The 69,198-nt window shown below is 53.2% G+C and overlaps 3 protein-coding genes across 3 annotated transcripts; all 3 read right to left on the reverse strand.

The window, feature by feature from the left end:
* Window positions 1-7,137: 7,137 nt before the first annotated feature.
* EDEM1 (ER degradation enhancing alpha-mannosidase like protein 1) lies at window positions 7,138-20,077 on the reverse strand. The gene is made up of 12 exons (XM_038149403.1): window positions 19,645-20,077; window positions 18,700-18,772; window positions 17,136-17,239; window positions 16,187-16,358; window positions 14,952-15,135; window positions 14,284-14,458; window positions 13,589-13,709; window positions 13,042-13,212; window positions 12,383-12,456; window positions 11,570-11,666; window positions 10,674-10,856; window positions 7,138-9,787 (listed from the first exon to the last, which is right to left on the reverse strand). Exons 1-12 carry the CDS (start codon window positions 20,022-20,024, stop codon window positions 9,698-9,700), a joined length of 1,824 nt encoding a protein of 607 aa, XP_038005331.1. The 5' UTR covers window positions 20,025-20,077; the 3' UTR covers window positions 7,138-9,697.
* A 1,843-nt stretch (window positions 20,078-21,920) lies between these two features.
* ARL8B (ADP ribosylation factor like GTPase 8B) lies at window positions 21,921-40,111 on the reverse strand. The gene is made up of 7 exons (XM_038149254.1): window positions 39,765-40,111; window positions 30,616-30,696; window positions 29,909-29,982; window positions 29,403-29,496; window positions 28,732-28,799; window positions 28,431-28,501; window positions 21,921-26,881 (listed from the first exon to the last, which is right to left on the reverse strand). Exons 1-7 carry the CDS (start codon window positions 39,885-39,887, stop codon window positions 26,832-26,834), a joined length of 561 nt encoding a protein of 186 aa, XP_038005182.1. The 5' UTR covers window positions 39,888-40,111; the 3' UTR covers window positions 21,921-26,831.
* Window positions 40,112-59,518: 19,407 nt separating this feature from the next.
* On the reverse strand, window positions 59,519-63,192 carry BHLHE40 (basic helix-loop-helix family member e40). Its single transcript, XM_038149578.1, has 5 exons — window positions 62,883-63,192; window positions 62,727-62,796; window positions 62,428-62,535; window positions 61,819-61,942; window positions 59,519-60,768 (listed from the first exon to the last, which is right to left on the reverse strand). Exons 1-5 carry the CDS (start codon window positions 62,960-62,962, stop codon window positions 59,909-59,911), a joined length of 1,242 nt encoding a protein of 413 aa, XP_038005506.1. The 5' UTR covers window positions 62,963-63,192; the 3' UTR covers window positions 59,519-59,908.
* Window positions 63,193-69,198: the final 6,006 nt, after the last annotated feature.

Below are 69,198 nucleotides of genomic sequence, written 5' to 3' on the forward strand. Positions count from 1 at the left end.
AGGCAGCTGGAGTGCAGGAGCAGCAGACCTGGAGGTGAGGCCAAAGGAGCATGAACAGCAGGTGAACTGAAGGGTTTGTGGGAGGCTAATCAGGGAAAAAGCACTTGGATCATTCCCATCAAAAAATCCCCAAAGCCTCTGGCTGGAAGCGCAGCTCCAGGAGAGGAAAACGGGATGAGAGCAGGAAACAAGAGCGGGGTTTGTACGGAGCAGAAATCTGCTCCACAGCAGATAAAGAGGCTGAGGTCCCCAGAGATGCTCTGGTGGCGATCCTGAGCACAAAGAGGAAATGATTGCCTTGGAGGAGGTCAGGGCAGAGCTCCCAAAAACCCTCTGAACAGCACTCAGGGCTCCCTCCCAGATCCCACCCAACCCTGCCCCTGCCTGGGGGAGCCACTGCCTGTCCTGCCCAGCGGCTCTGGGCACGCACATTTAGGGTGACACCACCTCATTTGCAATGTCCAGAGGAAAGAAAAAGTCTCTTTTCTGAACAGGTTTGAGAAGTTTTTGCCCCGGAAGCTCCCCTGGCCCCAGCTGCTGTGGCAGGCGTGCCCTGTGGCCAGGTCCTGTGAGCCCAGGCAGGAGCAGCTCCAGCCCAGCCCTGAGAGGCTGGAGCTCCTTCCTCCCTCTCCCTGCATTGCAAATAATTGCCATAGAAACTGGAAATATTCCCTAAACCAACAGAGGCTCCCTTCTTTCCAGCAATTATCTTAAGGTCTGATTTGCATTTTAAATGTCACCTGTATAAATTAGAACTGTTTACTGCTCACACTGTCATTATTCTGAGTCATCTGGCAATAGCCAGCGACAGGCTTCCTTTGTTTGCAGCAGAAAGCTCCACACGAGAGCATCCCCTGGAGCACTCCGGGGCTGCCTCCTCTGCCACGGGTGCCTGGCTGCTTCTGGGTGATCCAAACATTCCCTTTTCCCTGAACTCACCCATCGTGGCAGTGCAGCTCCTGCAGAGCGTGGCTTGGGGTCCCTTTCTCAGCCTGCACAGCTGCTCTCTCCTGAAGGGTCCCAGGAAGCAGCAGCCCTTGTTTTCCAGCTCTGCTCTGCATCCTCCTGCATTCATTTTTTAAAGCTTGGAGTCATTTTTGGGTTATAAATGACTTTTTTTTTTTTCCCCTCATACTAAACTTCAAGGACAAACAGAACATCTGCACATTTGAGAAGTTTGAAAACCACTCTGGTAATTCAGCCAAGCACCAGGCTGTGCTCTAAATGGATCACTGGCAAGCTGGGCAGCTCCCAGTTCAGCCTGGGCATCCTCTCCTGATCCAGAGCCCCCAGGTGAGGCCTGAGTTCCAGTCCCTGTCCTTGCCTTGCTCCCTGGATCACAGCCCCACCTTTGCCTGGTGGATTCTCCACTTCTCGTTTCGCCGAGCTGGGAAAACACTTCCAAGACCATCAGAGCAGCCTTTGGCCATCCCCACCTTCCCAAACCACCCCCACCGCCTCCTCCCCACCATCTCAGACCCCAAGGCAGAGCGAGGCTCTGAAACCTGCCACGCTCAGAGCACTGCTCCCAAATTTCAGCTGGGGAAGAGCAGAGCCCAGCCAAGTCTGCCTGCATCAGATGGATGGGAGCGAGCAGCAGTGATGAGGGGCAGTTTTCCAACATTTCACCCCAAAAAAAGGCTTAGTGAAATGTCCCTCAAAGCCAGGAGAAGCTGGAAGGGCAGGTCCTGACCCCCTGCAAAACCCCTCTGATAATTACTTGTTAATTGCAGCCCCCTGGTTCTCATTATTTCATTGTAGCAATTCCCAACCATTTCCTTCAATATTTATCCCAATATTTTCATCCTTCAGACGAATTCTGGCAGTTGAACCCAACTACACTTGGGATTAGAAACAGAAGAGGAGCTGCTAAAATCACAGTTCCTGCCTGGAAATTAAAAACTGAGAGAAGGAAGACACTTCCCTTGAATATTCCCTGACCAAACCTTCAATTAAAAAAACAAAAACAAAAACAAAAACAAAAACAAAACAAAAAAAAAAAAAAAAAAAAAAAAAAAAAAAAAAACAAAAAAAAAACCAAAAACAAAAAAAAAAAACCAGAAACATTGAAAATCCAGGAAACCTTCCCCCAGGTCTGAGCCTCAGCATGGGAGACAAAACATTCCCACTTTGCCCTCTCCAAACCAGCAGCTCCATTCCCACCTTTATTGCCAGCACGTGGAAAGCAGAGCCCCACAAGGCGCTGTCCTTCAGCACAATTGTCCAGGGGAATTATTATTCTGAGGAAGTTTATGAAATGATTATTGTGTCCAACTTTCCAGTTCAGCTTAGAGATCAGTCTGGGTGAACTAATTCCATCTCCCTAATGATTAAATGCTTCGTATTAATATAACCCCGAGCAGGCAGGTTCAAGCAGCCCGCCTGGCTTTCATTCCCAGCAATAATTACATCTTGACAATCATTTTGTGCCTCCTTGGCTTTCTCTAATTTTGTTGTTTCTTTTAAAAAAGCTTTCCTGCACTTCCTGTCCTCAGGGGCAGAGCGTGGCCTTGGCAAGCCGTGGATTTACAGAGTGGGAAAGCTGCAGGAGGCAGGCAGGGCAGCAGCTGGAGTGAATCCCTCAGGACACGGCCAGGAACACGGAATTACAGCTCCTTCCGTGCTGGGACCACAAATGGTTTGGCACAGAGGGTGGAACTCAGAAGGAGAACCTCTGGATTCAAAACCTCCGAGCTGCTCCTGCAGAGAACTCCCTGAGCTTCCATCACAGGGAATCCCAGTGAGACCCCTCTGACCTCCTTCCCTCCTCCTTCACACAGCCCCAGCCGGGGAAAAAAGAAAAGAAAGGGGAAAAAATGAAGGGGAAAGGAAGGGAGGAAAGAAAGGAGGGAAAAGAAGGAAAATAAACTGAAGGAAAAAAGAAAACAAACAGAAAAACCAAACAAGCAAACAAACAAAAACCACAAAAACACCAAAGCAACACCAAAAAAAAAATCCCAAAAAATTAAAGAAGAACGTTCCAGGGCAGGAGGAAGCAAAGGCAGCAGCAGAAAGCAAAGCAGGAGCCTCTGCCCCACCCACTGCTCCCAACCTGCTGGCACCAAAATAAAGATGGGGCACAAAATCCAGAGGTGCAGCCAGAGTGAGCAAACCCCTCCCAGGGTGTTTTCCTGCAGCACCCTTGGGGCCGGGCAGGCTGTGTCCCACCAGAGCTGCCCCAGGGGTGCAGTCCTTCATCTCCAGGGTCGGTTTTTATGTGGAAACAGGTGTGGGTGCGTGAGACTGGAGTTTTTTAACGATAATACCCCCACAAAATGCCCAGAACAAATGGCTTTTGCTGCTGCCGCACTCATTCTGCAGGCAGAGCTGTCCCTAATTAGATAATATGAGATTTCTTGGCTCACACCAAGCAATTCAGAAGAAACAGCCTCGTTATTGATGGGACAAACCGCACAAAGCAGTGGAGCAGAGTTTAATAAAGCAGAGAAGTATCAAAGAGAGAAAGGTTTTAATTCTTAATAAGTAGATCCATGGGTTTCATTAACCAGCGTTCAAAGGGGTTTTTTTAGGGTTGCTTTTATTACCTAATTAATTAAAGCCTGACCAATAAGATAGATTAGTCCAATGGAATTGCATCTTGTATTAATAGCAATACTAATTAATCACTGGGCTGAAGCTTTCCTCTGCACTGAGGAGAAATCATTGCAGGGTGAGTCTGGAGAGAAAGCTGGGAAAGAAAGGGGAAGGATGGGCTGAGCTTGGCTTTGGGATTTTGGTGACCATGGCCAGTCCAGCTGACAAAGTGCAGGAATAAAGGTAAAATAATGAGTTAAACTTTTTAGATGGCATTTCTGAGGTTTTAAATGTACTTTCTAAAGCCCTTCCAGGGACCCGTCCTGGCTCTGCCCCGTGCTCCATCTCCACATGCCCAGGGTGAGCAGGGAGGGGGTGAAGCAGGGATTATCCCGACCTCTCTGTGAGCTCACACAGACAGCCTGAACTCCAGGGAACCCCAGGTGTGACGTCAGACCTCCTTCCCTTCTCCTTAGCACACGTTCCCAGCCTGGGAAAAAAAAAAAAAGGGAAAAAAAATAAAGAAAGGAAAAAAATATGGAAAAAGGAAGGGTAAGGAAGGGAGGAAAGAAGGGAGGAAAAATAAGGAAAATAAAGCAAAGGAAAAAAGAAAAAAAAGGAAAAAAAAACCCCAAACAACCCCAGCTCTGTTGAATCTGATTTTTCTGCCCCCAAATGATGGATGATTGCCCTGCCTGCTCTCCTCCAGCTCTGCCGTGGTGCACTCAGCTGCAGGCAGGGAAGCAAAAGGAAAGGAGAGGGCATCATTTGCACATAAATATTAAAAAAGAGAATCTGTAGCTCCCACGTAATTTGTTTTCTCATTAAGCAGCGTCTGCGAGCACGAGGATGTTTGATCTGTTAAAAACGCTCATTTGAATACTCCTTCTAGAGTTAATTTGTCCTCCTGAAGGCTGCTGTGAAAACTCCGTCTCCTCAGGAGCACAGCAGGGAAAGCAGTGTTTTTTCAGGCCAGAGGTTTGTGCTCCACGTGAAGCTGTGTGACAGAGGCACGCTGCTGCCACGGCTGTCACACCACGAGGATGGTGATTCATGGAGCCTTCCAGAGCTGCTCAGGTTAGCAATGACTTAGCCCCAGTGAACGTTATAAATAATTAAAGTATGCAGATTGCCATTATTGGAAAGCCCCCGGGCCTTACCCAGCGAGTAATTTCAATTATTCAAAGGTATTAATAAACTGAAATATTCTCTCCCCCCCCCCATTTAATTCCCATTTAATTTGTCTGGGTTTTTTTGTATTTTAGAGCACCTGCCTCGAGCATGGAAAAGCCAAGGGAGTTCTCCCTATGTTCTTCCAGTGCCAAGGGAGTGTTCCCCACAATCTCTAAATTCCAGGGAGTGCTCCCCAAAATCTCCAAAACCAAGAGAGTTGTACCCATGATCTCCCAGATCCAGAGAGTTCCCCCCACACTATCCCAATTCCAGGGAGAATTCCAGGGAGTTGCCCCCACACCATCCCAATCCAGGGAGTTCTCCCCACAATATCCCAATCCAAGGAGTTCACCCCACGATATCCCAATTCCAGGGAGAATTTCAGGGAGTTCTCCCACACTATCCCAGTCCAGGGAGTTCTCCCACACTATCCCAGTCCAGGGAGTTCTCCCACACTATCCCAGTCCAGGGAGTTCTCCCACACTATCCCAGTTCCAGGGAGTTCCCCCCCACACTATCCCAGTCCAGGGAGTTCTCCCACGCTCTCCACTGTCCCCAGGGCAGGGGGCACGGGGGCACTCCCAGTCTCCCCCGTTGCTGCCCATCCGGCCTGGCACTGCTCCCTGGCCCCAGTGAATGCAGCCCTGCTCTCCCAGGCTGGGCTGGGGCTGCTCCCAGCTCTCCCAGGTCACCCAGCTCCCAGCTGTGCCTCGTGCAGGAGGTCAGAGCATCCTGTGAGCCGAGGACTGGTGCCTTTCTCCCCCTTACCAGCGTTCCCTAAATTCAAAACCGCTTCCCAGGGCTGCTGCTGGAAGCATGGTGCTGCCTGCCCTGGAAGTCAGGGGTGCCCAGCCCTGGGCGCTGCAAGCTCTGGCCAGGCTGGAGCTGCTCCCGAGCTCTCCTCCTCCACAGCCCTGCACAAAAATGCCAGGCAACAAAAATCTGTGGGAGAAAAAGGTGCTTTTTAGTAAAATGGTTGCAAACCAGTGGCCTCTCCTCAGTGTGGGCACAAACCAGGCTGAAGGGGCACACAGGAGCTCCAGGGAACATTTATTGGTGTCTTTCGGGTGGATAAACCACTCAAGAGGTGATCAGTGGCTCAAAATCCCTCCCAAGAAGCAGTTCCAAGCCCGGATAAAGGCGGCCATCTCTGGAATGGGAAGTGCCGTGTCGCTCTGCCTCTCGGAGATGCTGTCAGCTCCCCGGATCCCGCATTTTCCCAGCTGGAACGCTGCTTTTCCCAGCGCGGAGCCCTGGGGACAGCGGGGGTTCAGCGCTCAGCCAAAGGCTCGATCCGCGGCACAAGGGAGGGCTCTGCTGGAGGCAAGCCGGAGCTACAGCATCACACACCTCCGGCCTGCCCTAAAACCCAGTCAGTGCAGGCACTGCGCCCTAAAAAAGCGAGTTCTCAATCACATCTTTGGAGTTTGAATCTTGTATCACAAGCGGTCTTACTCCACTCCAGTCTCCCAGGAAAGCAACAATGGTAGAGGAGCTTTATTTTGAGATAATTTCTTAAATGTGGGCTGGAAAAGCTGCAGGCAAAGCACTCAGCCCCACCCAGAGCTGCTCAACCCTCTGGGGGCAGATGAGGCAGCAAGACAAGCTGAGGAATGACAGCAAACAGCAGCTCAGGGCAGAGACTCCACTGCTAAATGTGCAGCCACAGGGGAAAAACCATCAGAGCTGGGCTGCTTGCCCCAAAATCAGCATTTCAGCCCCTTTACACTCACTTTAGAATTTACTCTTGGAACCTGAATGCAGCAGAAGAAAGGCAAAGATCTCATTATCCAAAAACGCAGAGGAACTTCAAAACCACTGCAGTCCCCATCACTGATGTTCAACAGGCATTTCCCAGGAATGTGGAGTTTGATCCAGACACAGCAAAGGCCCTGCCAGCTCCAACAGCCCCTGCAGCAGGACTGCAGACCAGGAAACAGCACGAGAGAGAATGCCAGCCAGACACAAAACAAATCCGGGAGGGAAAAGCAGCCAAGGAGAGCCAATAAACCAAAGGGGTGGCCAGAGAGCTCATTTCCACGTTCCTGGTCTCAAACCCAGCAGGAGCTGTTTGCCAGGCTGCTTCTCCATGGGCTGGAGAGAGCCCAGCGAGGCTCTTGGTGCACAATTCCAGGTTTTCCATGGACTGATTGGACAAAGGATTGGGAATCCCAGCAGGGAGGTCAGGACCTGCTGGTGTGACCAGAACTGCCACACTCGATTACCCCACACCAATCCCTGCTCTCAGCTCCCCCGAAGCCTCATGGAGAGAAAGGGGAACAGGGGGAGAAGAAAGAGCCCTGCTGCTTTGGGGTGGGTTTGTTCTCCTGCAGGAAGGATGAATGGGATTGTCCCAGCTCTAACCAGATGAAATCCCAGTGTACAGAAGGTGCAGGGAGATCCCCCACAGGACAAACACACATCAAAGTATTCAAACACGCTATTTTTTAATGGAGATTTGCAAAAGGCAAGCCAAGTGTTGAAAATTCAGGACATTTCATGAAAGCACATTTGGTCCTCTTCCAAGTTTCCCGTCCTCGGTTAAATACTTTATGGATAAATAACAATGAAGCATACATGGCACTTTCAGTTCAGAAAACCTGATATTGCACATGATACCAAGAAATACAAGAGTCTATTTCAGCAAATGATTCCAGCACTGTTATCAGCTCCATTTTGATGCCATTGACTTGTACAAAAGCTCTCATTTTAGTGCACAACAGGAGCCCTGTCCTTAGAGTAAAAACGTATCCAAGCAGTTTTAGAACAAAGAGGAAGAAAAGTTGGCTCCTGAAGGAGCACAGAGTCTTTTACCAGCAGCTTCTGTGAGGATAAAAGCACTGCTATGGAAAGATGAGTGTCACATCACCTGGCAGCAGAGATCCCACAGCAATTCCCAAGGGAAGCCGACCATGTTTGGCTGGAAGGCTGCAGTTCCTGTCTGGGCTGCTCTCATTCCCAGCCACCTTTCACTATTCCTGGCAATCACAAGGAAAACACAATGGCAAAACAGTTGTGCAACTTCCTCTCGGTCCTGGAATTGTCTCTGGAAAGCTCTGGAATGGATCCTGTGCCCAGTCCCGGGCTGGGTCCCTCCCCTGGGTTCAGGAGTTCACAAGGCACAATCACAGGAAGAGCGGCCAGAGTCACGTTCAGGGAGCTCAACTGGGAGCCAGGGCCAAAGAGGCCAGCACCAGGAGAGGTCCTGTCCTTCCTGGTGTCCTGGCCGTGCCCACGTGCTGCCCACGCTGGCACTGCCAGCCTGTGAGCTCACCGGGCAGGGTGGGCTGCTGTGCCAGGCTGCCAGCCCCCTCCTCACTCTGGATGAGCCCAGCTGGCCCAGGAGCAGCCTCTGAGAGCCCAGAGCTGTGTGCCCCTGGCCCTGCTCCTGCCCCTCTCACCCTGCACCTCTGCCAAGCCCTCTCTGCATCACAGCACCCTCAGTTCCTGTCTTCCCTTGAAACAGACAACGCAGATGCTGCAGAAACACCTTTGGCAAGGCCAGTGCTACAGGAGCTGCCTCAACCACCAAGGCAACCTGTTCCATTGCAGTATTTTGGGAAATTTTAACCTATTTCCCTCTCCCCCCTCCAACCCTTCACCCCCGCAAACACACAGAATAAGACTAAGAAGACTTGATGATTTTTCTTTTTGCCTGAATACAAGATTCAACTATCATGGAACAGAAGATTCTACAACAAAGTCCCTGAGATGCATCTGTACATTAAAGGATTCCAACAATAACCTCTCCAGCACAAACTTCATATTTATTAGAAATGTTTTGAGTTGCAACACGTGGTTTATGAAAACCAATGTTGTTGTAAGAAGGTACAGCAGATCAAGTTGCCCTCGCATTTATGCCTCAATTTAAAAGTCATTAACCCAAAAATAACATTCTACTACTTCAACTGTAGTCAGAAGTATATAAGCAACCACTGGAAAAAGAAACCCAACTTGGTATATTTAAAATAGTTGATTTGGCCTAAGTTTGTTGTCCTCCCTCTAGCCCTTAACTGCCTTCTTCCTGAAAGTTCACAGATATTTTTCCAGTATCTTCAAAAAAACTCCAACCATCTCCTTTTAAGTGACTTTGGGTTCCACTGTATTTTGCAACCAGCTCATCAGAAACACTTTTCCATCTTCCCAAGGAAGCTCAGTTCTCCCTGCTAGTGAAGAGAACTTAAGGCACTAACACACGAATCCTGTCAGGAATGTGAAATAGTTTGTTCTTCCTGTACTGTGACACCAGTTCTTAGCAGCATCTCTCCTGAAAAGGCACTAAAACTTGGCAAACAAGGAAACTTTGGGAACTTCTGCCTGAGTGGCTCTGCAATTCCCCCTTCCCTCCCCCCTTCCCTTCCAAAAAGGCACCTGGATTGGTTTGATCACTGCTTTCTGCAGCTACAGGCTCCCACAGCCCTGCAGCTCCCATCAGCTGTGGCTCTGAGGGATGGCACACTCTACCAGCAGCTCTTACACCACCAGCAGTGATCTTTCCAAGAGCACACAGAGCAGTTTTGTTTCAGCAAACCCAGTGAGTTCCTACCTGAGTAGACCTTTAGGTTGTGTATTGCTAGTCAGAAAAACTCAACAATTCAACTTGGTGTAAAAAATTGCACTTCCCCACTCCTTCCCCAAGCCCCGAGATCATTTCAAATTAAATAGCAGACCCTGCTCTAGAGGGACATTTGTAAGACAGCTACAAGGAGGTAGCTAAGTGGCACAGGCCAATTTGCCTTCTTTTTCTTTTGAAATATATTCAGCCTTCATTTGCAACAACATTTCTCATAGGAAGCCTTGAAACAAGAGCTGTTTGTTCAGGTGGCACGGGAGGTTACCCCAGCTCAGAGGACTGAGCTCATCTCCTTGCTGTCCAGGGCTGGCACAGGCCCAGGGACGCCTGGGGGAGCCAGCCTGTGCAGGGAGCAGCTGGAGGGGAGCAATGTCTGCAGAGGATGCCAGGCTCCTCCCAAGTGCCCTGCAGGGTCCCTCAGATCAGTCCCACCATTCTGTCGATCTGTCTCATGTAGTTGCTCTTCAGGGGCAGCAGGTACCTCCTCTCATCAGGGACTCTGTTACACTGTTGAGAAAATTCACATCCTCTTAAAAACTCACATCCAAAGCCAGGCAAGCCATGCCCTCTGCAATCCTCTCACATCCTCCCAGTACAGAAAACCGTACCCAGTAACGCTTTTCCCTCCAACTTCCCCTCGTTCTTTGCAGACTTGCAGCCCAAATCCCATAAATGAGCAGCAAGTGTTTCCTCAGTGCAGGCTGCAGCTTCCACACACACAGCACAGCTTGTTGTGCAACTGAGATTTCCTTCACTATGACAACTGTGAACGCTCCAAATAATGCTCTTTTCCTGGAGCTCTGTGGGGAGGAGGGAAGAAACCACACCAGAACCTACCAGGAGATATTTTAAAAATTGTCCTTAACTGCTCTAGTGGCAGGTGTCCCTGCCCATGGGGGTGGAATGAGGTGATCTTTAAGGTCCTTTCAGCTCAAACATTCTGTGATTAAAACAGATCTGTTTTGGTTGGTGATGGCACTGGAGCCACAGCTCTGGGGTCAGTTGAGGCCTTGCTGAGAAAGGTTCCCTTTCCATCCCCCAAAAGCACACTGAGTTAGAAAAGCTTGGTTTAGATAACCATCTGCTTCTCCCTCTGCCCCGACAGCAACACTGCAGAGTTTTAAGGGCAAAGAGAAGGGGAAGGGAAAAATAATCGGAAGTAAATTAACAAAGAACAAAACAATTGCTGCAAAATACCTCAAAGGGAACAGGTTTCACCTTCACCAGCATCCTACTCATGATCCTATTTATGCTGCTGCAAAAGTGCTTTTCAGGGAGCTCCTCGGGTGTTTGACATTTCTAAAGGGAGCTCTGTGCAGCAGCCCTTCCCGAGGCTCTGTGTGTCCCGCCTGCCCCGTCCCCAAGCAGCAGGAGCAGCCTGCGTGGTGCTTACGTTGGAGCTGAAGTTGGCTGCCTTGAGCTCGGAGGCTCTGGCTTTGGGGCTGTCCTCCCCCGCAGGCAGGATGTCCTCCCACAGCGAGCTCCGGAACCGCTCGTCCACAGACACCACGTGGCCCTCAGTAGTGAACATGAACTTGTTCCCAGACCTGTGCACCGGGTTCTCTTCATCGAACAGCTGAAGGAGAGATGGGAGACACAGGCATGGTGGGTGTGCCCCATCCCTCACCTCCCAATAACAAGCAGATGGGAACAGGTACTCACGCTTTGAAGGATCACACAAAAATACCTTTTAGTGCTAAATAATGCTGGAGCAAATGGAAATAAATGGTCTTAATGCAAGGGATTGATCTGAGCACTTAGGAGAGCAGAAGAAAAACTTCTCACACAACTTAAAGTGCCCTTATTTTTCTAAGCTGCTCTGTGAGGCATTTCTAGGCTGGCATCCACTCAAGTCACAGATTTATTTGGTTTTCTGCACTAAAGGAGATTGAGAAAGGGGCTTAGGCAATGTCAGCCCAAATGCTTTCTCCTGTGAGTGCCAAAGCCAGCGGGGAGAAAGCAGCGGCTGCCCCAGGCAGGAGGGCTGCAAGCAGCACTTAGAGCTGAGCAGCAGCTCCCTCCAGTCCTGCTCCCTCTCCTTTCCAGCCTCTTCCCAAAGATCTGCAGCTCTCCAGGTTCAGGAACCACGCCTGGGCAGCTGCCCCAGCTCAGAGAGTGGGGTGAGGTCAAAGCAGAGGAGCTCAGCCTCAATCACCCCCATACACAAACCCCAGAAGCCCAGCAGGTTGTCATTAATGATGCCCCCGACCCAACCCAGTTTCTAATTAATAATTAATAACCTCCTGCCCCCTCCTGTGCAGTGCCTTGGCAATGAGACCATACACGTACCAGGTACAAATATTTACAGGTTTCACTGAGAAAAAAGCTCTCCATTCGATCCTCCTTGGTCTTCTCCACCACGTGGTGCAACGTGGCATAGCCACACCTGCAACATTGGACATGGGTTTGCCTTCAGTTCCAGCTGTCCTGCTCTCCAAGTGCTGCCCAGACACCCCCTCACTTCAGAGCATTCCAGCTGCCAGGGGGAGTTCAGTGGAACAAGTGTGCTGTGCAAGCACTCGGTGGTTACTGCTGCTGAGGGGTCTGTGATCACCTGAACCCCACTGGCCAGCGATGCCTGAGCTGGCCAGACATCACACATTTGTCTAGAAAATGAGTCCATTCATAACAAGGAATAAAAATTCACTGTCTTCCCCCTGAGCCCTGCAAGAAGTTCAGCTACTCAGTATTAAAGTCAGGATTCACTGCTGCTGTCCTGAACTGGAAGCTGATACCCAACAGCAGCTGCCTTAGGGGCCATCCCCCAGTTCAGCTGAACACCATGAGGTGAGAAATAATCTTGCAGGATCCCTAGGCAAAATCCCAACGACTGTTTTCAGCAGTTTTTAGCAGCTGATCATCAACAATGCACTTTGAAAGGCAGTGATCAAATTCCAAAGGTATAAAGTTGCCACTGGACTGTAATTTCATTTTCAGATGGGAAAGAAAGAAGTGCTCAGTAAATAAATCATCACTTGTGGCTTTCAGGGAGGACAGGGTTTTCTGGTTTACCTACATGTGGCAGACTGGATTCTATACAATATTGTATAATAAAATGTAGATATATAGCACTGAGAGAAGAAAAGAACATTGAAGACTGACTTTGCTTTTGTATATTTTTCCAAACTCTGCAGAATATCCATTCCCACATGAAGGTAAAACGGGTTCTTTGTGGCCTAAATAAGGAAGACAGACAAGAGTTAGAGTCAGCAATTTTGAAATCCTGTAAAAATAACACAACAAAGGCCTATTGGTACCAGAGTCTTGTGTATCACAGCAAACTTATCTTTATAGGAGCATGACTTGGATTAGCCAGTGCAAGCTTCTCACATTTGCTTTAGTGCAAATCCTAGAAAACCTGCAGTAAATCCAAACTCTCTGATCCCTTCCTCGTAGGCAGACAGTAATTTTAGTTTATGTATCTGTGCCTGGGCAGTATTGCAAGGAAAGCTCTTGCATTTACTTCAACAATTTTGGTTGAGCAGTCACAGGTCTCTGCCTTGTAAAAATCTGCCAGCAGTTTTTAGAAAAGGTTTTTTAGTGTTGTTTTTGCCTGCCTTATAAAAAAGGCTGTTTTTGAAGCAAACAGCAGAGCAACAACATTGCACAACACTGCAGCGCCTGCCCAGAGATTCCACAGGACAAGAGGCAGCTCCAGGGCTGCCAAAATTCAGCTGGCCAGAGGTCGGGGGGATAAAGTGACTTTCTGAACAAAAGCATTTTGGCCCAGCCATGGTGTGCAGCTCAGAGAAGTCAAATACCTGGTACAGAAGATATGTGGACTCCACCAGCTCCGGCCTCAGGGGGTAGAAGGGAACATCTGGGGCCTGCAGCTGCCAGTTGTACCTCTCTGGGAGAGCCCCGTAGCGTTTCCATATGGCATAATAGAAGGCATGGAGGCAAATGGCATCTTCCACATCTCCTATCAACACCTGGGCACGAGAGCAGCCAGACATGCACACACTTAGTGCTGCAGGCCAGCAAAGATGAGAACGTGGCACCTAAAACAACTCTTCTCCCATAAAACACACAGAAAATAACCCCCAAAAGCACCAATGTATTCATTCTTTGCAGTAAAAGCTTTAGCAGAGCCTCACAGCACAGAATGCTGAGGCTGAAAGAGGGAAGTTGAAAGTCTCAGATCTAGCAGAGAGCAGGCCAGGCCTCCCCACATTGTTGTGTGAACGCAGAGCTGAACTGAACTCTTGCAAAGCCACAGGTGGGAGCTCAGCTCAGAACTCAGACTCACTCCCAGCCCAGGATTAGGATGGGCCTTTCCACGTGGCCTTTCCCAGAAGGAAAGCTCACCTGCAGTCCAGGGAAGAAGGCCTGCAGAGAGTCGATCCAGGTGTTCATCAGCTGGCCCGTGTACATGTTGACGTTGACATAGAGAGGAGGGTCCCCTTCTCCTTCATTGCAGGCCTCCCGACTGCAGGGAGCAATGCAGGCAACAATGCAGCAACAATGCAGGGCAGTGCCTCTGCCTGGGCAGGACACAGCACACTGCCACCAGCTCAGGCAAGCAGCACTGCTCTGCTGGGCTGGGCTCTTTGTGAAAGGAACCCAAACATGGTCATGCTCTCAGAGAAGTTAATTCAGAGAGGGATGTTAATTCATAGAGGGATGTTAATTCAGAGAGGGATGTTAATTCATGGAGGGATCCTATCTTAGAGCTCTGCCAGCAGAATTCCTACCAAAAAGTCATGCTAGGCCAGATGAGGCTTACAGAAGAACAAAGCAGCCAATTGAATATGTTTCTTTTGCAGTGCCAGACTTTTCTCAGCCTTAACATTTATAAATGGGACAGGAAGCAGTTTGGCTCCCCTGCACCCCATCAGTTGCGAGGAATGAGGAGACTACCATGGAAAGGAGATTTTGCTTCTTACAGGAAAAAGGAGAACAGATTTTCTAGAGCACGACACAAAGCACTATAAAGAGGTATGTTTCAGATCCTGCTGGAGGATTCACTGCTAGAGGAATTGATGCTGCCATGAGTCACATACCCTCTCCTCAAGTGGTTCTGAATGTTCTGATAAGCAGCGTTGAACATCTCCAGGTCTTCCTTTTCCCCAAAGAGGATGTAGGACTTCAGCAGGTACTCATAGAACGAATCTGACCCTGCTCCCAGTCCACTCTGCTTTCCAACCCAGTGACCAGTCTGGATATTCACAACATTTCCTTTCAGAACAAATAAAAAGTTTAGTCTGAGGTTGCTGAGTATATCAGAGAGAAACAATCCAGTCAAGACTTGGGAATATTACACATTCAGAAATTCCCAAGGAGGAAGGATCAAAGACTAACATCAGATGAAGTGTCACAGGGGTGCATTCATCTGAGGAACACCCACACACACGCAGTTATTTTAAGTACTTTTAGTCATCTGCCAATCTGAATTATATTAATGGGGACACAAATCAGGGCATTCAGTTCCATTCCCCAGTTTTGTGACAACTTTGAGTTGAAAACCAGTGCCCTAAGGAGTCGTTCAGTGACTCCATTTTTCTTGGAAAACCCCGAAGTGCCATTAGTTCAACACAAGCCCTGGGTACACAAGGAGAACGTGACTGATCAGCTACAGAGGGAGCAGAAGGACAAAGGTGAGGGCACTGAAGGAGCTGTGGCCTGATGGCACAGCCTGAGACAGGCTGACACAGCAGCACCCAGACATTACCCAGCAGTCCAGTGTTATTGCTCCTGAGGCTCCACAGGGCCTTCACAGCTCTCCTGGCCACCCACTCGAACGTGGAATCACCGAGCAGCCTGCTGAGGATCCCAAACTCCACCAGCAAGGATCCAGCTCCTGCTGTGCAGGTCTCGTTGTGGCTGTCTGGAGGAACCCCCTTCTTCAGGTTCACCTGTGAACAGGGACAGGCAGGCTGCACTCAGCCAGCTGTGCTCACAGCTGCACCCTCACCTTTAGGAACAAGCCTCGCTGGTAGTTTGTGCACAGAGACACAAATCCAGCACGCTGCTGCTGGGAAAACTTTCCTGCAGAATTCCTGACATCCTTCTTCCAGCTTTACAACATCAAGCCTTAAGTGGGCAAGCCTCATTTTCTCTTGTACTTGCTAGCCCTTGCAAACATCACTTTTTCATGCTTTCCACCAAACATTCAGGCTTTTCCTTCTTTGCTGCCCCTCAGTTTGTGCTGGTGAAACCAAGAGCTTCCTCAGTGGATGCTCCTCCTCTTCCCCATGGAACAGGGGGCTGAAGGGAAGTTACAGCACCCTCAGCTGCTGAACAGAAGTGAAAATCCCCATTTCTAGAGCCTGGAGGAAAAGCAGTGCTGCCGTCTCCAGAAATTAAGAGCAGCCAGGCAAGTGCCAATTATAGTTTTGCAGTTTAGGATTGTTCCAGTAGTAGTGACATCCTCCTCCTTGCCAACTGCATCTGCTTAAAACAAGAGACTGCAGCATCCAAGAATCCCAGAGTACTGAGAACCCACTGAGCAGTCTTCAGGAAAATTACAAATTCCAAGCCCAGTATGATAAGTATTTCAGAGGAGTTTTATTCTAATAGAATTGTTTTAGTGGCAAGTCACCATTAGAGTCACTTTCTCAGCTCTTTGCCTTTACAGCACTCCTTGGTAATGGCAGTATTGTTTGCTGCTGTGTGCCACAGGGCAGGGAATGCTCCAGCCAACCAGCACAGGAACAAATGGCTCCTGACCCACAGGGAACAATAAACACAGTGAAAATCAGCCCAGGGAAAACATTTACTAGGCAGAAGGAGCAACTTGTATCATCCACGTCACCAAAACTCAGGGCAGTTTCCCCTGTGTCACTCCAGAATAACTTAGGGTAGGCTCAATGCCCCAAGTGCACATAAAAGGGGACAAAATTGAAGTTGCAGGACAGGTGAAACACTGCTTTGGGCCTGTTTCCCCCAGGGCTGCTTGCCACTCACCCGAGGATAGGGAATGCCAGTCTTGGTGTTCTCAAAGGCTGGGAGCAGCCTCACTGCCAGGTCATGAGCCAAGTGCAGCAGCTCATTGTCATAATCCTTGATGGTCATGTCACCAAAGGGCTGCTTGGTGTCTGTAATTATGATGTGGGCAGACAGCAGGCTTCCCAAAACCCTGTGGGAAGAGGGAAATTCAGGTTTTCAGTCTGTTCTGAAGCTCACTCTTCACCTAAACACCTTACTGTTGTCATGTGTGACAGAATTATTACTTTGTGCTCCTTACAGGCACTACACTAAATGACCTGGTTTTCCCCCAGCAGTAGAGAACACATGCAGAAGTCATGGTGCTGTCAGCCACAGTTCCAAAACCTGGCTCTGCAAAATTTACCTAATCCAGGAGTTCTTGTAACAAGTCTGTTTAGGAGTGAAGACCTCCTAGTCCCTGCAAATGGCAGGAAGGGTGTTACATAAACTTGGTACTCAGAAAAAAGAAAGCCTAGCCAAGTGAAGCAGGAATAAGCACTGCTTGAGACACTCAGAAAATGGAACCCTTTAAAACTCAGACAGTATCTAAACCCATTTCCAACACAGAAGAGTCTTCTTCATCTAAAATGAAAGTGAAAGTGAGCAGAAGTCCATGAAACAAAAACAGAGCAGGGAAAGCTGTCCCAGGGTTGTTTGCTGGTCAGGGCACAGATGGGAGTCTCTGCTGCAAGCAGAGTCTGCAAGCACTGAGCCCACCACTGTCTCGCTGCTCTGGGTCACACAGGACTGATTAAAATTGTTTCCTATATAAAGGGATGGAATATTTTCATAGAAGATTAAGTAACAGCCTACTTGAGGAACCATTTAGGGAATAAAGCCTGCCAAAGACCTCCTAATCAATGATTTCACTTTGAATTACACACACCAAGTCTTTAACCTTTAAAGACAGAAACTCAGCACCACATACCTGATTGTTGCCTCAAAAACTTGGACCGTCGAGTCTTTGTCAAATGAAACTGTGTCAATCACCAACTTCACTGCCTTCTGGAATTCTGAGGAGTTTCCCATTACCTTTTACAGAAAAACAAAGCCAGTTTGTACAATTGCTGCTTCAGAAGAGGGCTGGGGAACAGCATGGCAAGTTCCCATCTTAGCCCAGCAGTCAGATTGAGCACACTGAGCATTCAAACTGCCTGAGCTATCAGTTCAAGAGCTAAGTTCAGCTTAAAACATAACACAACTTGCAGAACAATGAAGTTTGACTGAATGTTTATTTGACCAAAGGCCAGTCCAACCTTTCAGGCTCCTGACCCAGCACTGCACATCCAGGAGCTCCCTTGTGCCTGCCTCCCACAGGTCCAGCCTAGGAAGTGATTTCCACTGCATCCAGAGGCAGATGTAAGCTCGGCCTGAGCTTCGGGGAGCAGGAATGTGGAAGGAAAACACAGGTTCCTGCTTGCCTGAGCTCATGAAAAGGCCGGGACATATCTAAACTTTTAACCAAAGCACCAGGTGCCAGCTATGCCCATTACCCACACCCAGGGGGGAAGCATCAGTGTTTGGTCTGAGCAACGAGAAGCAGCAGGCTTGCCCCATGCAGCAGCTCCTGAAGCACAGGAGATTTAGCAACCAGAACCTTTACATTTAAGAAAAGAAGTTAAGCACTGCCCCGCTGGTGACGGAGGACAGGAAGGCACTGTTAGCAGCCGTGTAGCACAGATACAAAACTTCTCTCAGTAAAACCCAACATTTCCCCCACTTCTGCTTCCAGTTCTGCTCAGAGCTGCCCTGCTCAAGCAGCTGCTCACCACTGCTGCAGCCCAGGGTAGAACGGGAAGGGTTTTCTACCCCCAAGAGCCAGAGGAGATACGCATCCCCGTGGCTCCAGCACATCAGTGAGCCCTGGCACTCCAGAAGGCACAAAACCTGCCCTGGCTGCACAGATGAGAACAGTGAAACCTGCTGGGGTCTCTGAAAATGCTCTTCCTCAGACCCCACACCCTGGCACTAACACAGAGATGAGCTGCTCCTCTGGTTATATTCCAGTTGTATCAGAAATGCAGGTGGGAAGCAGCTTTACAGGCTTCCCCCTCCTTCCTTTCACCACTCCACACAGATCCGTGTGTCAGTCAGGCCCTCTCTGCCAAGTGAAACAACCAGGGCTCTTCCAGCCGCTGCACACAACGAACCCTCCCCTGATGGACCTCTCAGCAACTCACAGCAGCTCCAGCTCAAACCCACCCACCCTGGCATATCCCAAAGAGATCTCATCTGAACCCTGGGGCTCCAGAATTTCCTCTGTCTCTTCTGGAAATCTCTGCTGACATCTCCAACTACTCTCACTCTGTTACCCCACGTGACACAGCTGGTTTATGATCCAGCTGTTAGCTCGTGATCCAGCTGTTAGCTCGTGATCCAGCTGTTTGCACCACCTGGGCAAGCCTCGGGGAGCTCCCCCAGCCAGGGCAGTCCCAGGGTGGCCAGGGCAGTCCCTGGGTGGCCAGGGCAGTGTCCCCACGCCAAGGACTCACCGCCAGCGTGTCCAGTGCGTCGATCAGCGTCAGAGAGTAGTTCCCCAGCACATCGTTGATGTTCAGGTTGGAGCTGGAAGAGCAGAATCACAGAATTGCTAAGGTTGGAAGAGACCTGTGCAGATCATCCAGTCCAACCTCCTGTGCAGGCAGGGTCACCTGGAGCAGGTGACACAGGAACTATCCAGGTAGGTTTGGAATGTCTCCAAAGGGGAGGCTCCATGACTCTTTGGGCAGCTGTTCCACAGCTCTGCCCCACTATGGAAAGAAGTTCATTCCAGTACCTGAAGGGAGACTACAAGAAATACGGAGAGGGACTAGAGTGACAGGACAAGAGAAAATGGCTTCCAGCTTAAGGGGAATAGGTTTATACCGGATATTAACAGGAAATTGTTCCTGGCAGGGTGGGCAGGCCTGGGCCTGGCACAGGTGCCCAGAGCAGCTGGGCTGCCCCTGGATGCCTGGCAGTGTCCAGGGCTAGGTCAGACAGGGCTTGGAGCAGCCTGGGACAGTGGAAGGTGTCAGTGGAAGGTGTCCCTGCCACGGCAGGGTGCCACTGGATGGGCTTTAGGGTCCCTTCCCACCCAAACCATTCCACAATTCATACAGAGCTGAAACTTGCTGTATTTCAGCTTATGGCCATTACCAACTGCTGGGCAGCACCGGGAGGAGCCTGGGCCCAGCCTGACCCCCAGGGAGGCGCACACGGAGCGATGCCAGCCCCGCGCCGTGCCCATCCCGTCCCCTCAGCAGCCATTCCCCACGGGTCCCCTCAGCAGCCATTCCCCACGGGTCCCCTCAGCAGCCATTCCCCACCGGTCCCTCAGCAGCCATTCCCCACCGGTCCCTCAGCAGCCATTCCCACCCCGGTCCCCTCAGCAGCCATTCCCCACGGGTCCCTCAGCAGCCGTTTTCCCCCGGGCCCCGCTCCCCGGCCGCACTCACGGGTCGCGGCGGTCGGGCCCGCGGCCGCGGCAGTGCAGCGGGTCGAGCTCGTCGCGGGGGAAGGCGTGCTCCATGTAGCTGTCGTAGCCGAACACGAACATGCCCCGGGCCGCGTCCCGCAGCCGCGCCCGCAGCTGCGGCGGGAAGGCGCCGCTGTAGCGCCGCTCGTACTCATCGCCGCCCGCCGCCGCGCCCCACAGCCGGGCCCCGCGGCCCGCAGCGCCCGCGGGCGGGCCGGGCAGCGCGGGCGGCCGCGGGCCGGGGCAGGGAAGGTGCGGGTGCAGGCAGAGCCCGCGGGCCAGCGCGGGCAGCAGAGCCAGCAGCGCCTGCAGCCCGAGGCGCAGCAGCAGCAGCCCCAGCACCACCGACCGCCATCGCATGGCCGCCCGCGCATAGCGCAGCGGCGCCGCCCGCGCCGCGCCGCGGCCCCTTTAAGAGCGGAAGGGAAACAAGGGTTGGGAGAGGCGCAAGGCCCGCCCGCTCTGCGCTGCTATTGGTGGAGCCGGCGAGGAGGCGGGAGAGGCCTCGGACCGTTGGACGCGCGGTGCGTCACTCAAAGGCGCCGCCCGGCGGCGTTAAAGGGGCGGGGCGGCGCGGGGCTGTCGTGGCACGGCTCGCGGCCTCCCCGCACAGGCCCGGGGCGCGGGCCCTGCCCCGGCACCGGCCCTGCCCCGCGGCCACTGCCCCGCGGCCACTGCCCTGTCCCGGCACCGGCCCTGCCCCGGCACCGGCCCTGCCCTGGCACCGGCCCTGCCCCGGCACCGGCCCTGCCCCGCGGCCGCTGCCCCGCCCCGGCGCTCCCGGAAAGGCCCCGGCGGGCGGAGACAGCGGCCGGCCAGCAGCAGGAATGCCGCCGTGGAAAGGGGGCTCGGGCCCAGCACGGCCCAGCGAGGGTTGGAGCGCCCATCCCGGCAGGTGGCACTCGGCGCTCGGGGCCGGGCACGGCTGGCACGCCCTGGGCTGGCAGGGCTGCTCCAGCCTGATGATTCCGGCACTCCGTGACACGCGTGAGCCGCAGCCCGGCAGGGCAGGAGCCGCCTTCCCCGGAACTGCGGAGGGAGGAAGCCAAGCCACGCTCCCGGGCCAGGATCCTGGAGGAGATGGGCGCAGGGATTTCCAGCCCGCACTGCCAGAAGCGACTGCACAATAGCAGGTGTGACTGCGGCACTGGTGACCCCTGGCACGGGCTCGGGGACAGCTCCAGGTCCCTAAAGCTGCAGAAAGAGAAGAGCTGACGAATGCCAGGCGTGGATGTAGATGTGAGTGAACACACTCCGGCAGTACTGGTAAAACCAAAGCTCTTGAAGACAAGCAAAAGAACAGAAAGAAACCACAGCTGGGGGAGGTAAGGAGGAAACCCAGCTCCGAGCTACCCCAGCAACCTCAACAGCATCCGAGTCACTGGCTCTGAACTGGTCACTTGTCACTCAGCTGAGCTGTCCTTCCACGCTGGTGCTGCAGCCTTTTCCCAAAGTGCCTGCTTTGTTACAGGGAAATGGGACAGAGCGTGAAAAATGCCTGCACAAGAAAAAAAATAAAAGTCTTATTATGCACAGGCAAGCAGACAATAATGATCTGTCTTCAGCCTGCATTTGAGAGTAGTTCAGAAGTCAGGTCTTTGTTTTCCAATTATTGTAACAGAAACAGAAGAATTAATAAAACCAAAGCAAATACCACAACTCAGTGGTCCATCCAGACTTCTGGATGCTGAGTTTGGATAAAATTCTCTAGCCTGGACAATCTTTCAGTTCCCTTCCTCAGCCTGCAGAATTCAGGGATCTTTTAAATGTTATCCAAACCAAGAAGGGACTTCATTACTGATTCTAAAAAGAGGAAAATTCCTTCTTGCTGCAAAGGCTGAAGTATCCACACCCCAAATTAACACAATTACACAAAAGCACCTAAACAGTTTACTTACTCTCGAGACTCTTGAGAAAACCACGTTCAGCTTTAAATTTCACACACCACAACAACTTTTTCTTCCTCCACTGACATATTTGCTCTGTTTCTTGAATAATATGGTTCAAGAACTTCAACCCCATGGGTCTTTTCAGAGAGAAACGCAAATGAGACCAAACAATGCTTCCAGCACCAGAACAAAAATAATCAGGAATGGGAATTTCACAGCCTGGCCTTTCAAAGTTGCCCCCACTGAGCACAAGGGTTACAGTCATTCTCCAGATGAAGCTATGTAGTTAAATTAGGTAATGAGGGTTCTTAGATATTTCTAATGATAATAAATCAGCTATCCTACTACAGATGAATATGCAAAGAAGTGGTTTTCAACAACACTTTATTGAAGCACTTCAAAATTATCACAATGATACATGTTGCCTTTAACAGAATAAAACCTGTCATGTCATAATTAAAAGGCACTAATCCTGGCACAAAGGTCTACTTACCCACCTTCCACTGGGAGGGAAATAAAAACATCAAGTATTTCACTTCTCCTTTTACAGAGTATGTGCAAAGCCCCCGTGAGTGCCGTTCTGTGTTTGCCGCTGGAGTGACACGTCAGAGACAGCCCTGTTTCACCACGACACGCTGAACATCAGCACTGCAGCCCTGAAGCAGCAGAGCACTCTCTCGAGGGTCATGGTCTGCTGAGACAAGCTGTGCACTCACGTTTTGGGAGCTAAAGCCCTGAAGCTCAGGCACTCACACATTGTTTCTCCTTTAACACGATTCACTGTGTCAGCTCAGGAACACAGCTGAGCTGTCCTGCACCCCTCTTTGGGATCCACACTGTCAGCTCAGGAACACAGCTGAGCTGTCCTGCACCCCTCTTTGGGATCCACACTGTCAGCTCAGGAACACAGCTGAGCTGTCCTGCACCCCTCTTTGGGATCCACACTGTCAGCTCAGGAACACAGCTGAGCTGTCCTGCACCCCTCTTTGGGATCCACACTGTCAGCTCAGGAACACAGCTGAGCTGTCCTGCACCCCTCTTTGGGATCCACACTGTCAGCTCAGCGCAGCAGCAAGGCAGGGAGCAGGGCTGGGCATGCAGGGGAGCACAGATCTGCACAAAGCAAACCAGCACGTGCACTGCGCAGCCACCAACGACAAAGGAAACCCCACGGAGTTCAAAGCTTGATAATCCTGCTAAGCCATACCTCAGCTTATCACAGATCCCTGCACAGCACTCCTAGACTCCACAGACACACTGTTTAAGGCATTTTCTTTGGCCTTTACTTCTACCAGAAAGTGAAGATTATGCAGTTTGATATGTCAGCACCCAAAATCTTTCCAACTTGTTTCCATCAAGATGCAAAGAGAAAACATAAATCATTGAGAAACTGGATTGTTGGCTCCACAGGCGACGGAACAGCTCCACATTTGTGCATCTTTCCTGTTGCCCAGTGGTGGGACAGAGCTGCTCTGTGCAGCTGCCCCGGGGTGATGGAACTCCCCTGCTCTGTGCCTGCACTTTAAGGAACCACCATGCACACTGAAGCTGGGAGGACAGGGACACTCCAAGGAAACTCTCCAGCAGAGCTCTGGGGGCAAGCAGAACCCTTCCTCATCTCCTCTCTGCCGCTCCAGGAGCACTGGCACTGAACAGAGCCACCACCAAGGACTGAGAGCTGATTTAAACCCCAGGACAGCACACAGTGCCCACACCCCTCCAGGTCTCAGAGGCAGGACTGCTGTCCAGTTTCCAGGTATTCACCACCACACTCAGTGTCTGCCTTTTCACAAGGGCTGCTTTTCTCAAGCCAAGACCTGCATCAGGGGAGTTTCAGGACTACGTGACGTAAGTATGACTATATTGATGTCAAGTGCAGTAATTTATGGAACTAAAATGCATCCCCAAAAGCAACTTTTGTGAAGAGAATGGGAAATTTAATCAGCCTCTTTTTACTGTCCATGCTCACTACAGAGCCCGAGACAAGTGACCATGGTGGGATTACATTTCAGAACACAGCTGCAGCAGCCAAGTTCAGCAAACACCACTGCTAATGCCAGTGCTGGGCTGCAGCCCTTTACTAGGCCAGAAAAGATTAACCTTGGACATCAAGTGCCAGATGAGTACTGCTTTCAGTCCAAGGCTGAGTGGTGTTGAGAAGGAAATAATTCCTCCACTTGCCTTTCCAAAGAAAGGGTACCTGGCAGGTTAGACAAGCCCAGAAACAGAACAAGTGCAGCCACTTGGAGGGCTCCTTCCTGCCACAGCAGTAACCAAGGGCATCTGGCAGAGCAGAACCCAACAGCTGTGAAACCCAGCTGGGGGCATCTGGGGAGCACTGCAAATGCACCTTGTAGAGCACACACAGCGTGGGGGCTCCTGTGTCTCCCTGCTATTCACACCTAGAAACAGACAGTGGTACTGACACCACATCGGGCAAAGAGCTGTGGGCCAGTTCACACCACAGCTGATTTACTGAGTGACTGCTACTGCTACCACACCAACCAGGCTGACAAGGCTTAGTGCACCAACACTGTTTCCAGATTTGTGTCTAGAGACATTTTACTTGGACTATGAACTGCAGGGAGTTTGTTTTGCATGCAGCAAACTCCCAAGGAAATATGCACAGGACCTTTAACAGGTCACCAGTCCTTCCCACCAGCTGAGCTACACATGAAGGATGCTCAAAGACCTGCACTCAGGACTAAAAACTAACCTGACACAGCTCAGTGAGCTTGAAAGCTTACATGGAGACAAGCCTGAAACAAGACATCCAATTTCTTACCATTAATTGGAAGATGCTGACAGACAGTCCTATTAATTAATCAGTCTCCTAAGAGAAATTGATACAACAAAAACCTTGGGGAAGAACAGTCAGTGAAACTTCGGATTAAAATCACGGCAAAGATTTTGTTCAAGACTTCAGTCAACAAAAGCCTCTCTTTCCACTGAGACAAGAATCCTGCTTTAACTGGCAGTGAATGATCAGGCACTGCACGATCTGACACTTGTGGAGAAAAACAAAGATTTTACTCTAGGCTCGACACAAGAACCAAGCTTGCAGACACGTGCATCTCTCTCCTGAAAGCAGAGCTCCAGAAGGCTGCCCCTGCTTCAGACCCTGCAGCTCACCAGTGCTTTCCACACACACTAAAAACCCTGCAATCTGCTCAGACTGACTGTCCGAGCTTGCTCAGGTAACGTGAGCAAGCCCCGGGCCTCAAAGGTAGTTTTGTGAGCATTTCACTGGAATAGCTGGAGCACAGAATATAAATCAGCTCAGGTATTTACCAATCCTTCTCCCCCCACTGGAGTCTTTGGCAGAGGAGACAAACATCCCGTTGTGTTTTTCCATGATTTCAGCCACATCAACTCAAGTCAGGCAGTTAAGTGTCAATACAACCCTCAAAACATAAGTTTATTGAATAAAGCTGAAGAGCAGTAAACCAACATATGCATCCACCTAAATAAAAAAAAAATCACGTATTTACAAAGTTCAGTAATTGTATAAGTTGTTCACATGCAGAGAGTAATGCACAGGTTAACAATTGGTAGTGTTTGGATGCCATAAACGCTGAAAGCAGTGAAGTAGATAAACACCAAACACATCAAGTTTAGCTATAGGCCAGTTGACTAAACGGTGACCTGGTCCCCCACGAAGATTCACACATTCTAGTTTAGTTTCCTTATGATAGGCACAAGCAAGTTTGCTAAATAAAAGTAACTGTAGCAGTTCTGGCGAACCCGGGACTACAGCAGCAAGTTAATACACCCTCTCCTCTACAGCACCAGAGAGATTGATTGAAACCATGCTTCAGAGAACTGAAAGGGGACAAAAAGGTAAAATGGAGCTTCAGCCCGAAGGCGGGCAGCGTGTAGTGTCTGTGCAGCAGCGCCAGAGCTGGGACACCACAGTAAGGCCATGGCAGACTGCAGCAAGAGCGGCTCGTCAGAACGGAGGGGACAAGGCTGCTCCCAGCCCGGGGCTCCCGGGGGTGCAAACCACGCGAGGTGAGCAGTCACACACGGTGTGAGGCAACGCAAGCAGCTGCGCCACGGATCTGCGCGCACGAGCGGCTACGCTGACACCGCTGGATGAACAAACCAGTCCTAACAAGGCTGTCCCTTTAAACACGCTGAAGTCACCGAGAAAGTAAAGCTACAGCAACGTTACAGTCTTGAGTTTATACACACTTCCCTAAGCTGCAGGAGCTAGTCAAGAGACAGGATCGATTCATTGGCTCTCTTGTGCTTTGACACGGCAAAACGTTTCATTGCATCTGCCAGGCTTTGCACATGGTTACATCGAGAAAGCAGGCGGGTCTAGAGTTGTCACAATAGCCCAGGTATTCCATAGCACCAGGTGAAACTGTGCCCAGCCATTCCGGGAGCAGGAGAGACACTGACAACTACACACAGATTGTGCTAAAGGTCAACAACTGCCTCGATACAAGAGCAGCAGTAATTTGGGTGTCATGCAGCTGCTCAGAATGCATGTTCTGGTTTCAGAGAGAGACCACGAGTATCTGGAGATAGAAAAATGTATTTGAACACAGCCTGATGTTCCTAGCGATTTGTTTTCATGCTGGAATACTCCAATTTTTGAAAGTTTGACAGAACAGTCCGTTCCCATCCCCCACATAAATGTTAAACAGAAGCAACAGAATGATTTTAAACAGATGACTTTCCTAATTCATCACGAGAGTTTTGTTTTTCAAGTGACAGGATCTCAGCTGTAGATTAGTGATGCTGATCTATGCCTTGTGCTCCCCTCTGCAAACAGTTTCCATTTCTCTGCTTACATACACACATCACATGCATCTGTGAGATCAATCAGTATCCCACAATTCACGCTTAAATGTTTTCTAACTACTGTATGTGGCATCTTACAGAATCTTAATGCTGTCAAGCATCAGCATCTTCAAGCCACTAAACACTAGAAATAAAACACTTGCTGAAAATCATATAAAAACCTGGCCCTGAAAAACCAGAACAGAGTGTACCATCGTAGTTAACATGGTAGAGATATTTCTTTAAAAAGCCCCCCCACAACCCTCCCACCACAGATGGTTGTAAAATAAATATTTGTGCTGACTTTATCATGACAACTCTAGTTGTTTTGTGACAGAATAGGAATACAAGTCTTCAGCAGTGCACATGAGAAATGAACCGTGAAAAGGCAGATTCTTGATACAGGATTTTTGGGTAGTATCTCATCATGGAGGGAAGTGGACAATTGAGATTATGGCCAACTGGTACTGGAGATTCCAGGAAGACTTCAGCTTCTTCTAGATTTTGAATGCTGAATAAGCCACTGAAGCGTGATATCTACAGGGAGAGAGAAGAGAAGTTCCACATTCAAGCGTCTGTACTGGTATGAGTGGCAAGGCTTTGGTATTCCAGTGTCCCAAACCCGGGACAGGAATATCCCAGCCCTTCTCTAGAGGATGGCCCAGGACAGATGAACACAAGGATTTTCTGGGGGTTTGCTGTCCATGCTTTGATCCTGTAACTGCTCAGCATCCTTTAGGTAACAATGACAGGCACTGCCCCCACATCCTGGTTCCTCAGCTCAGTCCATTTCTAGGAAAAGGATATTCCTTCACGGGACACTTGACTGTGGCTCCAACAATTAGTTTTAGATCAGCACTGCTCTATTCAGGCAGTCTGCAGCTCCTGCCCTGATGAGAACAAAGCTGCTTTAGCCCCGTGGTACAAGGCATGGTGCTCCTCCCTGCCTGAAGAGGCTCTGCTAAGGGAGGGAAGGGCCCTGGCTGCCCTCCAGCAGCTCCTTCCCCAGAGCCCTCGTGGTGCTCAGCTGTGCTGGGAGCCTGGTGTGGATCTCCAGAGAAGAGTCTCTGCTTCCATCCAGCGTGTCTGGACACTTAACTGATGCTAAGGTGACAGGGGCTTCTTGGAAGCCACAACTGTTTCACAGACGATTCAGTTTTCCTAGAAATGAGGGTTTTTTCCCTATAAAGCCATCCTGGTATTCTTTAGAGCTTCTCCTGGGAGCATCACCCTGAAGTTTCCTCATCAGCAAACTCCTGTTACCCTGGCAATGGACCAGTGTTAATCTCAAGGCAGCCATGGAAGGCATCAGGAAAAGGGTGGAAAGTGTTGTTAAATTCTGATTTCACTCAGCTGAGGTGACTCAGTTTACTCACAAAGCTCATGGCAAATACCAGAGATTACAGGACATGGTTTCTGCTTTGAACTCCACAAGTTCTGAAGTATTTGATGTCTGTGCCAGAAAAAGGCACTGTTTGGCTGCAGGGGACTGGCAGATGCCACAACACAAACTGCTCTGATAACACAGCAAGGGAAGGTGATTATTTCAAGGGAAATAATCTTGGGGAATAAACTTGAGGAAAAGCTTGCTGCGAGTACTTGGCATCCTGACCAAGTGAGGCAGAGGTGAGAGCACCTGACAGAAGTATAAAATCATTCAGGCCAAGCCAATGGGGTAGTCAGCTCTTTCCTGCAAACTGACTGAAGAAGGGAGCAGATTTCACAGGGACTGGCATTTTTTGGTAACTACAACCCTTAAAACTTTAACACCAGTAACTACAACCCCTAAAATGTTACACCAGTAACTACCACCCTTAAAACTTTAACACCAGTAACTACAACCCCTAAAACTTTAGCACCAGTAACTGCAACCCCTAAAACGGTACACCAGTAACTACGACCCCTAAAACTTTAACACCAGTCAGGCTTCCTCCCTGCCAGCAGGAGTTATACTGAATTTAACCCATGCACTCACACACTGGTCTTGGTTTCCTGAAGACAGGAAGTTTGTTTAAGAACTTAAAATCCCCCCAATCCATCCTCTGACAGCACTTCATAATTCTCAGTGTTTTGGGTTAATAGTTACCTATATTATCTTTCTCTTTGCAAGAAATTGAGTAGCAGCAGATTTCTCTGTCCTGAATAGCAGCAAGATTCCTAGGAAAGAGAGAACATGTCAGCACACATTTCACTGACACAAGGGCTCTCGCTGACAATCTGAGCTGCTCCTCTTCCCCCTCCCCACACAGCTTGTTCTGTACAATATTCAGTTACCTGCTGTTGCTGGGTTTTCCACTCATAAATGCAAGCTTCCTGATCTAATAACAACCCTACACACATGAATTTATTGAGTAAGAGAAATGTTTCTTAGCAAGGGTTAGACTTACATCTTTTCAATGAGCTGTTTCTCATCCAAAGCATTAGGAAGGTCTCTCTTATTTCCAAGTACTAGAACCTGAAATCCAGAGAAGGAAACAGTTGTGGCTTTGCTTAAAAAAAAAAAAAACCCAAACAAAGAGACAAAAACCCCAACCAAAACCAGAAAACCAACAAACTTCAAGGGAGTCTCATGAGCAGTCTGCCTATTAAATCTAATGGAATGAGATATTCACAGTTAAACCAGATCAAGAAACAAGAGTGACCTAGTCACTGGGAAAGAGGGAGTAAAATAAACTGTTCTGTGCAAAGAGCAAGAAGGGAACATGTCAGCTGATAAATCAGAGAACATTTGCAGCACACTCCTCTGAGATTCCCCAACTTACTCTACACTTCTGTGCTACACTGGGGTTAACCTTCAGTCAATAGCACAAACTCCTACTGTGGAATCCTCTAAACTACTGTTTCAATTGTATTTATGATGTTTTGAGTGAGCACTGAGTGAAGTAAGACCACTGAAGGTCAAAAACTGGTTTAAGGCACTGGGGCAGGTATTGTCCATGCTTATAATGACCAGTAAGGTTGGGCCTTGTAATTCAGAGTTCAAGGCAGACTTCAGAGTTGCTCAAGTGATGCACATTCCTCAGAGACATTTAATGGTGTTTAAGGTGATGTTACTCACAGGGATTCCTTGTAACTGGGGCTTATCTAGAAGATTGTGCAGCTCATTCCGAGAGGCTTCTATTTTGTCACGATCTGCAGCATCTACCATGTAGCTTTAAAGAGAATTTCAGGTTAGGTCAGTGACACTGAGCTCCTGCAGAAACATCACTTTTTTTTTTTCCCTTTACACTGCCACGTTTGAGCACATTCAACAAGCCTTTCAACAAAGCTAGGACTTCTGAGCAAAGAATTTAGTTCTTTAAAAAAAAATTCTCCACGACCAGAGCAGAAGGAAGATGCTTTGAGTTAGCACTGCCACCCAGTTCAGACAGGGAGGAGTTAGTACTCCAGATCAGACTGATAAAATAACCCATCCCGAGCCCTGAAGGGTGAACGAGGTCAGTGTGGTTGCAGTGCAGGTTCAGAATCACAAGGAGAACTACAGAGTCAGGCAGGCAGTGTTAGGGAGGCTCCCAGGGAAGAGAAGCCCAGTGGAGGAAGCAGAGCTGAAGGAAGGACACTTACACAATAGCATTAACTCCTCTGCAATATCGCTCCCACATGCTTCGGAATCGGGGCTGCCCTCCTATATCCCAAATCTTAAGGCAAGGGGAGAAAGACAATTTAGCCATGCACTGTGTTTAAACATGTCAGGCAAAGATAAGACAAGAAATCACTACAGTTTTTCCTTTCTCCTTAAGCAGCTGCTTGACCCCTCCCATGCTGAAACAGGAATAATCCCTCGCACAGCTGCTCAGAGCTTAGGGCCCCACAGCAGCAGGTGCACACTGGAGCACCTCGCAGCTGCTGTAACATGCCGTGTATGAAGGTTACATACCCAGCTACACAAGAAAATACAGCTGCTGTAACATGCCGTGTATGAAGGTTACATACCCAGCTACACAAGAAAATACAATGTGTTCACTTAAAAAACCTTCCCTTAAGCAAACCGATGAGCAGGAAAGCAGCATCTCTGGGCCTCAAACACTCAGATCTAAGCCAGACAGCATTATCACAACAGTGCTTTAACTAGTCCATGAACCTGGGAATCACACACAGATTCTCATTTCAGGAACTCCATAAATAAACATAAATGTCTTCTTAAGCTACCCGACAGATTTAGCTGAGCCCCTTCAGTGTTCTATATTTGCCTCAAGGCTGGAAGCAAAACAGAGCAAACATGTAAATTTCAAACTAGAACCGAAAGAAAACAGTCAACAATGGCAACATACCTTTATTGTGACATTACCCTTTGTAACTTTCCTCATGTTGAAGCCCACAGTAGGAATCATATCTTCACTGAACTGACCTGACTGGAAAAAAGAAAAAAAAAGAGAAAGTTAAATTTAGTGCTTATCTGACACAAGTGGTTTACATAGTAAAATATCACAGGCTTTTTCTAACCATTCGCCTTGCAGCTGAAGGCTTTACGGCCGAGAAGTCGTGGATGTTAAATCCATGTGTACTGGAGCTAGTGTGAAGTCAGACAACTCATTTCTCACAAGCACTGAAATCGTTTTTCAAGCCTTGAGGCAGCCAGGGGAGCAAAGTCACTGGGAAAGTGCTCTGCACAGCTTAACAGATGGACAGCCAGGGCAAGGGGAGGAAAGAGCCATTCAGCTACTTCTGCTGCAGCCAAGGGCTGCACGTCGGGATCTCCCAGTTACCTGGAGCTAGAAATATCCAGAAGGGCTCCCTCTGATGCAAGCTGCTCTCTGGCCAGCCTTTGCAGCAATACATCACTCTTGCGGAGGAAGCCTCCAGCCCACAGCTATGGGGTGACTCCCTGGGGAGTGTCAAAGGCTGCAGAGTGGAAGGACCTGCCGGGTGAGCTTCCTGCCAGGCCAGTGTCCAGCGTGTGCAGCAGTGGCAAGTGCAGCTCCAGAGGGTCTGAGTAGTTTCCAGCATCGCTCCCAGCTGGGACAGAGCTGCTGCGAACAGCACTGCACTGGAGAGCTCCTCCAGGGGCAGATGTTTCCCTGTCTGTAACACTTCCATCTGCAGCAGCTTGAGAGCCAAGCTCCCAACTATCTCCTGCAGCCGTAACAAGAGTTTTCAACACTACTACAGAGTTCTCCCGTGGCTGTTTGGCAGAAGGTGAATCAGCCACAGTGGCCATTATGAAGCTCACTACATCCATTATGTGTCATAGAACCAGACAGTCAAGCACATTTGGAAAAATTAGGGTTGATCCCAAAGCATTCAGTTGTTTAATTAGGGTTGGGTATCACAGCAGCGAAGTCTGCATCTCTCCCCTGACACTGGCCAGAGAAGTTCCCTGGGGTTCAAAGCCTTTTGGGGTCTCTGAAGCAGACACAGCACCCAAGTTAGGGCCTGACTGCTGAAAGGAGCAACTAAGCCTGACCAGGCGGCCACAAAGGACAAGGGCTCCGGGCTTGTACCAGGAACAGTGTGGCCAGCAGGACCAGGGCTGCACGAGGAGCTTGGGTCAGACCCCGCAGCACTGCTTCAGAAGCCACCCTACCCCTTCTAGCACAGCAGGGTGGGTGCCCAGTGGGCATGCCAGTCCAGGAGCTGCCCATTCCTGCCCGAAATGCCAGAGCCTGAGCTGCCCATTGCAGCCAGAGTGACCAGCACAGCTCAGAGCCCATGGTCAGCTGTGCTGCCACGACTGGGGCAGCTCAGCTCAGCTCCTCAAACCAATCTTGCCTCTGAAGGGTCACTTGCCAGTTGCTCAAGCACCACAGCATTCCTGCCTCCACATTCCTGCCTCCACAGTCACACCCCACACCCACAGCTCCTATCCCGGCGTCTCCCAAGCACTCCCTGAGCCTCCATCTCTGTGCTGCTGAGCCTTACCCCAGATGCTGCCAACTATTCCCACTCAGATCCTTCCAGATCCTTCTCTCGAGAGCTGTTCTTATCAATAGGAACACACATTCCAGGAACCTCCTGGACTCATCACCTCCCTGCTGCGTTTATTTCCAGCAGACACGTGGGAAGCTGAGGTCCCCTGTGAGAACAAGGCCTAGCCACGGTGAGACTTCTCCCAGCAGCTTAAGGAGGATTTTGGTGCCTCTTCATCCTGGGCTGGGTGGTCTGGAAGAGACTCCCACCAGGATATGTGCCTTGTGGGCCTTCCCCCTGCTTCCTACCCATAAAAACAACCTTCTCATGACCCTCATCAAGCTCTGGGCTGTCCAAACACTCCCTGCCCACCCCTGTGAGGAGTCTCCTGCCTCCCTTGCAGTACTCACTGTGCCAGTCATCCCACTAACTGCAGCGTGTTCAGTACCCAGTTCATGTTCTCCCACTGCTCTTTCAGGACACAGGTTCCTGCAGATTGGAGCAGCACTTCATTGGCCACATCTTTAATGCAATGTTGAAATTACTGTGACCCACCCCAGGGAAACTTCCACAGAATCTTCAGGAAAGCTGCTGCATCTGATTCCTTCCCAAGTGCTCTCTACCCACGCTGCACATCCCCAAACTTGTTTTGACTTGCTTAAAACCTCAAACCCTTCAAACTGCAGTCGCTCAGTTGAGTTTCAGCTGCCTGTTGTCTGCTTTGCTTTGGACGATAGAGCTGACTTGAACAGATGGGTCAGCTCAGGTCCTCATCTGAAAGACCTTCCCCTGACATGAGTGTGGGTGTTCCTCTGCTCACTGCACCCAAAGGAAGCTAGTGGAAGTCCCCTTCTCGTTTAAGACAGGTCAGAAATTGGTTAAAACTACTGTAAAGGATTTTAGCAGCAGACAGTGATCTCCTTTGATGGATTCTGCTACCACATTCAACTGCCTTGGCCCAGAAACTGTTCTCTACACTCAGAATTTAGAGGGCTTTTGTTTACTACCTCCTCAGAGGAAAAAAGCCAGGAATTCAGCTCCAATTTAGAGTATTCATATGCAAAAGCTACTCCAAGAGCAGAACAAAAGGAACATACTTTTACTAGCAGTCACTCGGTTTGAATCAGCCTTCCCTCCCAGAGCAGAGTGCTCGGTGCTATCCCCGTGTGCTCACAGTGAAATGCTTTCTCCTGAAACACCAGCTTTAAAACAAGTTCGATATGCACAGCACTATTTTCAATTCCCGATGGGAAAGCCTTTGGCCGTGGCACACACAGCAGCACTGCTCGAACACTCCTCAAGGACAGCAGCCTGGTTTTGGGCGCTGGTGCCCACCGCAGCAGGCAGACCCTGAGCTCCCAGGAGCTGTCCCAGCAGGGACTCTGCGGGAAGCCTCAGCCCCGAGGTCACTCACACCACACAGCACCAGCACAAGCCGAAGGTCACCAAACAAAGTTAACTCCAAGGCGGGTGGGAGATAAGGGCCAGGGAGACTAAACAGAGGCGATTTCAGAGGCCACATGCACAAAGAACCCCCAGGAGCAATCCTTCAGCCTCCTGCTTTAAGAGATGCTCCCTGCAAAGCTCCTGGAGAGCCCAAACATGAGATTTTAGTGCAGCATGAACCCACTTACCCGGATGAGTACTTATGCTGGATGAGGATTATTCAGAGCAGCAAAACTGCACCCAGACTGAACTAAAGGACTTTATTCCATGGATCAGTTTGGGTTCAGCTCACCTTGGGTCAGTGGCAGCACTAAATCACAGGCTGCAGCATTTCTGAACAAGCCAGCTACAGGTACAGCTCATTTCCCAGAGGAAAACTTAGGACAAGTGTTTAACTTGCCATCCCCTGACATTCCTGAAGTGTATAAAGGATGCAGGTTGAGTCTCTTTTATAATTGAATTAATATTACAACAGCCTTATTAAACCTACCATTTCCAGTTGTCTTGAGTCAAACCATAAACCAAACAAAACACATTTGGGTTTCTTCATCTGCCTCTCCAAAACCATAAGCTACAGCCAGAAACTCACATTTCAGGGAGTTATGGAATAGTAGAGGGGTTTCAATTGGGGGAACCCCAAAGCCCATCCAGTGCCACCCCCTGCCATGGGCAGGGGCACCTTCCACTACCCCAGACTGCTCCAAGCCCTGTCCAGCCCGGCCTTGGACAGCTCCAGGGACTGTCAGTCTAGATTCTTGATCAAGCCTAGCAGCTTGATTCTGATTCCACAGCCTTCACAAGGGCATTCTCTGCACCATCAGGAAGGTCAGGGCAGCCTTTAGTTTGCATCTCATAAAGCTGACATGATTCACTGCTGTTATAGAACCAATTTCTTCATACAGATTTTATTATCACACAGCAAAGATTGTTTTATCTTTAATCATAATACTTTTCATCCAGCTAGATGAGATCACAAACAAGCTTAACCAACTAGGAGACAACACCACTGGAGTGTGGAGTCCAGCCAGGACACTCCCAATCCACCTGAACCAGAATATTACACTAAACCCTACTGCTCATCCCTAAAAATTTCTTTCTTTTCATACTAGGAAAAAAAGCTGCATGTCTCCAAAATGTCTTCTTAAAAAATATTTAAAAAGCAGTGCAATTTTAGCATTATATCAAGCTACCCCTACACTAAGCCTCCTCTGCAACACTCATAGCCTCAACCAAGTAGTGCCTCATAGATGGATAAATCAACTTTCTACAGCCCAGCCTCCTTCTTTAGGAAACACTTCAGTGCTCCAGCTGCTTGTGATCACGATCAGAAGCCTGAACTCCAGTTTAGAAGCTTCAATCCCTGAAAAGCTTTCTAACAGCACTTCCAGGAATGATTCCTGCAGAAACCAAAACAGTGGGATATGACAAGAAAAGGCATTTTTCTTTCCCCAGCCCTTAATTGAATATTTAACAAGACATGGACTGCTTAGCAAATATCTACCATAAAGAAGGCATATGTCTGTCTGGAAGGCAGCCATGGAAGAGCCCAGGACATTTCATGTTCCTGATAGTCAAGAAAGTGTCCTTATCCAGATGCTACTACTTATATCTCTGCCATTGCTTGCAAAGTGCTCCACAGGAACTCAGGACAGACAGAAAAAGGAGATTCTGATTTCAGTCACCTGTTTTAGCACATCGAGGGTACAGCAAGCAGGGCCTCAAAGAAAGGGTCTGAGTCACCTCCTAGGAGCTTTATTAGCTAATGAAGTGATGCAATGCATTTCAAGAGACTTCTGCCATTAGGAAACACTTCAAATTTTATCAGCCCTCTCCCTTAGCCACGGTGTGTATGAAGTGACAACACGCAGGATTTATGGCCTACCTGGGTGGTTCAAAAGGCATTAAAACAGCAGTGGAGCTCTTCAGAGCAATATCTTTCTGCACTTCTCTGGTGTGGCTTCTCCAAGCCAAAGTTACTTCTAACAGCCATGAGAACAGAAGGAAGTTGCAGCTCCCAGCTGGCCAAACGAATCTTTCGTTGAGAGGCACTTCAGGAATTGCCTCTCTCTAGAAACCAACACTCTCATTCCAACACCTGCCAGATATTCCAAAGTCAAAAAACCAACCACACCAATTCAGGCTCTGACACAAATCCTAAAGAGGCACCTTATTTACCCCGTCACCACAAAGAGGTTGAGTTCAGCTCTTGAACCTGATAACTGCATCAGAAAAGTCCAACTTCTCCCACTTCTCCAGACTGCTGCTCACTATCAGGCTAATGAGCTTCAGCATTCCAGCGCCAAACACCTGCATCAAGGCTCAACCTAGCAGGCGTCAGGCAGAACTTCTACAGAAACCGCAGGCCACGCCACTCTTCCATGCAATAGGCTGCAGGAATGCCTCATCCCTGCTGCACGGGTGCCCTGCTCCCCGGCTGCAGGGGTGCCCTGCTCCCTGGCTGCACGGGTGCCCTGCTCCCCGGCCGCACGAGTGCCCTGCTCCCTGGCTGCACGGGTGCCCCATTGCTCCCCGGCTGCACGGGTGCCCTGCTCCCCGGCTGCACGCCTGCGGGGCTGCGGGCAGGCTCAGCTTACTTGAGTTGTGTTTCAGTGGCCTCACGGGGCCCCAGCAGCCCCTGGTGCTCCCCAGAGCAGCACAGCATGGCTCCCAGCTCCAGCTGCTCCTCACGGGGCCCCAGCAGCCCCTGGTGCTCCCCAGAGCAGCACAGCATGGCTCCCAGCTCCAGCTGCTCCTCACGGGGCCCCAGCAGCCCCTGGTGCTCCCCAGAGCAGCACAGCACGGCTCCCAGCTCCAGCTGCTCCTCACGGGCCCCAGCAGCCCCTGGTGCTCCCCAGAGCAGCACAGCACGGCTCCCAGCTCCAGCTGCTCCTTACAGGCCCCAGCAGCCCCTGGTGCTCCCCAGAGCAGCACAGCACGGCTCCCAGCTCCAGCTGCCGGGCTGAGGGAAGGTGGCAATGGCCACGAGCTGCAAACACCGAGATCCTGCAGAGGCTGTAAATAATGGGCATTTGCAGGGCCCGGCTCAGGAGCCGGCAATCCCAGATGCGATCCCGGGATGACATGCAGTTTCTCTGAGTAAGAGCCACAGGCCATCCACATTAGGGAAATTAGGACCAGGAAGAAATGATATCCTCCCTTGTGAGCAAGTTTACTCACATACATGGAAAACTTACGCTTAATATCTAATTAGAGACAGTGACTAATGCAGAGCCTTAGAAAAGCAGAAGCTGCATTAGCTGAATCCAGCTCTAACGAGATTTCACTGCTCATGTTGGGTTTTAAACCTCCTCATCAAACTGAACACAGGAGGGTTTGGGTTGGAAGGGACATTCAAGACCATCCAGTGCCACCCCCTGTCATGGGCAGGGACCCCTTCCACATATCCCAGGCTGCTCCAAGCCCTGTCCAGGCTGCCCTTGGACACTGCCAGGGATCCAGGGGCAGCCACAGCTGCTCTGGGAAGCTGTGCCAGGGCCTGCCCACCCTGACCTGGAAGGATTTATCCCTATTATCTAATCTAACCTCTCCATCTCTCAGTTCAAATCCATTCCCTCTTGTCCTCTCTCCAGGCCCTTGTTTAGCCTGATTACAAATCAAGTGTTTGTTTACACTGGAGGAATAAACATGATCAAAAACCCTCTACCAATCTAGAAAAGGATTGTTCTAGAACTGGACTGTCTGCCTCTCGTGGCCTGTCCACTTCAGCAGCAGCCAGGCCTCGTACCACGCTTCCCTATGGAACTGGTTGAGTTTTCCCTCTAGTTCCATGTGCCTGATTTGATGGGCAGAGATTACATTAGACATTTACACTGGATTGAACTCGCTGCTGTCACACTGGCAGCACACAACCTTCCAAGCCACACCAAGCTCCTGGTGTGCACTCCAGCTTTTAGAGCTGTCCTACAGGACATCTTGCTGTGTCATTCCTTTCATTTCAGTGTTGAGGAATCCCAACAGCCTCATCCACCCAAACCATTCACTGGCCTGCAGAGAGCAGTTGTTCTTTCCCTGCACTCATTCCCAAAGCAGACTCTGAACTAAAGTCAGTCAAGGAAGCAAGTAAGAAAACAGCTCTAAAAAGTGACTTTGCACTGGTAACTGAAGCTTATGCCATTATTTTGTTTAAACCAATAATACAGACCTGGGCAAACCCCCTCCCTCTGTTTTTTTTTTTGTGTAAAGACTCACCAAATTTCCTAATTAAAAACTTCAGAAATGTGACCTGATGCTTGCAAAGTAAACCAGCCAAGGAGGCTGTGTCAGCACGCTCACCAGCTCCCTCCCTCCCCGGGGTTTTGCAAGGCTCCCGAATGGCACTCACTCAGATAAATGCCTGGGTGTGATCCTAACATGTGGCTGAAACCTTGCAAGGTTCAACCCCCGCAGAGGAGGCTGGAAACAGACTCCAGCTTTACTTAGGGAAACTTCTCCCACTGGAGACAACTTAGATGGACTCAACTGGCGTGCAGCTACTACAGCTCTGACTGCTGCACACACCTGCAGTGAGTTTCACAGGCAACTGCCCAAACTCCTGCTGCTGCTGCTACACAGAAGCAAAGCATTTTTCTGTCAAGTGCCATCACCAGGAGGACTGCAGAGGATGAAAAGCCTGCAGAGCCCCCAGCTGCAGGAACACTCCAAGCAGTACCAGCTCAGCAGCCACAGATTGAGGCTGTACAACCCTCTCAGAGCTCCATTTCTACAAATCCAAGCCAGGATGTATTGGCAAAGTGTGAAACAAAAGGCTCCTAGCATTCCTGGGTTACTCCAGCAATCTTTAGCTGGCAACTTGTCAGAGAAGTTACCTTTCATGAAGTAACCCATCTTCCATGATCATCAGGAAGCCCACTGAGCGCTCACACCTGAGCTACACGAGGGCTTGGTTATGGCTTGCCAGGCTGTTTGTCAGCGTGCAAGGATGATGCATAACTGCAAGAGAATGAAAGGCCTTTTCCCAGCCACTAAGTCATTCAACTGGCACTTAAATAAATACATTCTTACAAGTGGTGCTAAGGACACAGCCTCAAAAACCAAGAGACAAGCTGAAGGTGGGCTCACTCTAAAACTGGAGACATCAGCTCTCTTATTCTAGGCCCACTGCACTCAGGTCACTCACGCTCCCTGAAAAACCAAAAGACACCCTGGCTGCCCATTTCAGGAGCTCCCAAAGCCCAGCTTGCCTCCTGGAATGTTTTCCATCACATACATCAGCAGAGCAGGACACTGATGAAGCTGAACACGCCGTTTAGGCAAAGCCACTCTTTATCTCGTTCAACAATGGAAAAGCTTCGTGTAGGAGTATTCCCACACCCTTCCTTTACCTGCTCCAGGCACATCACCAGATCAGCAGGCCCCAGTGCAGCACTTTGCTGCTGATGGGCTTTGTGCTTGTGAGCTGTACTTCTTAGGTAAGTTGTACCTTAAGAGAAAGGAGATTATTTGATATGGGTTTCAGCAATCGATAAGAAAATACTTGACAGGAGAGCCGTGAGTGAGTGCTGATTTAATGACTTAAATCACTTAAATGATTGAGGACTACCGAAAAGCAGTCAAAGGGAGGCGGCAGCTGAAGACACACAATGTTATCTCCGCATCTGCTAACAGAGCCCCGCCACACCGACACCCTGACTGAAAGGCGCCTTCAGAGCCCGCTGTGGGATCGATGTCCCCGCGGGTCCCATGAGCACACAAAGGTTTACGGAGGCACGGCAGCCCCCGAGGCTCTGCCATTCCCCCCAGCGAGGGCTCACACGCTGCTCCCCGCGGCCCGGCCCGGCTCGGCCCCACTCCATGCTCGGGGCTCGGCCCCGCTCCATCCCCGCGGCCCGGCTCGGCCCCACTCCATGCTCGGGGCTCGGCCCCGCTCTATGCCCGCGGCCCGGCTCGGCCCGGCCCCGCTCCATCCCGCGGCTCGGTCCCGCTCCATCCCCGCGGCTCGGCCCAGCCCCGCTCCATGCCCGCGGCCCGGCTCGGCCCGGCCCCGCTCCATGCCCGCGGCCCGGCTCGGCCCGGCCCCGCTCCATGCCCGCGGCCCGGCCCCGCTCCATGCCCGCGGCCCCGGGCCGGGCCCAGACCGCCGCCGGCCCCCGCCCGCCGCCCCGCTCACCGCGATGACGTTGACGAAGGTGGTCTTGCCCGAGTACTGCAGCCCCACCAGGGTCAGCTCCATCTCCTCCTTCCAGAAGAGCGAGCGGAACCAGTCGAGCAGCCGGGACAGCAGCGCCAGCATCGTGGCGGCGGGCGGGCGGGCCGGGGGCGCTGCGGGCCGGGCCGGGGGCGCTGCGGGTCGGGCCGGGCGATGGCTCCGGCGGGCCGGGACGCTGCGGGCCGCGCTGTGCCGGGCTGTGCCGTGCCGAGCCGCGCTGGGCCGTGCCGGGCGCTGCTCTCGGCCGCTCCGGGACAGCCGCGCTCGTCCGGGCCCGGCTCCCCCCGCCGCCCTCACGTGACGCCGCGGTCACCCGGCCCGGCCGGCCCCGCCCCGCCCCGCAGCGGCCCCTGGCGGCGGGAGGACCGCGGAGAGGGAGGGCGGGGCGGGGCCGCCATGCTGGGTGTGACACCCCTGAGCCGCCATGGTGGGTGTGACACCCCTGAGCTGCCATGGTGCGTGTGACACCCCTGAGCCGCCATGGTGGGTGTGCTGAGGGGGATGTGACACCCCTGAGCCGCCATGGTGGGTGTGACACCCCTGAGCTGCCATGGTGGGTGTGCTGAGGGGGATGTGACACCCCTGAGCCGCCATGGTGGGTGTGACACCCCTGAGCTGCCATGGTGCGTGTGACACCCCTGAGCTGCCATGCTGGGTGTGACACTCCTGAGCCGCCATGGTGGGTGTGCTGAGGGGGGTGTGACACCCCTGAGCTGCCATGGTGGGTGTGGTGAGGAGGGCTGTGTCGCCCCAAGCCCGCCATGGAGCAGGGCGGGCGGTGGTGACACCCCTGACCCCACCATGGAGCAGAGCAGGCGGTGGTGACGCCCCTGAGCCCACCATGGAGTGGGGTGGGCAGTGGTGACACCCCTGATCCCGCCATGCTGGGTGTGCTGAGGAGGGCTGTGTCACCCCTGATCCCGCCATGCTGGGTGTGCTGAGGAGGGCTGTGTCACCCCTGATCCCGCCATGCTGGGTGTGCTGAGGAGGGCTGTGTCACCCCTGACCCCACCATGGAGCGGGGCGGGCAGTGGTGACATCCCTGACCCCACCATGGAGCGGGGCAGGTGGTGGTGACGCCCCGGACCCCACCATGGAGCGGGGCGGGCGGTGGTGACGTCCCTGAGCCCACCATGGAGCAGGCTCTGCCCTGCCCTCCCCATCACAGGCTCCATTATGTTGGGGAAGACCCCTGAGGTCATCGAGTCCAACACCACCTTGTCACCCAGACCTTGTCGCCACATCCAGTCATTCCTCGGACACCTCCAGGGATGGGGACTCCACCACCACCTTGCGCAGCCCCTTCCAACACTTGACCACCCTTTCCATGAGGAAATTCCTCTTGATGTCAAACCCGAGCGTGCCCTGGCACAGATTCCGTGTGTGTCCTCTCCTCCTTGTCCGCCGCGGTGGGGATGGGGTGAAGGGCGTCAACCCTCACCCCTCGTGTGCCATTGCTGTGGTGCCGTGAGGGCTCCTCAGGGCCACCCACAAATCCAATCCCATCCTCAGAGGAGTAAGGATTAAATAAACTTCAACTGCAGTACTTCCAGTCAGCCCAAGTACGTTTGAAGCAAGTGAATTACAAAACCTTTTGTGTGCTCACAGAACTTCACAGCCCACTTCACCTCGTTATTCCCAGTTACCCTCACAGAGCCCAAAGTTCTCCAGAAGTTCCTGCCTTCTGCATGGACTCTGATAAAGTGACTTCCTGCTTGAGCCAAATAAACCGTGAGTAGGTAAGTCGTATATAAGGAGATAACTCTGACCAAACCACTCCATTAGGTGCATTTATCACCACTCACTGAGGTCACTTTAGTTTCCAGCGGGAAGCACTTCCGAGGGGAGCTGAAGGAGTAGCACACACTGCCTGGGCTTTTTGGGTGACTCAGCAGGGCTCTTGTCACTGTAACTGGGTTATTTCAATTCCCAGCCAAAGCGAGCCCAAATTCACAAATTTTGTGGCTCCAGCTCTCTGGGGAGTAACACAGTGGCTTGTGCACTGTGAGGCCAGGCAGGAACAAATGGAGATGTAGCAGAAAAACAAATCACAAGGAACCTACAGGATGGTGGAGGAATATTTTCTGTTCCCCTGAAGCACAATCTTTTTCCTCAGGATTCCTTATGGCGTTGCAGTAAAACTTTCATGACTCAAATTAAGGGCCATTAATGGATGTTAAGCAGGATTTGTTGGTCGGAAAAGAGCTACTGTTTTGCACCTGGCTGCAATGGCCCTCAGATTATTTTACAAATATTAAAGAGCTAAGAAAATGCATGAAGCTTGGATTGGGCTGCCTGGATATGAACCACAGGTGACATGCTGTGTCTGGGACTCCTGCAGAGGATTCTCCTTCTCCACTGCCGGCAGAAGGAAAAGTTCTAAACCACACAGAAAAAAAAAAAAAAGAAAAATTAAATTTCCGAGCCAGAAAAAAACTAGTGTCACAAATCTAGTCCTCAGAACAGTGGAAAAGAGGTGTAAAACAACAATTAGAATGGGGCTGTTGAACGGGGCACTGGGGCACGGTGTTCTGGGGGACGTGGATCTCATCAGGAGGATGGATGCCCAGACCAGCCCCGGCTCTGCCCGCAGCTCCCTGGCCTGGGGACATCAGCTCTAACTGGTGTCTGCCCGTGGGGCCTGGCACAGGCTGCACGCAGAGAATAAATCCCATTTCCATCCCTCCTCGGGCTCTCGGGGCTGGGGAAGGCACTGCCTCCAAATGCCACAGCTCTGCCACGCTGACATTAGGAATTCCCAGCTCCCCAGCGGCAGGGAAGGCATTTGTGATGTGCTCTTCCACCCCAAAACACGGCTTTCCTTTGTGTCCATAAAAAAAAAAAGCCAACTAATATACTCCTTCCAATTAAGCTGAGATATGAACTGCTCTTTGAAAGTTCTTAATCCATTCTCTGGTTCATTAGCTCAGACAATTTCATCCCCATGGTTAGCCCTATCCGAGAGGATGGAATGCCTGGCACCAATTAGTTCCAATAACGAGCTAAGCTGTGCCCAGGTTTCGGAGCCTGTCATTAGGATGAGCACACAGGGCAGCTCCTGTCAGGACGGAGTATCTTACTGGCCGTGCCTCTAATTTGTCTCTGGCCGGCGACTCCTCCCGCAGACGAAGGAGCTAATTGATTTGATGGCTGCAGACGCCTGCTGGGTGGCAGCTCCCCTGCTGCCGAGCGAGGAGCTGCGGCCAAAACAAAACACAGCGGCGGTGCTGCTCTGAGCCTCTGCTCGCCTGCTCCTTCACTGTCCGTGCTGCTCTGAGCCTCTGCTCGCCTGCTCCTTCACTGTCCGTGCTCTGAGCCTCTGCTCGCCTGCTCCTTCACTGTCCGTGCTCTGAGGAGGCGAACACACATGCCCTGTTAGTGCCCTGGGCTCCTTTGGGTGCTGAATGTCTCCCAGAGATTCAGCTGGTTATAAAATGTTATCATATAAAATTATGGAAATTTAAACATATAATAGATATAAAATAATATGTGTCTATTTATACTGTATGTATTTTATATATATTTATTTTGTTATTTATAAAGATATCTTTTATAAATGTATCATTTATAAATCATTTATGATGTATATTTGTATATAATTTTATTTAAATTTATTATTTCTATTGTAATTTATATAATATATAATATATAGAATATATATTATATAATATAAATATATAGTATATAGTATATAGTATATATTATATAGTATATAGTGTATAATATATAATATATAATATATTATATATAATAAATATATAATATGTAATATATTGTATTACATATAATATATCATATCGAAATCATATTTATTTATATGTAATTTATCATTTATAGTAATTTATATTATGATTTATAATCATTTCTAATGTTATTGTAGTTTATCATATTTATAAAATAGATAATACTTAGTTTAATAATATAAATTATATAAAATGTAATAATATAGAAATAATATAAAAATAATATTAAATGTCTGAGAGACTGTGGGTGCCTCCCAGGTCGGGATCCTCCCTTGTGGAGGGAGGGAGAAGCTCTTGGATCTGGGGGATCTGAGGGCTGTGAGGGATGAATCCAACGGGAGCCTCGCTCTGCAGTGCCAGCAGGCAGCTGGGGGCTCTTTCCAGCTCTGCTCTTTCAAGGCTCTCTGAAAATAATATCAAAAGAAACGGAGGCAGATGATAGCAGAGACAAGACATGTGTCTTCTTGTGTTACAGACTCTCAAAGGGAAGGGTAAGATCAGTGGTCACCTCTACAGAGATGGACATTAAATAACCGGCTGCAAACCTGCCACAGCCTGGAACAGTCCTGCTGTCATTTTGTACAGCACTTTTGGTACTGCCACAGCATAAACAGTCATTAAATAACCTGAGGATGCAGGGGAAGGTCTTCTCTGTGTCTTCCTCACTTCTTTCCTGAAAAAATAAACGTGTCACTTGTGCTGTTAGTGCTTGAGCTAAACCAGAAGTATTCCTTTGCCGTGAAGAGCGAGACACACCGTGAAAATTAAACCATAACTTATTTCCTCAGAGATGTTTTCATGCTGCCAGCATGCCATAAAACCCTGCCTCTTTCTGCAGCCCGGGAAAGCACCGAGTCCTCTCCACAGTGGGGAGAAGGGGAGGGAGGTGGCAGCGAGGGCAGCCCAGCCCCGCTTCCCCTGGAGCCAGGGCAGCAGCAGCGGTGTGACTCCTGCGTGAAACCTGACGTGAGCAGCAGGATCTCATTTCCCAGAGCCACGGGATCACAGCCCGACACGAGGGGCTGGCTGTAAGTCACAGGGTGCGTGCTTGGACACTGAGGTTTCTCTAGCAGGTGAGCCCAGGTGAGAATCCTCATCTCAAGGTGACCTGGCTGCAGGTTCATTGGGAGGCATCACTTTCCACACACCTCCTTCACCTTGCAGTAGTCCCCAAGCCTGGAAACGTGGCAGCTTGGTGGCTGGCAAGCTGTGCAACTGTCTGTCACTGCCAGGGAAAATAGAAATGATGGCAGTGGCTTTAGCATTTCGGTTTCATAGGTGCTGGCAAACACTCCCCAGCATGAGCTGCTGCATGCAAGTGATGACCTTTAGGAATGCTGGCATCTCCCAGTGCTGAAGGAGCAGGAGCATGAATCAGCAGAAGGGAACAGGGGGAAAAAAAAAGATAGTTAAAAAGGAGCCTGCTGGTAGCAGTAAGTTAATAAAATTCTCCTGGTCCTCCAGTCAGATTTATTAGCAGTGACCTTGGCACTCACAGAGCCCCCTGCACAAAAGCCAGGCCCACGCTTGCAGATTTAGTGCACAGTCAGGGCCTTGGCCAGCCCAGTCACCGCATTTCACCCCTCCTGTAATTTAGATTTTAAACCTACAAGGAAACAAACCCATTCTTCCAGCCTAAGCACAAACAGCCTCCAAGTGAGGCTCTGAAAGCAGGCACAGAGCCCTGGGCTCCAGCTCTGCACAGACACCTGTATGAGCAGATTCAAGGGGAGCAGCACCTTGGGAAGGCCACAGCAGGGACTTCTTGGTTAGACTGAGCCATGAGCTGCCCACCCAGGGACCATGCACGTGGTGCAGGCCAGGAGAGGCATTTCCTGCAGCCTCTGCTTTGAGGTAGAGCTCTCTCCCAGCTGCCAGGCAATACCCAAAGAGTGCTGCAGCCCCTTTCCCCACAAACCCCAGTGCCCACAGCCCGGGCTGCCCTGTGCATTTCAGTCCCACCAGGTGCTGTGCAGCTCATGCCCATCAGCCGTGGCCCCTGGGCAGCAGCCGGGCTGTGGAGCAGCTCTGAACCCAGCAGCACAGCACTGAGCCTGTCTGTGCAGTTCTGTTTAGTTCCACGCAGGATTCTCTGCCCGCTGTGAGACTCTGCACATCCCCAGGACCAGCCTGAGCCACGGCCCTGGGTGCTGCCCCTGCCTCACTTATCCCTTCCCATCCTGGGAAGTGGGAATGTGCCTGGCACGAATGGGATGTGTCCCAGTTTCTGCACAGCTTGTCCCCAGCAAGAGCCCTCCCACTGTGGTGGGCATGAGACGAAGGCCAGCAGAGCCCAGGGAAGCCGGGCCTCCCTTGTGCTCCTTGCACACTAATTTCCCCTTTCCCCCTCAAGTTTTCTCCTTGGCCAGCGGCTCTGCTGCCTTTGCTTGGATTTTCCAGCAGAGGGGGATGCAGCCTCACCAAAGCCGTCCTCCTTCCCTCAAGCGTGTAGCTGTGTCCTCACCTTCATCCTCATCCTCACCCTCACCCGGCTGGGCTCCCTGCACAGCACAGCCCCTGGCCTGGCAGTGCCAGCACCCACGCCCAGCCCTCTCCTGGCACATGGGCACCACAGGGTCCAGCACATCTTCCTCTCTGTTTTCCGGGATAAATCCAAAGTGAGGGATGTTATCAGCAGGGAGCTGTTCCCAAAAGATGGACAGCAGGAGCGGCAAACCCAATCCCTGCCTGGCAGGAAATCTCTGGGGAGCTGTCCCCAGAGGTGTCACAGGTGTCACCACACTCTCACCCTGTGCCGAGGGAGCGTCTGGCCCGCTCCAGCTGTGAGGGGCAAATCCCAGCTGATGCCTTTGGGGGGAAGAAGGAACAATCTGCAGGTACAGGGAGCCCCCAGGAGCCCAGCCAGCTGAGCTGCACTCATCCACACCAGCCAACACACAACCTGTTGCCTCAGCACCTGGTGAGAAGCCTGAACTGAGCAGGAGACCTTCATGGATGTCAGTGCTGAAATCAGGAGCAGAAGGCAGCACCCAGCCCACTCTGCAGTCTCCCTTGCACTGGCTTTTGGGTGCTCTGCTTCTCTGTGTTGTCCTTGGTCATCCCCTCTGGAAGTCACGCTCCCTGCTGGCATTTCATGGAGCAGGGCCACTGCAGGGAGCTGGGCACCTCACACCATCATGGCAGAGCTGTGCTTCAAGGTTATTTCCTATCAAATGCTCCTCTTCCAGCCATCCAGTTATTTTCTCCTTGGCTAAATCATCCGAAAATTGACTGCAGCCATCCTAGCTCTTCCTGCTTTGTATGCATGAGCAGGAAGGGGAATTTAGGATTTTGCTGTAATGCCATACACAAAAGCCTGCTGGAGAGCATCACTTTGATTAGCTCTTATTGTACACCCAAGAAAACAGAAAAGAATAAGAATAAGGGAGAGCCCAGCATGTGGCTGCTGTGCCTTGCTGCTTCAAGGCTGCTCAGAAAATCTGCCTGGTTGCTCAGGGCCCTCATCAGGAGCATATTTGTGCATATCCCAAAAATGGCTTGGGCTTTATCCTCTAAATAATAAGGGAGAGAAGAGCAGGAGCACTGTAAGGATTTGCTCCCTAGCACATCCCAAAACTTGGGCTCTGGCAATAGAGCAGCCTGACCCCGAGGCCTCCCCTTCCCTTGGTCACCTGCAGGCAGGTGAACCTTTCCAACCCCCACCACACCACACAGGGCACAGCAAAGCTTCCCAGCTGCTCACAAGGCACCCCAGCTCCTGGAAGTCCGAGATGGAAAACTTGATTTAGATCTGGGAATTAAATTAGCAAAAGGGATGAAAAAGAAGAAAAATATCTGACATCCAAGCACGCATCTTTGGCAGAATTTATGACTGGAAGAAAGTATTGGGATGTGAATGTTGCAGACAGCTCTGATGAGTGATGGAATGGACCAAAGTCCTCGCTCTAAACTGCCTAAACTTTGAGGATTTGATGCAGATCCAGATTTCAAATTTCCATTGGGGCCTTTCTCATTAAAACCAGAAGCAGAAGGATCTCGTTTGCTTACAGAGGCTGTACCAGATACCAACTTGCCCCTTCTCCCCCTGTGTCCGGGCCACCCCCTCTTTGCCCTTTCTCAGTTGAGGTGAGTTTGTCACAAGGCGCTGACAAACCGAGCAGCCCTGGTTCTCCCAAGGGCACCACAGTTCTGGAAAACAGAATTTAGTGCGAGCATCTGCATATGGATTTTTTAAATAAACCTCATCCCAAATAAAGCTCATCCGAAGCTGTGGGCTCTCAAATCGTGTTTAAAAACACGAGAACGCAGGAGAGACAGAATGCAATCGATGCTTCCCTGCTTCCCACCCAGCCAGGCGAGCACCAGTCATGAGACTCACACAGCTTAAATCCCACTGTTACGCTTTCCCACCAGACAAATCCTGCTTTATTAAACCCAAGTGCAAGGGAATTAGCAAAACCGCCCGTTCCCTTCGCACTATAGTATATACAAGCAACCTAATCCACACGCCAGAGCTCCCACCGCTCTCGGAACCTCTCAGCTGGGAATTCCCGTCAGCAGCTCGCAGCCTCCCTCCTGTCAGCTCGGGATTACCTTTCCCTAACAGGGCAGGGAAGGAGAAAAACACGTGGGCACCTGCCAAGCTCATCCCGGCGGCTCCCCTCGCACGGTGACCCCGGCCGAAGGAGCGCCGCAGGGACAGCGGTGGGGCAGGGGGCTGCGCACCGGGCTAATTAGTGCTGGGCTTTGCTCGTTAAAGAGGCTCCTTTGGCTGACCTGACCAAACACTTGCCATCGTTTCCCTCAATCCCGGGGCTGCTCAGCGGCGCGGGGAGGAGAGGGATTGATGAGCCAGGGAGGGTTCCCCATGCCCTGGCTGTCACCCCGCCTGCCAGGGCCAGCCCAAACCTCTGCCCAGAGAGAAGGGAGGCGTTTCGTGTCCAGGACATAAGTTCCTCCGTGTGGCAGCAGCAATCAGGTGTAATTGGCGGGGCTGGGAGGACGGAGCCTTTTGTTACACAAGGCTTAAAGGGCCTCTTCGGAGCGAGCAGGAGCCAGCGAGCATCGCAGCCTGGAATAGCGATGTGCTACATCCCATTTCTCAGGAGGGAGGAAGGAAGGAAGGACACGTGAAAAGAAAATAGCAGTAAATGATCCCACTTCATAATTTTTCTTCCTGTAACCCTTCTGGCCTTACAAACAGGAACTTGGTTTTAAACTAAAAATAAAGCCTGATGCCCGTGTCGCAGTTGCAGATGGGCGTTTCCAAGCTGGGGCTCAGCCCTGTTCTATAAGCAGCCTGGGCCGGGCACCCGAGGAAAGTGCCTGGCTTTGCATTTGCTATATTTACATATCATCAGTTATCAGGAGAACAGGATGTCCCAGGGGATCTGAAATAGGATACTGCACACTCCATCTCCCGGTCAGCGCAGCCACGGGCCAGGCCCTATGACTGATCCTGTTTGCCCGTCTGCCGCGGCTCCGGGGCTGCCCGGTGGGTGTCACCCACCCCAGCCCGGCTGGCACGCAGGCCAGGCTGCTGTGGCATCCCCAGCCTCCCTCCAGACACGTGTGGCTGCAGCAGAGAAGAGCTGAGGGGTGGAAAGCTCCTATTTCTCTTTCTGCCGCGCTATTTTTTATCGTGAAGGCAGAGGAGATTTATTCTGCCCTCCAAAAAATCAGGTCTGCATTCTCCTCCACACCTCGTTTCTTACCCTGGAGCCCCAGCAGCCACGGGGAGCCTTTCAGTGCAGGGTGGTGGAGCAGGAACCAGGCCTTTCCCCGGTGGAGCAGTGCCAGAGCAGAGCAGAACCCCTGGCACAGCTTCCTGCAGGCCCTGGGGGGCTCGGGGGTGCAAAGCACAGAGGCAGGGAGGGCAGGTAGGCAGACAGGGGTGGGTACCGGCTCCCTGGCACCGCGCACCCTGCGAGGCACGGGCTGTCCCGTCGGAAGCATGCTGGCTGCCCTGCCTCCCTCACCACCTTGGATTTAAATGCCTTTTTCACACGCTGGGCGTAGCTGCCAAGCATTGTGCCTTCAGTACATCACTCCACCTTGATTTCAAACCACTTCAGCTTGCGTTTGGGAGTGGTTTCCAAGCATTCAGCTCACCCATATCTTATCCACACTGGTTTCCTTTATGAGCTGCACCCACTACAGGTCCAGAGCTTTAAATGCAAACCCAAACAAATATGTGGTAGCGCTTCCCATTCCCACTGGACTGGCCTGGAGTGGGAGTGGAATGAGTCAGGAGTACCATAAAGGAAAGTGAAATAGATCCACCCTGAGCAGATGATAGGATCAGGGCAGATTAGTAGCCTTGGATCAGATTCAAGGGTCAGCATAAATCTTTAATCTTTGCAAAGTCCTCGAGCCTCCCTCCCCTCTCTGTCTCACATGCACACACACCAGGCATGACTAAACAGCTCTCTGCGGGGATGGCAGACGCTTCAGAAACTCCCGGCTGGTTTTGGTTTGCAAAATACAACAATAAAGCTGCTCTCTGTTCTGTGAACGTGAGAACTTCCCTGCGCAGGCACCTCGCCCCTGGATGCTGTGGGATGCTGCCAGGGACGGTGTCACACCACAGCCACTGCTCCCACCAGCACCAGGGGCTCGCTGGGGCCCCTCTGGTTTTTGCTCTGAGCCCACAGTCAGGCTGCACCAACCAAGGGAGAGCCAAGGGCAGTTCCCACCTCGTGCCTTGTTAGGTCCCGACGTGGTCGGCCAGCACGTCATCACTCATTATTCCTCTGTGTTTGCTTCCCACTGCCACTGTGCTCGGTGCACATAATCTGGATAGCTCCCAGGTTTCACGTGGAGCTGCAAGTGCCTGGCTCAGGGGGGTGGAAATGCCAGGCTGCCCTGGGAAGGAAGGGGCTGTGTGGGAGCAGAGGGGCTGGAGGAGAGGTGTGTGCCAGCTTTGCACCCAACTGATGCACTAAGGGAAAAAAAAAAAAAAAAAAAAAGAAAAAAAAAACATAGCAAAAAGCCCTGGCCTAGTTTTTGTTTCACTGTGCTGGGCCCAGGCTCGAAGGATGTGGTTTGGTGGTCAGCACATAAGACAGCAAATGAAAAAAAAAAATTCCTTTGATTAAATCCAGATCGGGTCTGTGCAAGCTCTTCCTGTGGCCATCGGGAAATCACAGGAGGGAAAACCCTGCCCACGCTGCCTGTGGCTGGGCACCAGGGGACGTGACGCAGCCTGCGGGGGCCCTGTCCCGCTCGGTGGGGCGCTCTGTCCCGCGGAGCGACGCGTCCCATGCTGGCACCCGGAGGGCTCGGTGCCCAGGGGGGCTCTGAGACATCCCCCCCGCCATCTGAAGGCTGCATCTCGAGCTGTCTCGATGGCTTTATAACAATTCAAGTCACTCCCACCACTGCTCTGCGCACAAAGGGCCAGGCAAGTTCCGCATAAGCGAATATTTATATATTCCCATAAACATTTTTAAATGGGAAATTGCCTAATGTGCCTTATTAAAGGGAAAGCACGAACAGCTGGCCGAGGGCGCCTGGCAGAGCTGCTGACGGTGGATGCGCTGTTGCTGCTGCACCTCGCAGCTCTAATTGTTTCAGGAATCCTTTGACTCATCTTCCGAGCGGCTCCAGGATCTGAGCAGAGATCTCCGTCTTGCCGGCCTCCTTCAAAACACCTTTGCCTCGCTGCTGGCTTCAAAAAGCCGGCGCTGCAGATGCCTCCTGACCTCAAGTGCCCAGGTGCTCGCTGGAGCCCGGCAAACCCCTCTGCGGTTGGTGCCTCAGCCGCACGCAGCGGCGGCCCGTGCTTCTCACTCGTGCGGCGCATCCCGGCCGCCGGCACCGGGGACAAGGACTGCCACCGAACCAGCCCCCACCCCAGCGCGGTCCTGCCACGTCCCGGCCAGCCCCGCAGCCGCCCTTTCTGCCCTGCCAGCCAACAATTCCTGGCTTTCCCGGGGCTGCAGGGACGCGGCGAAAGCCTGACGCGCTCAGGAAAGCTGTCCCCGGCAGCTGGGGACACGGAGCACGCCGGTCCTCGGCTTCTCCCCGGGGAGCAGGGATGTCACCGAGCGCTGCAGCGCCAGCCTGCTCTGTTACTATGGGGACAAGCACCGCGGGGCCGACAGGAATAGATGTATAAAAACCAGCAGCTTCGCCCCGCGGCTGGCAGTGGCATCACCAGGGTGCCCTAAGCTGCCGTCCCTCCCTGCCCCTTGCCTGCCTCGCTGGCCTGCCAGCCCTTGCGACAGGCATCCCGCGGCTGTCCGGGCCGGATCCGCCAGGCTGCCAGCCCGGGGCTCGCACCCAGCCGTGGCTGCGCCGCCCGAGCATCCCCGCGGCGGAGGCGCCGTGCCCGGAGCATCCCCGGGCAGCCCGCGCCGAGCTGCGGGCACGGCCCGGGGGGCACCACACGGCTCCGTGCCCCCACAGCAGCGGGCTGGCACGTACGGGCACGGGGGGGCAAGGCAGGGAGGGGAGCGGAGCGAGTCAGGCATCACTCACTCACTCCCTCCTTATTCATTCCGCTCCGTGAGCTCCCGGCAGCGGCTGAGTTCCCCGTGACCTTCCTTCGGACACTCATTTCAGCCACGGAAAAGGTGATGGGCAGCCGGAGGGAAGGGAAAGGAGGCAAATGGCCCGGCGAGGTGGCAGCGGGTGCTGCCGCGGGAGCCTCCCCCGGGCTGGGAGCCCCCAGCAGCGGGGCAGCAGCTCCTGCACACCTGTGCGGGGGGCTCCCGTGCCTGTCCCGCCTGGCAAGGGCACTGCTCCATGGGAACGGGCCCGAGGAGGGACTGGGAGCGGCTGTGCTGCCGGGAGGGAGCTCCACGCTCGGCAGGGACGGGGACGGCTCTCCCGAGGGCATCGTCTTCGAAAGCGGCCCTTGGGAGGCCCGGTGATTCAAGGGGAAAGCTCTGCAACACTCATTCTGGGAAGTTTCCATTTGAATTGCTGCTAAGAGCAGTTTTTCCATGATAAACAGATTGCTTCAGTTCCCCAGCAGCACCGGGGGGGGGTCACCGCCACCCCCTCCCTCCACGGGGCCCTGAGTCATCCTCCACCCAAAGGCTCAGCCCGGGCCGGTGTGGCGGGGCTGGGATGGGCCGTGAGAGGTGCCCCAGCAGCCTCCCATGCCACGGGGGAATCCAGCCCCCGAGCAACGGGCACCTCTTTGAGGTCAAACGTTTGTCTGAAATGAAGAACCTGAGAAACCCCTCCCCAGCCGCGTCCTGACCTGTGTGCAGAGCCAGGACCCCTCTGGGCTTTTATTCCTGAACCAGGACTCCAGCACTGGTGGGTCAAACACTTGGTACAGGCACTGCTGATGAGAATCCTGCCTCCTTTTCCCCCACGCCACCAGGAGTTGTGGGTCACAGGGGGCTGCCCAGCCCCTCACCTCTCCCAGAGCAGCACCCCAGCCCTGGCCGACCTTTGGGAGCAAACGCCCCTCATCTCCTCCTCGGGCTGACACCAAAACCAGGCCGGCTGCTTCACGTCCCAGCCAGCTCCAAGGCAAACATCTGAGCACAGAGAGCACTGAGAGGGAGGAATCCCACTCCCTGCGCCTCCCCAACCCTGTGGAATAATGCATCCCATGAAGCGCAGCCTGGATGCGGTCCAGCGCTCACAGGCGGCAGTGACAGACCTCCCACTGATGTCAACGGGAGCAGGGCGAGCTGGGGTTTGATCAGTGTGGTACCAGCAGCAGCAGCTCCTCAGCCCCGGCGTTTCTGAATACATTAGAACGCGTTGCCTATGCCCATAGGTCACATTTCATCTCAAATCACACCGATTTCACAATAGGTGCACTAATAGCAGGAGATAATCATCAGGGACTGCTCCCACTCGGGCTGGAGCTGTACCCTGATCAATAGCTGCAGCCAGCCCCAGCAGCACATCCCCAGGCCCTGCCCAGCAGGAGGAGGGCGCTGGGAAAGGCCCCCAGCGTGGCCATAACCTCACTAATGATTCGGTGTCGAGAATAGAAATAAGAGTTAAATCTTCCCTAAGCTGCTCAGCCGCACTCTGGTGCTGTCCACATCCTCAGGCAGCAGCACAAGCACGAGCTCCCTGCACACCCTGTGACACGGATAAGCAATATTTCAGCCCTGAGAGCTTGCATATTCATCAGTCCTTCCAAAGCAGGATCGAGCCCGGCCTCTTCTCCCACTGCCACGGCACGGGGGCGGCCGGAGAGCCACACGGGGGAGGGAGTGCTGCTGCACTTCAGCAGCTCCAGGGGCTGCAGGGAGGATAAAGCCGTGCTCCAGAGAGAAAATAATTATTCCTCTGGTGCAACAGCTCTGGCAGCCACAGGCTGTGGCCATCATCCTTGGGCTGAGCTGGTGTTCAGAAAACAACACCGTGGGAGCCCATCCTGGGTACTGGAATAAAGAGCAGGGGTCAGAGAGGAGGCAAAGTGCAGCACTGGGGGCAAGCTCAGGGCTGTAAAGGCAAGCCAGCCCTTTGTCATCAGCACTGTCACCCTGCAGAGGGTCACTCATGGACGCGGGCAGGGCTGGGATGACCCAGGGTCCACCCCAGAGCAAATACCCACCAGCTCAGCCAGGCCTGCCTCCGTGGGGGTGCAAAGAGTTGGGTGCCAGGGGCAGCAGCCCAGGACAGAGCACAGCCAGCTCCCACCAGCCCAAGGACAGCAGCAAGCACAAGAGGAGCTGGGGGAGCTGCCTTTTATTTCCAGGCATTCCTGTTTCCATCAGCTGTGTGGTGTTACCCAGCCTGCTCCGTTTGCAGTTTTAACAAGGCACATGTGGTGAAAAACCCTTCCCGTGCAGGGCTTTCCTGCTCGGCCACTGCCAAAGGCCCTGGCTGTGATGGCAATAACTGCCTCCACGGGGTGATGTGCCTGGGGCAGAAACACACCTGCGAGAAAGACACCTGTGTAAGAAATAAATTATTCCAAAATAGGAAGAAATATCACCCTCCATTTCTTACCCCCCAGGAGTGAGGGCACCGGGGCACGGGCACCCCTGAGCCGTGCCCGGCGCTCCCAGGGCAGAGCAGTGCCCAGGCAGTAATGCTCGCTGCAGTCAGCGACTGGGAGGCACAGGGACGGGTCTCAAGTGCCGTGAACTGCCTGCAGAAGGGCAGTGGGAAAGGTCTGGAACACGGGGGAGCAGCCAGAGCCACATCCCTGGCCCCGGCAGCACGCCAGGGTTACAAAACACGGACACCCCGTGTCACATAGCCAGGGTCGGTGTCAGCAGCCCCGCGGGCTACGGTTACACGGGCTGAGCCCGGCAGAGTCACTCTGCCGCCAGCCCTGGGCAGCTCATCCGCCTCTGCCCCCGCCGCCCGGGCATTCCCAGCCCTCTCCTCCCGTCCCGAGCATCACACGAAATGTCTAAGGGGAAAAAAGGCTTGCTCAAGACCTGCTGCTTTTTCCACGCTGAGGCAGAAACAGCAATTATCTGGTTCAGTCTGGTGCTGCTGGCCTGGAACATGCCATGACAACGTGTTTCTCGTTTCAAAGCCTCTTTTGTACTAGGACACAGTTCAAGGGATCTTGCAATGCCTGCATTTGTAAACACGCCGCACTTGCAGCTACACGCTCTGCAGATGAAAGCCGAGGCGGAGCGCCGGGGCACTGCTCCCTCCGTGTGCCACCAGCGGGGCCAGGGCAGCTCCCTCCGGCCTGCCCCGGCGCCGGGGAACCGTGCGTGCTCCTCAAAAGTCACGGCACGTTCAGGAAAACGGAGTCCTGCAAAGGGATGGGGTGAAAATCACGGAAAAAAAAAAAAAAAAAAAAAAAAAGTGCGTCACTGCAGATTATTTTAGGCCCTGGTCCATGCATAATGCAAATAAGCAGCTCCCGGGGTACATGCCTGTAAAAACCATCCAGTCCCACAGCGCCCGGCTACGGGAGCTTTCCAAACAGGTGGTGAAAAGCTAAAATTATGTGTCTGTGTGTCCTCACCGGGGTTAGGAAAGGCCCTGGCTCTCAGGAAGGCTCTCCCTGTGCCTCCACGGGGCTGGTATGAAACAGGACCGAGACATTAAAAAATTCAGGAGCATTTCTTTCCTTTTGAGGCAATCCCGCGTTCCCACTCAGCAAACCTCACTCAGCACCTCCAGGGCACCCTCTGATCTGCCTGACCCCGCTGCGCCCTCCCACCCGCTCCTCACGCACACCAACTTCATTTATTTTTATTTTTTTTTGCCCAAAATCATTGTATCCTCCTTGTCTGACTTCAAGGAGTCGCTCGGGAAGCCCTATTTATGGGTTGAAATGCTGCTGAAAGAGTTATTGCTGTGTTATTCAGCTGTTGTGCCAAGCCTGCATGGGGATCGGGTTTCTGCTGAAAGGGTGCCAGGCACGTCTTTTTCCAGGAACCAGCAGCCGTATTTAGCCTCCGGCTGCACATGAAAGACTGCAGTCGGAAACGTGACATTGTGTCAACATTTGAGGCAGGTCAGAGCTGGGTGAGACCATGAAAACAAGCCCGGGAACTCAGCACACCCCGGCGGGGCGGGCGGCACGGGCTGCCCCGGGCTGGCACCGTGCCGGGGGTCGCCCCTCCATCCATCCATCCATCCATCCATCCATCCATCCATCCATCCATCCATCCATCCATCCATCCATCCATCCATCCATCCCCTCCTCCCGGGCAGGGATGCAGCTCTGCCAGGGCTGGGAGGGGCTGCTGGGTCCCCTCCCGGTGCCACACGGGTGCAGCCCCTGCCCCACAGAACTCACCTGTCCTGCTGCTGGCGCCGGGCCAGGGGGACAGGGAAAATTCCCAGCCCATAATAGTCTTTTGCTTCCTGGGTAAATGTTCTCTCTTCCACTTTTTCTGCAATTTTTTTCCAGCGAGACTGAGGATCTGGAAATCCTGCAAGTCATCCCACAGGACAAGGGGGGTCAGAATTTGAGGACCAAAGGGGAGTGAGAGCCATGGAAAGGAGCCAGAGATCCAGAGGGTCCCGAGGCTGGAGGCACCTCTGCACTGAGCACCAAGTCTGTCCCCAAATGGGGTTGTCACAGCCAGCCTCAGTAAGATCAATATTTAGCCCAAATTAAAGCAAACGTCACATGAACGCTGGGACACGTGGAGACCCCAAACACATTAAACCAGGCAGCATTTTTTTCTGGCATTACTTAAGCTCAGGTTTCTTTAGTTCTCACCACAGTCTAACAGAAGCATCAGCCCCTCCATGCGGGGTCCTGCAGATGCTCAGCCCAGGCCTGAGCAGTGCTGGCACAGTTGGACTCTTACACCACTCCCTGCATTTTGTGATTCACCTGCACAGTGAAACCCCCAAACACCCCCCCAGAACTGCCCGTGCCCCATCCACACACAGGCAGCACCACTGGGAAGCAGAGTCCTCCCGGCCATCCCTTTGCTTCACCCCTCTTTTGCCTTTGGGGGAGGTTTGGGGATGTTGTCATCTCATCTGGAGACCAGAAACCGGCACTGCTGCTGGAGAGGCTGGGAGGGAGCCCGTGCTGGGATGAGCACCCTGCCCTCTGGCTCATTTTGGGGGTAGGGGCAGCAGGCTGCCCCACCACCCACGGTGCCAGCTGGAATTCCCAAATCAGGGACACATGGGGGTGGCAGGGATCACTCGAGCACAGGCAGGACCTGACCCTCGCACCCCTCAGCCCAGGGGCCTGCTGGGCACCGTCCCGGGCAGCCCAGGCACAGGGGGCTGGAGTAAAACCAGTTTGCAGCGAGGCCCTTTCCTCCAGGAATGGGCAAAGCCTGTGGAGACCCCTCCGGGTGAGGGGCTGCCTCCTCCCCACAGAGCTGGGGGCCCAAACGCCAGACACAGGGAGCACAACGTGACATCAGGAGAGAGCGGGAAAGCCAGCCGGGCTCTCCTGGCACCTCCCTCGAGTCTGGAAGGAAAAAAATCCCCGAAGGTGCCAAGAGAGTTAAAATAAATAAATATCCCTGGTGACACGGGTAATGGGACCCTGAGCTCCTTCAGGCACCGACAGCAGAGGAGCTGTGGGGGGGAAAAAGAGAGCCCTGCTCCCCCCTGCACCCCAAAATCCCCACTCCTCCCTGCACCCTGAGATCCTGCTCCCCCTGCACCCCAAAATCCCTGCTCCCCCCTGCACCCTGAGATCCCCGCTCCTCCCTGCACCCTGAGATCCCTGCTCCTCCTCCCTGCACCCTGAGATCCCCGCTCCTCCCTGCACCCTGAGATCCCTGCTCCTCCCTGCACCCTGAGATCCCTGCTCCTCCCTGCACCCTGCTCCCCCCTGTGCCATCCCCTGCGGGACCAGACCATGTGGAATGACCCTGCTCAAACATTTCAAAGCACAGGAGGCAAACCCTTATCTTCCACAGGAAAAGAATTATTTTATTAAGCATTTTTAAACAGCTACTTAACATTTACTCAAGATAAAAATATGTACAATATCCCACCTTGAAGGCAGCTCTAAAATATAAACACTGTACCTCTCCCGAGAGAAAAACGGAATATTCTTCTCTTCAAAAAAAAAAAAGACAACCCAGAAACAAGAATACATTCATATTTCTCACTTCTTTATGCTCAAGTAGTTATACAAATAATAGACATCTGAAACGTTTTAACTTTTAATATATTTATATAATATATATATATTTATAACAGGATTTTACAAATAAAGGCAACAACTGTATACCAAAAAAAAAACCCAAAAAACCAACAACAAAATAAACGTTAGAACACAATCTGCAATCAAGCATAGTGCATCTCAACAGCTGGTGCAACGGGAGGGCGACGTGAGGATCCAGACAGGGGCTCTCAAAACCAGTGAGAAAAAAACCACCAAAGAGCACTGCCTTTGGCAGCGAAGTTTGGGGGTTTTGAACTGGAAAGAGGCTGAACTGGAGAGGATGTTCCTCTGTGGAGAAAGCCCCCTGCAGCTCGCGGGACGCACCAGCCCTCTCCCCTTCGCGCGGGGGGTGAGGCAGGCGTGCGGGAGGAAGCCAGCCCTCAAAAACCCGGGATCGGGCTCCTGGGAACCCAGCCCTGCCTGCCCCAAAGGCACTGCCAGGGCCGCGCTCAGCAGGGAGGGCACTGCCGCTGCCTCCGCAGAGAGCCCGAGCGCCCGGCAGGGCACACGATGGAGCCGGTGCCACCAGCGAGGCCACCCCGGGGCCAGCTCCTCCCGAGCCGGCCCAACGTAGCAGCTCGGGTTACAGGAAGGGCGCAGGTTAATTTATTTATTAGATGAACGCCATGGAAAGCTCCAAGCAGCAGCTACCTTTTATTTCTTGAAAAAAACATCTGTGTATCGGCAAAGGTGTGGAGAGAAACCCGTCTCAGGTCTGTCTGTCTGCCCGAGCTGCGTGTGACCAGGCAGTGACCGCTGCCCTGCTCCTCCTGGTGGCATTGCCACCACCGCCACCACCTCACAGTGGCCACTGCCCTGCTCCTCCTGGTGGCATTGCCACCACTGCCACAACCTCACAGTGGCCACTGCCCTGCTCCTCCTGGTGGCATTGCCACCACTGCCACAACCTCACAGTGGCCACTGCCCTGCTCTTCCTGGTGACATTGCCACCACTGCCACAACCTCACAGTGGCCACTGCCCTGCTCTTCCTGGTGACATTGCTGCTTCTGCAGTGACCACTGCCCTGCTCCTGCTGTGCTCACGATGGCATTGCCACCACCACAGTGCCACTGCCCTGCTCCTGCTGTGCTCACGATGGCATTGCCACCACCTCACCACAGTGCCACTGCCCTGCTCCTGCTGTTCTCTCGGTGGCACTGCAACCACCACAGATACCACTGCCCTGCTCCTGCTGTGCTCACAGTGGCATTGCCACCACCAGTGACCACTGCCCTGCTCCTCCTGTGCTCATGATGGCATTGCCACCACCACAGCACAGTGCCACTGCCCTGCTCATCCTGCACTCACGATGGCATTGCCACCACCACAGTGGCCACTGCCCTGCTCCTGCTGCGCTCACGGTGGCATTGCCACCACCACCCCCACACCTGGGGTCCCTGGGACAGCAGCCCAGCTCAGATGAGCCAGCGGGGCCGTTGCCTCCAGAGGTGCTCAGGGAAGTACCATGGTTTGTATTCACTTATTTTGTTTGCAGACCCTCAAAGCGGGTCTGCCCAATGGAATATTTCTTCACAGCTTTGCAATAGGTTCGCAGCTGACTGAGTCAACTGTCGCTCTGTAGACGTGGAGAGGGAAGAAGGGAAGGGGCCAAGCACAAAATCCTTCTTTAATCTTTTGGAAGTAGTTGTCAATGGCTAACCTGGGCGCATCCTTCATCCTTCTCCAAGCTACCTGACAAGTCAGAGAAAAGGGGATTTAGCTTCCTACGCACAGTGAACCTCGTCCCCACACCTCAGTCCAGCCAATATATAAAAGTGAAACAGTCTCTCAAACTAAAAAAAAAAAAAAAAAACCAAAAAAAGGAAAAAAAAGAGAAAAACCAGTCACACTGCGCTCAGTCTTTGGTTTCCAAGTTCAAAGGAGGAATCTGCTTCAAAGCTTGAAGCAGAGCCGAGGAGTCGATGGGGGAATGGGCCGGTACAGGAGAAGGGAGTCTCTGGGGCATCAGCAGAGGGGGGGAGATTTTGTCGGGGTTCATGAAGCCCGTCAGGGCCGCGGCAGAGGCCGGCAGGCTGGGGTACAGCACGGGAACCGAGGCCGGGTACCAGCACTTCTCCAGCATGGGCAGGTAGGCGGTGGCGGACGGCGGGATCAGGTAGAAAGGCAGGCACAGGGGAGGCTGGTGAGCGTGGGGGCCCAGGAAGCCGCCGGCAGGGCCCATCACGTCGCTGCCGAAAGGGCCCTCGTCCTGCGGCGACTCCAGCCTGCTCCTTTTGGCCGGCGGGTCCTCAGTCTCTTGCTTAATAGAGCTTATTCTCTCCTGGACAGCGTACTTGAGGTCGGTATCCTTTTTGAAATAGGGCTGTTCCGGTTTGGAGTCGCTTTTCTCCAGCTCTCCCCCGTACCCGCTGTCCGTGTCCGTGTCGCTGCCGCTCTGCTCCCCGCTGGAGTGAGCGAATGTCCGCTGGATCACGGGCACGCAGTTCTTCCCGTGGCCCTCGCCCGCCGCGCCCAGGGGCGCCGGCTTCTCCTTCAAGTCCAGCATTTTGGGAGGGACGTCCCCGGCCTTGCGGGCCGCCCCGCCCTGCAGCACCTCGCTGGCCATGCGGTGCAGGTGGCTGACCAGCTGCGACGACTTCAGCTCCTTGCCGTTCTCGTGCTTGGCCAGGTATTGCAGCATTTCCTTGGCGCACATCTGGAAACCGGATCGAAACATTTCCTGGCTGGAATCGAGGTTTCTCGATGACAGGTCACCTAAGGAAACATTAACAGAAAGAAATTAAAAATTAACAACATGCTAAATAGCTCCGTTTCCAGCTCCGAGGCCATGCTGGGCTTGGGTTACGGCACAGCCAGAGGGGAACGCGATGGCCAGGCTGGGCTCTGTGAACAGAAATCCCCAGATTTCTGCAGAAACGCACAATTCCACTGGAACATCCACCTGTCCACTTTTAAAGTAAAAGCGCCGCCTGCTCTTTTTTGTCATTTACTGTAAAATCCACTTTCGACAGGTACTGGAGTGCAAAGAGGGGAGTGAGTCAAGCTGCGGTTTCTCCAGGAAACCCCCGGGGAAGGCAGGGTGCACCTCGCCCTGCTCCTCGGGCCAGGGAGCTCCCGGCCCTGCCAGCAGCTCCGCCTGCCCCCGGGGACTCCGCCGCTCCGGCAGCTCCACTGCACTCCCTGTGGCTGCCGGGCCACGGCCGGCGCCTCCGAAAAATTCGGGTTTACTGTATCCGATTCACGTGAGAGCCACATGTGAAAACAGCAGGAGGAAGTGCATCTGAGGCTGATAAGCTGAAGCACGGGGTCCCCTCTGCCTGCAGAGCACAGGCCAGCTCGGTTATGAAGAAACTTAAAAAGGTGTCTATAGAAAGCAGATTTATATCTATTTCCAGAGAAAACAGCCAAATAAACCAGACTGGGTTATTCGGAGAGAATAATACCAATTTCCAAAGAAAACAGCCAAATAACCCAGACTGGGTTATCTAAAGCTCACAAACACAAATGGGGAGAATTGAACGGCTTTGGAGAGAACCTCACAGCAAACCTGGGCTGTAACTAAAACTACTTAAAACCCAGTTTAATTTCAAACAACTCCCGGGGCACGCTGCACTGACCATCTTGAGCAGTGCATCTTTTTTTGTGAAAGCTCATAAGCAAAGCCTGAGAAAATGACAGCAGGAAAGGCCAGGACTCCTGCCTCCTCCCTTCTCGGGAACAAGGTGTCACAACCGCGTTTCCCGGGCTCCCCGGGGAAAGCCCATCACACGCACACAGCCTCTGCCCTGCCGGCTGAGCACTCACCCGCCTGCAAGCCGCTCTGCAAAGCGATGATCTTCTGCTGCTGCTGCTCGATGAGGTTGGTCAGTGCCTTCACGTGCTTCAGGGTGAGCTCCAGAACCACAGCCTTCTCCAGGTGACCTAGAGTCTGGGAGCGCAGGGACAGGTTGGCACCCGCCGCCAGGAGCTGCCAGTGCCTTCCCGGGAGCCGCGGGAGGACGGGCACGGGGAGAGCCTCAGCAGGCAGGGCCCCCACCGGCAACACTCCAGGGAAAGAAGTTTAAAAGCAGGCTACGGAAAAGGCTCTCACGGAGCCCCGTGGGTACTTTGGGAGCAGCCGCATAGCCCGGGGAGAAGCGTTTTATTCATGGGTTCTGCTGCCCCTGCTGGCACCGTGACCGGGGAGCCCGGCCGGGGACGGCTCTCCTCCGGCAGCGGTGCCGGGCGGGCAGCTCCCGCAGGGATCCGCAGCTCCCGGGGAACTTTGGGATGCGCCTACAGCCTGCCCGGGCGTGCGGCACCGCGAAAAAAAAATTTAAAAAATAAAATAAAATAAAAAGCCACCCCAAATTGGCGGAGAAGCGGCAGCAGAGCGCCGGCCGCGGGGAGCCCCGTCCCTCCGCTCGCACCTACCGTGAGCTTGAGGTGCTCGGGCAGCAGGTCCTTCAGCTGCGCGATGCACTCGTTGATCCTGTCGCGCCTCTTCTTCTCGATCAGCCGGTGCGGCAGCTTGTAGGTCTCCTGCGGGGCCGGGGCAGCGGGGGGACAGCCGGTCAGCGGGGGGACAGCCCGGCCCGGCCCCGCTCCTCCCGTCCCGAGCGGCCCCCGCCCCGGCAGCGCACCGGCCGAGTCACCCCGTTAACCCCCGAGTCGCCCCGTTAACCCGCAGTTTACCTTACCGCCCCTCGCCGTACCCCGTCACCCCCGTTTACCTTGTTGTCCTCGCTCCTCTTTAAGCCCCTCCGGGGCTTGTACACCTGGTACATGTGCGCGAAGTCCAGCCTGCACGGGCGAAAGGAGAGCAGCGCGTTAGCCGCGTCCCGGAGCCGGCGGGGCCGCTCCCCCGGAGCCCCCCGAGCCCCGCTTACCCGGGCAGGTCTCCGCTCTCCAGGGCGGGCAGCTTGCCCAGGCAGCCGGGCGGGGGCTGCGCGCTGGGGATGCGCTCCATGGCGGGGGGCGCGGGCGGTGCGGGCGCTCAGGGGCTGCGGGCGCTGCCGGTGCCGGGGCCGGTGCCGGGGCCGGTGCCGGTGCCGGGGCCGCTGCTGCTCATGCCGCGCCCGCGCCGCGCGGGCTGAGGAGCGGCGGGCGGCCGCGGGCCGGGTTAAATGCGGGCGAGTGGGTGGACGGGAGCGACGTGCGGAGCCCTGTGACCGCCGGCACGTCTGGCGGCCCCGGCGCCCCCGCCCCGCCGTCACATGAGCCTCACGTGGCGGCGGCGCGGGGAGAGGCGGGGCCGCGGCTCCGGGCCCCCCCGCACGTGTGTCCCGGCGCGGCGGGGCCGCGGCTGGCGGCTTGGGGCCGCGCCGTGCCGTGCCGTGCCGTACAGTGCCTTGCTGTGCCGGGCTGTGCCGCTGCATGTCATAAAGTGCCATAGTGTGCCATACCGTGCCATACCATGTCATACCGTGCTGTGCCATACTGTGCCATACCGTGCCGTGCTGTACCATACCGTGCCATACCATGTCATACCGTGCAATACTGTGCCATCCATGTCATACCGTGCTATACCATGTCATACCGTGCCATGCTGTGCCATACCATGCCATAAGGTGTCATACTGTGCCATACCATGCCATAATGTGCCATGCTGTGCCATACCGTGCCATAAGGTGTCATACCGTGCCATACCGTGCCATGCTGTGCCATACCATGCCGTGCTGTGCCATACCATGCCGTGCTGTGCCATACCATGCCATAAGGTGTCATACCATGCCATACCGTGCCGTGCTGTGCCATACCGTGCCATAAGGTGTCATACCCTGCCATACCGTGCCATACCATGCCATACCGTGCTGTGCTGTGCCATACCATGCCATACCATGCCATACCGTGCTGTGCTGTGCCATACCATGCCATAAGGTGTCATACCCTGCCATACCGTGCCGTACCGTGTGGTACCACTGCTGTGTTCCGAGATCAGGGAGGAAATAAATAAAAATCATCCCCAAAGTGACACAGGCACACAAGACAGACCCGGAGAGAGCTGCAGCTGCGGAAGTGTGGAAATGGGGGGGGATAAAAATAAGTGAGGGTCGACAAAATGTGGCTCTGGGGAAGTGGTGGTGCTGCAGGGAAGTTTTGGGGTGGTAGGACCCCATCCCTGGGGGTATCCAGGGCTTGGAGTAACTCGCTCCAGTGAAAGGTATCCATCCCTGCCCACGGCAGGGGGCTGGAATGAGGCGGGCTTTAACGTCCCTTCCAACCCAAACCATTCTGTGATTCTACGATCAGCAGGAAATTCTCCCCTGGCAGGGTGGGGGGGCCCTGGCACAGGTTCCCAGAGCAGCTGTGGCTGCCCCTGGATCCCTGGAAGTGTTGCATGGAACAGCCGGGTCCAGTGGAAGGTGTCCCTGTGCATGGCAGGGGTGGAACGATGACGATAATTTCAGGTCCCCTCCATGCCATGCCATGCCATGCCATGCCATGCCATGCCATGCCATGCCCGTGCCAGCCCGTGGACGCCAGCGGTTGCACAACGCCGAGCGATGATAATGCTTTGTGTGTGCCTGCCAAGGCAGAGCTCTCCTGAAGGGCTGTGGTCACTTCCCTGCTGACTGCTGAGCAAGTAGAGGCAGGCTCAGCTGATAAAAGGTGCATTTACCGAGATAAGGGAACAGCAGAGCCCCAGCACCCAGCTGCTGCTATTTCCTGCAGAGTCCTGGCTGCTCCAGCTCGGGAGGAATCCCAGGGCAGGAGGTGCTACCTGAGAGCACAGACAGGTTTTAGATGGGCGATGGAGATAGGCTGTTTAAAGCTTACCCCCCTCCAAAGGTGTCTGCTGTTACCAGGAAGAATCCCAAGGGAAGTCAGAGCGTCAGAAAGATGCTAGCCACAAATGTAAGGTCTATAAAACCCCAAAATCTCCCCTACAAGCTCCCGGCGGCACCTGCAGTGTGAACACACGGCACTGTATCAGTGACATGGGGCTCCCACAAAACAGATGCTTGGCTTGTCCCACTCAACATGGTCCTCTCAGTGTTCTACACCCGAGCCTGCAAACCTGGCGATTATGGCCAGGACCATGGGATCCCAGAATGGTTTGGGTTGGGAGGGACCTCAAAGACATCTCAGTCCAGCTCCCTGCCGTGGGCAGGACTTGAGGGTCTCTGTGGTGCCGCAGCCCTGGTGCACCGTGGGGGACAGGAGTTGGGGACAGAGCTCTGAGTGGCACAGAACCACAGCTCTGGGCTCCCACAGCAGAGCTGCCCTTTCCTGCAGGCGCTGACCAGACTCAGCAATAACCAGGGGGGTGATGTGTTTGTCCCTGCTGCAGCTCAGGGGACTGTACCCAGCCTCAGAAAGGAGCCCTGGAGCAGAGCTCCGCTCTCTCTGTGCCCCCAAGACCAAAGATGTTATTTTCCAAACAAAGGGTGAAAGAAACACAGACAATTTTTCATCTGTCCCATCACTGACCCTTTGTCCAAGGCAACAGAAATAATTAGAGCTTGCTGCAGCCTTTTGCTAATGAAAAATGAGGTTTGGGGCCAACCTGCTCCGCATTTGGAGTTCAGGCTCCAAGAGTACGTGGACGGCTTCATGCCCCTGGATTGTCTGACTCCTGCATGCTCCTTCAGATATTCGGTACATTCCTGCAGTGGGTGGTGAGCCACAAATCAGGGTCAGAGGTAATCCCCAATTATTTAGCCCTTTTACTGTTCTCATGCTTGCCAAACAATTCTCCATATCAGGATTTGCTCATGACCTTAAGGGACGTTGCCAAGGATTTAGGAGTCCCCCTAAAAGGAGGATCCAAATGAAGTTATTGCATTCTTGGGCATCAAGTGAGATTGCTCGAGAGTTGAGTTACATTTTCCTGGGGATCACTTTTCATGAGCAAGGACTGATGCAATCATCAATTCGCCTTCTCGCTTGTGTTTGCTGAATTATTTCTACATGGAGGACTCCTTTACACCACACGATTCAGGCAGTAACAAAATGTTTAGAAAGGCTGAATTCCCTCAAGCCATCCGTGGAGCAGCAGCTCTCCTGAGAGCTCCTCCAGCAGGGCTGGGAGCCACAGGACAGCGACAGCTCGCGTCCAGGGGGATTTGCAGTTGTTATTTACAGAGGCACGAGAAGGTGAGAGTTTGGGGGCTGGTTTGGGGGTGGGCTGGGAAGCCGGGACTCAGGATCTGCCCCTTCCCCGGGACTGTCCCCTTCCGACCGCAGGGATCTGGGGGAAAACGTTCCAAAAATCCCTGGCGCTGCCGTCTGATGGAAGCCTATGTGGGCAGCGCCGGGAGTTAACAGATGGGTTGTGGATTCGAGCTTACGATAAGGTTACCGAGGGTGGTTTTGTTTTAAAATGTCTCTTACTTAATATATCCATGAAGGCCAGGCATGTGCCTGTGGCCTGTAATCAAATCGCTGACTCTCCCTCTCTCCCGTTTCCAGCAATCCCGGCTCGGGTTACTGGCACCGGAGGTGAAGGCTCAGCCCGGCCGGGGCTGGGATGCGCTCAGCCCTCGGCATCCTCGGCCCCGAGCCTCCGGCAGGAGCAGCCCGTGCTCCCCGCACCGGGGGAAGCTCTGCGGGAGCCAGGCTGTCGGAGGCAGAGCCGGGAGCGGGGCTCTCTCCTGCGCTCGGCGAACGCGACGGCTCCGCTCCGAGCCCGGCAGCACGGGAGGCTCCGGGGGGGACAGCGCCTCATCCCCGCGGGGTCCGTGGTCCCGCAGGTGCGGCCAGTGCGGGATGCGCCCAGCCAGGAGCTCCCAGGAGAGCCGAACATCTCCTGTGCCAGCCGGTGTCTCACGCTCCTCAGCCGCGGCCGGTCCCAAGGGACTCCGCGGGGCCGCAGAGCGCAGGGGGTGAGGAGCACTTTGACACCCAGCAGGCTCTGCCTCAGCCTCCTGGGAGTTGCGAGAGCCCGGTTTGGTGTGAAGGAGGCGGTTTCAGCCGCGGTGACTCTCGATAGCACGGCTGGCCGCGCTCGCCGCCGCGGAACCGTCGGGAACCGTCGCGAGTTCAGAAGTCGAGATTTATTATTGCAAATATGTGCAATAATTGCGTTGGTTTAGGCTGCCATGGGCTCTGCCCGGATGAAGCGCTGGGAAAACACAGCCAGAGCTGTTGTCTCTGTGCCCTCCCTCCGGCACGACCCTGGAGCGCTGCCGGGCACGTGAGAGCTGCGGGAATGATGCTGGCACCGCTCAGCGAAACTCGCCCCAGGACTGTTCGAATGAAAGCCGTTCCCCTCTTTGAGCAGAGATGTTTGCCAGCACCCAGTGCAGCAGTGGGAGGAACACGTAGGTGGAAACTATTTGGAAGTGGCAGAATTTGTGGACATTAATAAGAGACTTTAGCCCACTTTGATAGTGTGTTTAATAAAACACCGGCTTCCCGGTGACACGCTGCCCTGCCAAGCCCGGCAGCTCACGCTGTTTAACCAGTTCCCCCCCGGCTCTTGCACCATCTCGTGAGAAAGAACCCCGGGCGTGCACGCCCGGCACACCCCGGGGCTGCACGGGCCTCAGCTCTGCCTGCACACGGCCTAATCACGGGATCAGGGGCTCATGGAACGGGCTGCCTTGGAAGGGACCTTAAAGTCATCCAGATCCACCCCTGCCGGGGGCAGGGACACCTCCCACCAGAGCAGGCTGCTCCCATCCAGCCCGGCCTTGGACACTTCCAGGGATGGGAGCCCACAGCCCAAGAGCCATTTCGGAGGTGACATCCCGGCTGCTGCGGGTGGGGCAGGGGACAGCGAGGGGAGGCAGCAGGGTTTGGAGGGGCAGGGAGGATGAGGAGTCGCTTCTCCTCCGGCTGCCGGCGTGGTCTGGTGGATGCTGTGCACAATGGGATCCGATCACATCCCTCCTCCCGCCTCACATCAAACAGTGAGTCAGCGCCGGAGCCCCATCAGATGTCTCTGCCTCGGCTTTCAGATCTGGGAAGCAGAGAGGATGGTGCTCGGGGAGTATGCAAAGCGAGGAAAGCAGGGTGCCTTCAGATCTGCCACTCGGAAAATACCACGTTGTTTATTTTCCACTGGCACCCACGTACCCCGGCAGGAATCAACACCACCGAGGCTCCCGGGCTGGGGAGATGTTGTTCTTTCAGGGGATGCAGGTAACAACAGCTACGGGGCTGAACTGCATCAGGGCTGAGTCAAATATTAACACAGAGAATATTCTCAACTTGCAAATTGAGTCAAAAAAATTACACACCCGCCCCTAAAAATAATAATAAAATAAAGCTGGGACAGGCAGCAGAAGAGCCCGGGAGTGCGTTCCTCCTGCAGTTCACGTGAGGACAAGAGTGACCTCTCATCCCAAGGCTTTGGGACAAGGTCTGTGCGACCTCCCTGCCCATGGGGGGTGAGGCGCCCGTGGGGTGGGTCGGGGGGAGCTGGGTGGAGCTGCCAAAGCCATCAGCACAGCAGGGGCTGCTCCGAGGGCACGGGGCACAGGTGGGAGCGTGGCAGGCCAGTGTGGGGAGCTGGGGAATGCAGCGCTGCCTTTGAGATGGGGTCACCACCTCTTACAGTGCTCGAGAGCTCTCTGGGTGGGGGACGTGGTTTAGGGGTGATGGTGGGACTGGATGGTCTTGAAGAGCTGTTCCAGCCTTGCTGGTTCTGTGATCCCATGTGATTCTGGGAAGGGGCACACCGGGAACCCAACGGGCTTTGCCAAGATGCCAGCAGCTCCTGTGGCTGGAGCCAAGGGAGGGCAAGCCCAGGGGCTGCACGTGGCCTTCCTTAGCTCAGTCTGGTCTTTGTGTGATCCCGTGGGACCTGCTCGGAGGGCTCGGGATGTCCCCCAGCTGGCTGAGGGCTGCAGTTGTCTGGATTGACTGGGCCTGCTTAACGTGGGTGGGCGGCTGTGTTTGGAGAGGAAAAGGAATTCCTGGCACTCCAACTCATCAGGACTTAATGAATATTTGGTTCCTTGGAATAAATGGGATGCAAAGAAAATGAAGGCAGAAGGGGAAGTGCAGGTGCACGAGGCCAGACAAGCCACACACATGACATTGTTTCCTCGTCAGGCAGACTGAAAAAACCCTTGGCCAGGAATATCATAGAGCTCTGGGGCAGTCTGGAGCAGCCGTGGGAGAATGCAACCCGTCATTTTCTAAATAAGAAGCCAAACCTCTGAATCCAGATCCACCTCCTCCCAAACTCCCAGTCTGATCCCATATGCATCACGAGCCAGATGTGGCTTGGGCATTACTCCTGCTGCAAATTCA

This window comes from Motacilla alba, chromosome 12 (genome assembly GCF_015832195.1).
Source record: "Motacilla alba alba isolate MOTALB_02 chromosome 12, Motacilla_alba_V1.0_pri, whole genome shotgun sequence".
Taxonomy (NCBI): domain Eukaryota; kingdom Metazoa; phylum Chordata; class Aves; order Passeriformes; family Motacillidae; genus Motacilla; species Motacilla alba.

Excerpts from the sequence above, each read along its gene's own strand:
- EDEM1 (XM_038149403.1), bottom strand. The coding sequence starts at position 20,024 with ATGCGATGGCGGTCGGTGGTGCTGGGGCTGCTGCTGCTGCGCCTCGGG. Across the intron at positions 13,213-13,588 it reads CCTTCTTCCCTGGACTGCAG|GTGTTGATAGGAGATGTGGA; the intron begins GTGAGCTTTCCT and ends TCTCGTGCCCAG. Across the intron at positions 11,667-12,382 it reads GAAAAATATACAAAAGCAAA|GTGTGGCTATGCCACGTTGC; the intron begins GTCAGTCTTCAA and ends CCAATGTTGCAG.
- ARL8B (XM_038149254.1), bottom strand. The coding sequence starts at position 39,887 with ATGCTGGCGCTGCTGTCCCGGCTGCTCGACTGGTTCCGCTCGCTCTTC. Across the intron at positions 30,697-39,764 it reads CCTTCGTCAACGTCATCGCG|TCAGGTCAGTTCAGTGAAGA; the intron begins GTGAGCGGGGCG and ends TCTTTTTTCCAG. Across the intron at positions 28,800-29,402 it reads CCCAGTTACAAGGAATCCCT|GTTCTAGTACTTGGAAATAA; the intron begins GTGAGTAACATC and ends TCTGGATTTCAG.
- BHLHE40 (XM_038149578.1), bottom strand. The coding sequence starts at position 62,962 with ATGGAGCGCATCCCCAGCGCGCAGCCCCCGCCCGGCTGCCTGGGCAAG. Across the intron at positions 62,536-62,726 it reads AGAGGAGCGAGGACAACAAG|GAGACCTACAAGCTGCCGCA; the intron begins GTAAACGGGGGT and ends CCGGCCCCGCAG. Across the intron at positions 61,943-62,427 it reads CCGAGCACCTCAAGCTCACG|ACTCTAGGTCACCTGGAGAA; the intron begins GTAGGTGCGAGC and ends CTGCGCTCCCAG.